Consider the following 50624-nt stretch of genomic DNA (forward strand, 5'->3'; position numbering starts at 1 on the left):
GAATAGATTCCAATTGCGTAATCCGCAGCAAAATGTGGACATTGAAAGGCTTAAATTGTGTATTTTATGAGCCTAAGAAAAATTGCAGCATGCTTTAGTTTGCCGTGAATGACCTCCATTGAAGTCAATAGAGGCCATCTGACCCGTAACTCATACGCAATTAACATTGCATATGGACGCCGCATAATCGCTAAAGTGACGGCGCAGGAAATATAATTTTGGAGGGAAAAAAAACACGCTGTGCATGATCGACAGCAAGCTGAGGTTATCCGCATTTAAGAAAAAACAGGTACGCAGGGTGACCGGCCGGGCTCACAGACGGAATCCTGTTGCAGGCCTCCCGCAGGTGGAATGAGGCTCGGTCGTATGAGTCCGGCCTCACTCTTATTTATTAATGAAGCTGAACACAATAGAGTACTTCAGGTTGTGTATAAGTGATGCCTCCATAGCGCCACCTATGAGAAAGTAGCTGCTTAGTCTATTAATTAAGGTGGTTTCACATTTCTGTCGGAACCTCCGGAAGAAAAAGCGCTCGGAGCAACAAAACAGAAACCCCAGCAAAAGTCTCAAACTACTCTTATTTACATAGCTTTTTCCCAGGGTGCCCTACATGGTCTAGAACAGTGGTCTCAAAGTGGGCATTATTGCCCCCTAGGGGGCGCTTTTACTTCTCAAAGGGGCAGCAGGGGGGCATTGGGACATAAAGGGGCGGTGGGCGCGTTCTGTGTTTACTTTGTTGTTGTTTGTTTTTTCTTTTTTTGTCTAGTAACTACATTTTTCTAAAAATTAGTAGTGATACTTGTTTTTTGTTTTTTTTGGTTTTTTTTTGATATTCCGTCCGAAAATAATTGGTGAAAACCGAAACCGCCGAAAACTGAGGCAATTATTTCCATATGAATCACTTACATGTAATGGGAGTTGTGTGCAGCCTGCGCGCCTCTATCATATAATGTATGACTTTTATAATTCCAAGACTCCGCTACAAATCAATCACACTTCATAACACTGGATAACCTACAGCACAACCTAACCCGCTGTATTCCATAATGCTGCTGATTGTCTGGAACTTTCACTTGTGTGGGTCTCTGGGAGTTGTAGTCTTAGTGGACGCCAAGTGTGTTTTTAGAACACTGATAACTACACCCAGGGACCAACACAACTGAAAGTTCCAGCCAATCAGTGGCATTATGGAATACAGCAGGTTAGGTTGTTCTTTAGGTTATCCAGTGTGATTGATCTCTAGCGGAGTTATAAAGGGCATACATCATTATATGATAGAGTGACATTAGCAGTGCATTCTTGAAGCATAAGTTTTAAAAGAAGAAATGCCATCAATGTTCAAATGAATACTTGAAATATGGATTCATCCCTTCTCCTATAAACGGACAGCTGCCCTTGTGTCTAGTTTGTAAAAAAGGCATTTTTAAATGAAGCTTTGAAGCCTTTGAGACTGAGTGATCACCTTACAAAAATGCATTCAGACAAAGTGGGTAAGCTGATTTCATTTTTCGAAGGTTTAAAGTCAAAGTTTGAGAACTGCAGCACTGTAGGCAAGCTATTTGGAAAATCGGCTCTGAATGCTGACAAAGGTCTTCTTGCTTCCTATAAAGTTTCTTTATTAATAGTGCAATGTGGCAAATCACATACTATTGGGGGAACACTTGTGTTACCCGCAGTTAAAGAGATTGCCAGTACTATGCTGGGGCCTGATGCGTGCGCCATGGTGAAATCGATTCGTTTTGAGTAATGACACCATTTCAAGAAGAATGGACAAGATGGCTGTTGATGTAGAAGAAACGCTTTTGGACGTGTTGAAGAACACAGAATTTGTAATGCAAATTGATGAATCAGGGGTGAGAGACAATGAAGCATTGCTGCTAGCTTATGTTCGTTTCATTAATTAGAATGAAGAGGTAGTAGAGGAACTGTGGTTTACCAGATATTTTACCACTGACGTGAAAGGCTCCTCTATATACAAAAGAATGGAAGAATTCTACCAAGAAAAAAACCATCCTTCTAACAAATGTACTTGCTTGAGCAACCGACAGAGCTGCATCCATGATTGGTCGATATTTTGAATTTGTAGCCCATTTTAAAATCTGCTATACCTGCCATAATGGCAGTCCATTGTGTGATCCACTGGCAGCACCTTGTTGCTAAACATTTATGTGAGAGATTGCATGATTCTCTGTGCTATGTAATTAATGCTAGCAAGATAAAAGTGCAATCTTTGAACAAACGTCTTTTCTGCAAGCTGAAGCTGCATGACGACGAATTTAAACGTCTTTTCCTACACACCGAAGTGAGTTAGTTGTCAAGAGGAAAGTGCTTACGACGCTTCTATGAACTTTTTGACACAGTAGTCGAGTTTCTTCGGCCGACTGACCCAAGCCTTTGTGATGCAATCAAAATACAACGTCTTGACATTGCCTATCTCGCAGACATATTTGACAAACTCAACAAGGTCAACACAAAGCTCCAGGGAGACAACATGAATTTCATTAAGGGTGAAGGTACAATCTCTTCCATCATTGCCAAACTGGACCTTCATACCAATAACCTGAGGCGCGAGCTCTGTCAGTTTCCGAGTCTACAAGAAATTGTGCGTGAAGATGGAGACAAACGTCAAGTTGCAGACTTAGATGTTTTTTGCTGACACCTCAAACAAGCTAAAGAAGACATGCAAACTAGGTTTCATCGTCTATGTACCCTTGAAATACCAACATGGGTACTCAATCCATTTTCAGCAGATGCAGAAGAATTTCATCCCAGATTACAAGCACAGTTGATCGACTTGAAACACGATAGCTACGCCCAAGCACTTTTCCAACAATGGGGCTATGAATGTTTTTGGGTAAAAGTGAAGAATTCCTATCTTATTCTGTGGCGGTAAGTTAAGTTGCTCGTGTTAGCTTTTCCAGTTACGTACTTAGTGGAGAGGGGCTTCAGTGTGGTTCAGCAGCTCCTGACAAAAGCGAGAAACAAACGTCAGATATGTGTAAGGGGCGACTTGAGAGGGCGGTTGACAAGGATAGAACCAGATATCGCGTCCGCTCATCAGGCCCAAGGCAGCCATTAATGACTAAGATTGATTTTGGCAAACATTATTATTATTAGTCGAATTTCATTGTTCTTGAATTTTAATTAGTCTTCTGCCCACTAAGGATTAAGGTGTATCTTGCATTTTATTTATACATTGTATGTTTCTATAGAATAATAATTAAAGATGGTATTATTGCTTGCTTCCCCCCTCCCCCCCAAAATTATCTTCTGCAATAAAACCCATTTATTATTGTATCCACAATTAACCTGTTTTTATATATTCAGCACCTGCATTTTAGCAGCTAAAATTAAGCTGACTAAAATACTTTGGTAATTTGACATGTTTTCACAATTAATGCTAATCTGTTAAACACTGTCAAACTTTTCAAAAAAGTATTCAGTATTTTAATTTGTACTTTTAACTTTGTAAACAAGGTAAACTTTGACTGGGCTTAAACTAGTAAGGCTTGGGGGGCGCTGACCACCATCCCAATACCTAAAGGGGTACTGGGCTGAAAAAGGTGAAGAACCACTGGTTTAGAAGACTCCCTCCACCCTTATAGTACTCAATCAGATGCAAATACAAGAGCTGCCACGATTAATTATGAATGAACAGAACACCGCCCCCTGTGTTGGAATGAGAGGTGTTGCCTTCATGTGAGATCATGAAGCTACTCAATGTAAGAGATGATAAGCATGGGAACGGGACGGCAGCGCTCCGTGGTCACTCACTCAGATGATGGACGCTGGTGGCCATTGACCCGACTCGCCCTTGTGTTTTATACACAGTCGGCTGATTACAGATTAGAGATCAGAGGAGAGAAACTACAAATCAGCAAAAGGAGCAGCGGTGGAGGAAACCGGGACAATGGGAGGAACTTAACTCTAAATAGAAATGTCACTGGCAGCCTGCCCGAGAGATAATGTGTGTCACCCGGTAGTCGTATGTACAACCGCCTGTTGTGTGTACTGATATACTCTATACGGCTCACGCTGTGTGCTTCCCATAATCCGGCAATAACGGGACAGGTTGGTGACTGATTATCAAATGTTCTTGTAAGGAACACGAATCGCCAAGAAGATGCTGCAAAATACATTTCTAACATAAGATCTGCTGGTGTCTCTTTAAGGCCTGGATTACACGGGGCAGTTTGTGATGTGTCTTGTTTTATGCAGCATGCGGAGGAGTCTTTCCTTCAGAATTTCTTCTTTTTAAGGGTTCTTTCACACAGGATGGAATATTCCACCGGACGTATTCTGCCAAACGGAATGATACGCTCCAAAATCCACATATCCAACGTGTAGCTTTTGATGCAGAATTAAATGACAGTTCTCTCAACTGCGCATCAAAATTCAAATTAAGGACAAAATACAAGATGATGTAATGCCTTAAACATGTGAAAATTACAATAAAAACTAGTTTAAAAAGAAAAAAAATTCACATTTAGACCTGCGGACCATACTGCAGCATCCTTGAAATGTTCCGTCCCGTGTGATAGTGCTGATTTAGACAGGTGTAACTCTCATCCAGGTGGGCAGCTGATTGAACATAGACCCAGCACAGTCCATAGAGCGATACAGAAGATGAAGAGGCACTCAAGTTCTTGATGCAATTATCGAAGCGATTTTACGGACACAGACAAATAAGTTCAAGACATTAACCACTTCCCGCTCCAGGATGTACATTTACGTCCCAGAGCGTGGGGATATGTATGAAGAGAGGTCGCGGGGCAACCTCTCTTCATACAGCGCAGGCGTCAGCTGTTTATTACAGCTGACACCTGCGTGCAATAGCCGCGTTCGGCCGATCACGGCTATTAACCCTTTAAATCCCCCGAACGATGTTCGGCGGTCCTGTACGGCCCCTCCCCGCGGTGAGCTCGGGGGAGCCGTGCAGGTGTCATGGCAGCCGGTGGCCTTCTGAAAGGCCCGAGGGCTGCCTTAGAAGACTGCCTATCAAGCCATCCCCGTGGTGTTATAGCATTACGTCATACTGCAGCAGCGATCAAAGCATCGCATGTTGTAGTCCCCCAGGGGGACTTAAAAGTAAAGTAAAGCCCTGGAGGAGCTGGATGAGTTCGGAGAGGGCACCCTAGTGCTAGGTGGGGACTGGAACATCCCTCTGGACCCAGTAATAGACTCATCAAAGGGGACTAGTAGTTTGCCAGCTTCCACGCATCGAAGATTTCGGAACACACTACATGAACACCAATTGGTTGATGTATGGCGAATCTTGCATACGTCCACCAAAGATTACACTTTTTTCTCATCTCCCCACAACTCTTATTCTAGGATAGATTATTTCCTGCTCCAACATTCAAGCTTACCCCTTCTCTCAGCGGCAAGTACCGACAATATATTTTTCTCAGATCGTGCCATGGTCACCTTGTCTCTATCATTCCCCTCAACATCTAACAGGACATGGAATTGGAGACTTAAAGGGGTTGTTCCGCGAAAGCAAGTGGGGTTATACACTTCTGTATGGCCATATTAATGCACTTTGTAATGTACATTGTGCATTAATTATGAGCCATACAGAAGTTATTCACTTACCTGTTCCATTGCTAGCGTCCCCGTCTCCATGGTGCCGTCTAATTTCAGCGTCTAATCGCCCGATTAGACGCGCTTGCGCAGTCCGGTCTTCTCCCTTCTGAATGGGGCCGCTCGTGCCGGAGAGCTGCTCCTTGTAGCTCCGCCCCGTCACGTGTGCCGATTCCAGCCAATCAGGAGGCTTGAATCGGCAATGGAGCGCACAGAGCCCACGGTGCACCATGGGAGAAGACCCGCGGTGCATCGTGGGTGAAGATCCCGGCGGCCATCTTACTAAGGTAAGTAAGAAGTCGCGGGAGCGCGGGGATTCGGGTAAGTACTGGACGTTTTTGTTTTTTTTTACCCCTGCATCGGGTTTGTCTCGCGCCGAACGGGGGGGGGGGGGCTATTGAAAAAAAAAAAACCCGTTTTGGCGCGGGACAACCCCTTTAATGAGTCTCTTATCCAGAACCCCCTCACAAAGGCAGAGATTCAAAAAGCATTATAGGATTATTTCATCAATAATGCGCTACCTGATTCTAACCCACTATCTGTGTGGGAGGCTCATAAGTGTGTTATACGGGGCTGCCTCATTAAAATAGGTTCTCGTAATAAAAAAGAAAGGAATGCGCTACTAAAAGACCTCTTGGGGAAAATACAGACACTGGAGACAAAACACAAGGTCACCCTAGATGGTGCAGTAGGGGCTGAGCTAGCTCAACTGAGGACACGGGTTCGTTCTCTTCTCCTGTCACAGGCTAAGGTGGTACTTACAAAATGTAGAAGACATTATTATGAATATGGTAACAAACCTAGTCGCACACTTGCTAAAGCCTTGAGGAAGGAAAGGACTCGATCATATATTCCACGCATTGCTACCCCGCCGGGTCTTTTTCATCACCTACCCCAAGAGATATCAGAAATATTCAGGGACTATTACCAATCCCTGTATAACTTGTCACCTAACTTGTCAGAGGAAGGGCGAGCCTTAAGGAGAGCCACCATACAGGCCTATATCCAAGAATCGGGTGTGGGCCGTCTCTCCCTAGAGGCAGTCAGGTCAATAGAAGCGCCGATCACACAGGAGGAATTGGCTCTCGCAATAAAAGATTCACAAACTGGGAAAGCTCCAGGGCCAGATGGGTTCTCCCTCAGATATTACAAGACCTTTTCGGATATCATTTCCCCACATTTCCTACAGGCATACAACTCCGTGGCATCCGGTAATCCCCTCCCAAAGGACACACTGAAAGCTCACATCACAGTCATACCAAAAGAAGGAAAAGACCCAACCCTTTGTCAAAATTACCGTCCAATATCTCTACTGAATGTAGGTGTCAAATTATTTACTAAGATATTAGCTAGCAGATTGTCCCCCTTACTCCAACAGATAATACACAGAGATCAGGTAGGCTTTATCCCTCTGAGAGAAGCAAGAGACAATACCATTAGAGCTATTAACCTCATCCACACAGCTAAAAAAATGTCCCTCCCACTATGTCTACTCTCCACAGATGCTAATAAAGCATTTGACAGAGTGGACTGAGAGTTTATGCAGGAAACCCTGCGACACATTGGCCTGGGGTCACATATGATGCTATGGGTTTCAAGCCTCTACACATCTCCATCAGCCTCGGTGAGGACCAACGGTCATATCTCCTCGTCATTTGATATTTCAAATGGAACGAGACAAGGCTGCCCGCTCTCGCCCCTTCTTTTTGTCCTTTGCCTGGAACCCTTTCTAGGACATGTCCGCGCCAACCCTAACATATCGGGGATACAGACGGGAGGGGCCGTGCACAAGGTGGCGGCGTATGCGGACGATTTATTGTTCTATCAGCGCCACGTGTCTCACTGCCCAACTTAATAACCGAACTTAGAAGCTATGCCCAATTGTCCAACTTCAAAATAAATTACCAAAAATCGGCTGCACTAAATATTTCCCTACCTCAATCATTAGTAGCACAACTGAAGGAGTCCTTCTCATTTCGTTGGGTCAAAGAACACATAAAATACCTGGGTATACACCTAACCACAGACACGAAGGATCTTTACTTAGCTAATTATCCAGGGTTATTAGGTAAGATTAAATCTGACCTGAACGCCTGGAAGAACGGGTTATTTTCGTGGTTTGGTAGATGTTCAATTTTTAAAATGAACATTCTACCAAGACTGCTTTATCTTTTTCAGGCCCTTCCAGTCCATATACCATCAACATTTTTTAGACACCTGAATTCCCTAATGAACAAATTTATCTGGGCAGATAAACCCACCCGAATAGCTCGGGCCACATTGGTAAGACCTAAAATGGAGGGGGGTCTGGGTCTTCCAGACATAAAGGCATATCACCAAGCCTCCAAATTACAGAAGGTGGTGGATTGGCACAGACACGGGGATACCAAGCAATGGGTGTCTGTGTAGGGGGGAGCCTCATCCGTGCCCTTAATAGCGCTACCCTGGCTACAAGATGACTTGCCCCTGGAGATCAAAGATCACCCCACAATCGGCCCCACTATAAAGACCACTCTTGGGGTCTTTCAGAGAAAGGATTTCTCACCGGCCCCCTCTCCACTATTCCCAATTTTGGGAAACCCTTCCTTTCCACCGGGATTAGAGAACGGTGGATTCCGCAGGTGGCTGGACAACAAAAAATTCAGGGCTATTGATTTTATACAAGAGGAAAATTGGCTCTCAGTCGAATCCCTAGCCAATGTCACGGTTCCAGCCCCCCTTTCAACGTGGCAAATTCTTCAACTCCAACACTTCCTTACATCCCTTCCCCAACCCCGAGGTTTCACCCGCCCAAAGACCCAATTTGAACAGTTATGTCTGAGGAAAGACCCATCTAGACATACGCTTTCACATATCTATAACCTATTGAATGCCGAGCCTGACTCGATAGCCCCCTCTTACATACAGAACTGGGAAAGAGAACTGTCGATCACACTCACAGAAGAGCAGAGACATAGCATTTATACATTCACACATAAATCATCTATATCGAGCAAAGTCCAAGAATCAGGTTTCAAGATCCTTACGCGCTGGTACAGGGTGCCCTCTCGCTTACATGTGATGTTCCCTTCCGTTTCCCCTGAGTGTTGGAGGTGTGGAGGAGAACAAGGTACAATGCTACACATATTTTGGGAATGCCCAATGTTGGCCAGTTTCTGGTCTGAAGTATGGCGGATCACCTCCAAATTCACAAGCTTCATTCTACCCAAATCACCCGCGCTGTTCCTGCTGCATCTCAACGACGTACCTGTGTCCACATATAAAAAGTCTGTGGTACGCCATCTGGTAAACGCAGCAAGAGCATGTATTCCTAAGCTATGGCGGCAGAATGTGTCTCCCTCAATTAAGATGTGGTTTAGAATGGTTAAAGAGATAATGGAGATGGAGGATTTGACAGCTTCAGTAAAAGGTACACAAGATAAGTTTCAGAAAACCTGGTTTTATTGGATCGAATTCCAGGATTCCTTGGAATTCCGTAACATATATAACTCATAAGAGCCATGGAGAGCGGAATTACGCCCTTAGTACAGTTCAGAAAGGGACGCTGCAGTACGCCAAGGTCCTGCCAAATAATATTGGGACAAATGCAAGACTATGCTTTACGATGTACTCTTTCTCCCTTCTATTCCATTCCTTTTTTAGATTTTGATTCCCCCCCCTCCCCCCCCCCCCTTTCGTCTTCCTTTCCTATGGTTTGTTTTTCCATCTTACGCAGTCCTAATGTTACACCACAGTCAGCTGTTTAAAATTAGGAGGTTCTCCGTCACTATCACGTGAACAGAGGAATATAGAGGGTACATGGGGTGGGTTGGGTTTAGGTAGAAGGGTGGGGAGGCATGGGTCGGGGACTGACCTTTAATGAGGGTCCTCTTACCTCTTTACAGGGGTTGCAAAATCCAGGACCAAGCATAATAACAGTTCACATTTGCAATACCATAGGTAGTACCTGAATAGGCCCACCTCCAGGGGTTTATTGTACATGCTTTAATGTTTAGCACTTTGCCTTAATCCAGTTGGGGAATTCTGCACCACTGGTTAGGTTGCAGGTTGTCATTTTCTTTGCATTACCTAACAGTGATTTAACTTGTTGTTTTGGAAAAATGGAAAATTCATAAATAAAGAATTTAAAAAAAAAAAGTAAAGTAAAAAAAAGACCAATAAAGTTTTTTTAATTGTAAATTTAAAAAAAGTAATAAAAGTTTAAATCACCCCCCTTTTACCATATCTATCATTAAAAAATCTAAATAATAAAATAAAAATACATATTTGGTATCGCCGCGTCCATAAAAGTCCGATCTATCAAAGTAGCGAATTATTTGCTCCGCATGGTGAACGTTGTCTCAGAAAAAAAAAAAAGAACGCCAGAAATGCACTTTTTCAGTCACCCTGTCTCCCAGAAAAAAAGCAATAAAAAGGTCGTATGTATTCCGAATTGGTACTACCGGAAACTACAAGACATCCCGCAAAAAATGAGCCCTCGCTCAACTACGTCGCCGGAAAAATAAAAAAGTTATTGCGCGCACAAGGTAACCGCAGAGAATAATTGAAAAAAAATAAATGTCTTTGAAAAAAAAAAAAGTAGTACAGTAAAAAAAAAAACTATAGAAGTTTGGTATCATAGTAATCGTACCGACCCATAGAATGAAGTTATCATGTCGCTTTTGTTGCAGTTTGTGCGCCGCAGAAACAAGACGCATTGAAAGATGGCAGAATGTCGGGTTTTTTTTCATTTTACTCCACTTAGAATTTCGAGTACATTATATGGTACTTTAAATAGCAACAAAAATACAACTTGTCCCGCAAAAAACAAGCCTTCATACACCGACGTTGATGGATAAATAAAGGAGTTAGGATTTTTTAAAGGGAGGAGGAAAAAACGAGAATGGAAAAAAAAGGGTCCGCGTCATTAAGGGGTTCATGTAGTTTGCAGATAATGTGCAAGACAACCAGCTAGATGTTTTATATATGCTCTTGCTAAGCTATTCTTAAAAAAGGTTTTTTGCACACGAGAAAAATGGATGACACATGGGAGTTTTAAACGACGAACAAATGCAGTGCACACGGGTGGTACACAAACATACATGTCTAAACACAGCCTTAGGATGTATTCCTGGCGTTAATGGAAAAAGAAAGCTATAATGGGGCCGCAGCGCTGGAGTGTCCCCTCCTTTATAGTGCCCACTGTTTCCTGCCAGGGATCCCCACTACCAGCCAGCATGGAAGCACTACAGGGAGCTTTCCTTTCATCTGTGTGGTTTCACCCCGCAGCAGCCACCTGATGATGTCATCTGTTCATGGATGGGGGGTGGATTTTGAGCGGTCTTGTAAATAGCACAGCAGCTTTAAGTTGTTGGGTGCGATGCTCTGTCTGTGACCTAGAGTTGTTCTGTTTTGATTCTCTACCACGTATAGTTGGTGACCAGTAGACGTTGCCGGCTGTGTTCTCCATGTTACTGAGACCACACTTTGCGTTGACCCCTGAGACGCCATCTCAGTCGTTTTTATGAGATGTTGGTTTGGAACAGTATTAAAAAATGAACCAGTTCTGGACACTTGTATTTCAAGCGTATTCCTATCTGAGACATTTATAGTATATCTTAAAGGACCATTTACACGCAACAATCGTTGTGTCTAAATGGGCCTAAATAAACGTCTCAATGACTTTTTTTATTTCAAAAGTTGAGCGTTTACACATAAAGATATTCGTTTGAAATCCTCGTCATTTCCCTCATTAGCTGTGTAAACTGTATATGTTGTTTGCTCAGGTGAGCATGTGTTCATGTGAAGAATCTCTCTGCAGGTGGTTTTTAATTAGTAGTAAGAAAAGCCATTGTCTTCTGTGTCATTGTGTTTATCTGGGCAAACAATCACTGATCCCCTCAAGTCATTTGAAAGACTAAATGACTGAATGCCATTTAAACATAACGACAAGCGAAGAAACTAATGATAAATGACAAGTAAAGAAATCGTGCACGATGGCTTCGCGCTTACACATAAAGATGGTTGCTCACTCTCACTCATTTGAACAAATTTTGAGCGATCACTAGGCAAAAAAAAAAACGATTTTTGTGTCTAAGATATTTGTTTCTGTTAGCTTTTTGTAAAATATCATGAAAATAACTTTCATTTTAAAAAAAAGTTTGCTTTTGTGGTCAGGACATCAATAATTAAAAATATATGATTTTGAATTCAGAATGTTCCAAGGACATACAGAGTGAGAAAAGATATTACTTACAATCATGAGCCAAAGTCATTATACAATGCAGAGTATGTCCATACAGCTCGAAATGAATGAAAATGTCTGGTTCTTTTCATGAATCCCTTCCAGTGGGTCACTCTGCACATCTCAAGGAGGACTACAGTAGTATCACATTCCTGTTGCAAGTTCTGAAGTACGATCAGTATGGCTGGGAAGTAATTGGAGACTTCAAGATGGTTGCTTTCCTAATGGGTCTTCAAGGTGGTTTCACAAAGTTTCCTTGCTATCTTTGTCTTTGGGATAGCAGAACCAAAACTGAGCACTACCATCGATGAGACTGGCCTGAACATATTGACTTCACTGTCGGACCAAACGACGTCAAGTGGGAACCCCTAGTAGATCCTAAGATGATTCTGGTGCCACCTCTTCACATAAAACTCAGGCTTATGAAACAGTTTGTCACAACTCTAGATAAAGAATGAAAACATCTACTAAACATCTACTAAACTTCTTCCTGAAGCCGACTGAGGCCAAGGTAAAAGCTGGCATCTGTGTGGGACTACAAATCAAGTGCATCATAGAATGTCCGACATTTCCTGACCTGCTCAGAGAAGTACAGAAAGCAGCTGGGAACAGTTTTGCTGCTGCGGTTCTTGGGAAATCACAAAGCAGACAACTATGTGGAGTTGGTGGAAACGACAGTGAAGTAATACCCCGCTATGGGCTGCAGGATGTCGCTCAAGGATCATATCCTAGATTCTCAGCTACATACATTCAAACAGAACATGGGAGCATTCTCCGAGGAGCAAGGAGAAAGGTTCCACCAAGATATGCAGCAGTTTGAGCGTCGCTATCAAGGACAATACAACAAGAATACAATGCGCGACTACATCTGGGGGTACGTACGTGAAAGTGACGAAGTACACAATCGTCAATCGAAAAGAGCCAGACATTTTCATTAAAGGGGTTGTCCCGCGCCGAAACGGTTTTTTTTTTTTTTTCAAACCCCCCCCTCCCCCCGTTCGGCGCGAGACAACCCCGATGCAGGGGTTAAAAAAGAACACCGGAGAGTGCTTACCTGAATCCCCGCGCTCCGGTGACTTCTTACTTACCTGCTGAAGATGGCCGCCGGGATCTTCACCCTCGGTGGACCGCAGGGCTTCTGTGCGGTCCATTGCCGATTCCAGCCTCCTGATTGGCTGGAATTGGCACGTGACGGGGCAGAGCTACAAGGAGCCGGCATCCAGCACGAGCGGCTTCATTGAGGAAAGAAGAAGACCCGGACTGCGCAAGCGCGGCTAATTTGGCCATTAGACAGCGAAAATTAGTCGGCTCCATGGAAACGAGGACGCTAGCAACGGAGCAGGTAAGTGAAAAACTTCTTATAACTTCTGTATGGCTCATAATTAATGCACAATGTACATTACAAAGTGCATTAATATGGCCATACAGAAGTGTATAGACCCACTTGCTGCCGCGGGACAACCCCTTTAATTTTAAACTGTATGGACATACTCTGCATTGTATAATGACTGGCTCATGACTAAGTAATTTCTTTTCTCACTGTGTATGTCCTTGGAACAGTTGAAATTCAAAATCATATATTTTTAATTATCGCTGTCCTGACAACAAAAGCAAACTTTTTTCAAAATGAAAGTTATTTCCCATTATATTTTACAAAAAGCTAACAGGAACAAATAAACTTTTCTTAGATGCAAAAATCGCGTTGCCTATTCGTTGTGTGTAAATGTGCCCTTAGTATATGCCACAATAAATCGGCATATACTTAAGACCCATTTCGACTACCAGCACTGCCACCTACTAGGATGAGAATGGGGGGTCACCTTCCCCCCAATCAGCACTCCGGAGAGGAGAAGACAATAAAGGAGGCTCTCTCCAGTGTAGATGATGGATGTTGAGGTAATGGCCCATCATTTCATAATTCCTATAGGACCAGGGAGCTTTGGTCCTAAAGGACCACACACTTTTTAGGGATTTTACTCATTTGGTCGTTTGGCTACCCTATTTTGTTTATCTTCAGCTACAAAAATTATTTTTGCCGTGTTTTTTCTGTGCCTTTTAAATCTAATTTTTGTATCTTTTTTTCACGGTCTTTATTCCAGTTTTTTTTATCAGGGGGTAAAAAGCTAAACAAAAAAAGATTTTTAAAAAAAATATATAATTGTTTTTATTTTAAATAATTATTTTTACACTAAAATAAAGTAGGGAATGGGTTTCTCAATTTGTTCTGCATATATAATTTGTATAGTTTAGGATTTTTCTTTCAATATATTTGATTGATTTTACAATATATATATATAACTTTATCTTGTCAAAAGCGATAGAGTCGTGATTTCGCTTCTCCATCGTCTTATTGTAACCATTAAAAGAGAACTTATGAAAACCAACAAGATATAATTGTTACATTCAATTACTTGACAGACAGAGGCAAAGGGGAGGGTGGAAAGTAGAGGTTGGGATGGAGGAGGGGGGTGTCGGGGGGGGGGGGGGTGCTCCAGGTTGGACCCCTTGTCTAGTTTTACCACTTGTGGCGTCGTTGGGTCAGTCATAATTGCCATTCCGCAGCCACCTAGTGAATGAGTGTGAGTTACGTGCGTCTATCCAGACCGCCCAGGTGTGGTAAAAGCTCTCATGTCTGGTTATGTCGATCTGTGTCCTCAGTTTCTCTAGTCGTTCAATCTCGTCCATCGCCCCCACCCACGCACCTCTGGAAATTTCAGTGTCCTGCTTCCAGAATCTGGGAATTACTTGTCTTGTGGCCATAATGAAAAATTTCAGTAGGCCTTTTTTAAATGAGTGGGTGCCGGGTGGCGGGATAGACAAGAGTGCCACCTCAGGTGTCAGAGATAGCGGTTGCCCGCTCACCTTCTCGTATAGCTTCTCTGTGTCTTTCCATATGGGTGTAATCATGGGACACTCCCACCATATGTGTAGCATCGAGCCCACTTCCCCATGGCACCGCCAGCAGGTGTCTGGTGTCGCTGGAAAGAGAGAATGGAGTCTTTCCGGTGTCATGTACCACCTTGACAAGATTTTAAAATTCAGTTCTTGTAACCTACTGGACACCGACATCTTGTGGGTGTGTTGGAATGCCTTGTTCCAGAGCTCTCCGGGGATGGGTCGACCCAGCGCCTCCTCCCACGCGGTAATCCACCTGGGGGTGTGGTCCCCTAATCACTCTTCTAGTAGTTGACCATATAATAATGACACAGTATGTCTAGGTGCCTCTTCCATGTCACATAGTTTCTCGAATGGTGTGAGCGTTAAGTTCCACCCTCGTTCGGGTCTTATCTTACTCAGGTAGCTGCGAACCTGCAGATATTGCATCCATGAGCCCGGGGGAGTCCCCCCATTCCCCTGTAAACTCGCCAGGTCACGGATGCCCTGCGCGTCCAGCACCTCCCCCACCCTTGCTTCAGTCCCAGAGGGCAAAAATCCCAGACTACGAGTGTCCAGCGTTGCCGGGATCTGTGAGTTTCCTGCTAATGGGGTGAGGGGACCCGGGATGGACGTCCAGCATCCCCCCTTCCATGCCCCCAGGAGCGTGACCATCAGGGCCGAGATCTCCACCCTCTCCCCTTTAACCCCCCTGACCCCCTTCGGGATACAGAATGCCCCTTTTGGTGAGAAGGTGTTGCTCTCTTCTTCTATTTGCACCCACAATTTATCTGACCTGTGGTGGTATAGATCTAATATCAGGGTTCCGATTGTGGCTTTATGGTAAAGATATATGTCGGGGAGGCCTACCCCCCCTTTGGATTTTGGCTTGGTTAGGCTTTTGTAACTAAGCCTTTTAGCTCCTCCCCTCCATATGAAGCGGAGTATGTGACTTCTCAGTCTGTCAAAAAAGATTTTCGGGGGATTGCATGGTGCGGTTTGAAAGATATATAGGAGCCGTGGAAGGACATCCATTTTGACTGCATTCATTCTACCGAACCATGATAGTGACCCTCCTGCCCATCCCTCCAGATCTTTTTTCAAAGTTGACAACAGGGGTTTATAGTTTAATTCATATAGTTGGGTTGGGTCGGGTGGGATCTGGATCCCTAAGTATTTAATTGAGTCGCTTCCCCATTGGAATGGGAGGGCTGTGGCTATGTTCCTAGCTTCTTGTTGTGGGATCGTAATATTCAGCACTACTGACTTTTGGACATTTACTCTATAGTTGCTAAGCTTACCAAAGGTTGCAAACTCTTGCATGATGTTGGGGAAGCCTATGCGGGGTTCGATGACATATAGCAGGAGGTCGTCTGCATAAAGTGATAGTTTATGTTCCTCTTTTCCGCTCCGTATTCCGCGTATTGATGGATTATTCCTGATGGCATTTGCGAGTGCCTCCATAACCAGGATATATAACGTGGGGGATAGGGGACACCCCTGTCGTGTGCCATTCCTCACCTCAAATGGGGCCGACAGCTTACCATTGACCCTGACCTGTGCCGAGGGGCGGTGGTAAAGGGCCTGTATCCATGCTATTGCTCTGGGGCCCATTCCCACCTTCCGGAGGGTTGCTTCTAAGAATTTCCAGCTGACTCTGTCGAACGCTTTTTCAGCGTCGACAGATAACAGACATAGTGGGGTCCTTTCCTTTCTAGCCCGATCGATCAGGACCAGGGTCTTTATGGAGTTATCTCTTGCTTCCCTCCCCAAGACGAAGCCCACCTGGTCTCCGTGAATGATCCGGGGGACCGCGGGATTCAATCTATTCGCTATCATTTTGGAGAAAATTTTGAGATCGCAATTGATGAGTGAGATTGGTCGGTAACTGCCACACGACAGGGGGTCTTTTCCTGGTTTGGGTATTAGAACTATATGTGCCTGAAGGGCCTGGGGTGGGAAGGGGCAGCCTCCGGAGACCTCATTGAATGCTTGGAGCATAATGTCTATAATCAAGTCTCCGCATATTTTATAAAATCTCGGGGAGAACCCGTCCGGGCCCGGGCTCTTCCCTGCTTTAATTTCTGAGAGTACCTGTCTGAATTCGTCTGGTTCGAAATCTCTTTCTAGTCCCTCGGATTCCTCCGGTGGGAGGGACCCGGGGGCGTAGAGGTCCAGATATTCCGATATTTTTTGTGCGTGTTGAGTTTCTGTCTCGGTCCCAGTCTCGCGTATGTTGTATAATGTGGAGTAAAATAATCTAAATTCCTCTATTTCCTGTGGGGAGTGAACCCGCCCGCCCCCTGAGGAATTGATGGAGTGTATGTGCGGGTGGGCTGCTCTCGGGTGTAACGCTCTGGCGAGCCATCTGCCACTCTTATCGCCGTACTCGTAGTAGCTGGCTTTCAGTTTGTCTCTTCTGCAGAGAGCTTTTTGATCCAGGATATCTAGTATTTTATGCCGGAGTTCTGATATCTCCGCTTGGAGGATAGTGGAGGAGGCTGCTTTGTTGGAGGTTTCTTTTGAATTAAGTTCTTGTATTAATTGGGTGAGGCGCGCGGTGTGGTCCCTTTTGATCCTTGCACTATGTGAGATGAAAACCCCTCTCAACACACACTTAAGGGTTTCCCATTTTATTGGGGCGCTCGTGGGGTCTGACTTGTGATCTTTTTTGAAGTTTTCTATGGTCTTCTTGATGTCGTGCAAGCATGCGGTGTCTTTAAGTAAGTTTTCATTGAGACGCCATGTATGTGTCCCCCCCATGGTGTCCCCCGAGCCCAAGGATGCGTATATCGGGGAGTGGTCGGACCATAAGAATATGTCCATAGAGCACTTAGGAGCCCCATCGAGCAAACCATGTGAAATGAATATATAGTCGATTCTACTATACGAATTGTGCGCTGTGGAGTGAAAGCTGTAATCTCGCTTACCCGGGTGGAGGATGCGCCATAGGTCGATCAGATCCATACTCACGAGTATCTTTTGTACTTTGCGGATGGCTGCCTTGGCTAGTGCTGAGCGTCCCGTGGAGGAATCCAGCCGGGGCTCCATACACATGTTGAAGTCGCCTCCTAACACGATCGGATAGTTTAGGATTTTAGAGTGCATACGACGCTGGCTTTGAGTCATTTTCATTTTCATGTATATACAAGGTGATGTAACTGTGTGTTGCACTGCGCTTTAAGCACAGGGATTGGTTATTGAAAATTGGGCTTTCAAAAAGATTTTATGAATAGCAGTCCAATCATTTTTATCTCAGCTATGTAAGAAATGACAACCGAGCTTTAGCAACCAATCACAGCACCGCTTTTATTTTACCTCAGCAGTATAAGAAATAGCAACCAATTACAGCGCAGCTTTCATTTTACCTCAGCAGTATAAAAGATGAAAGCTGAGCTGTGATTGGTTGTTACTGGCAACAAAAAATTACAGGGCAAGTCAGTGAGTTTTCGATTTTTAATTATGCCAGTATTCGTGGCTTGGTGCTGAAGAACGCGTATGCAAATTTTCACTCACAACGGACCAGAATTGTGGATTTGTATACAACACAAACAAACAAACAGATTTAGCATTTTATATATAAGATTTTTGTTTTATTCTGTAATTTTTTAAAACTTATTTTTGTAAATATTTTTTACCATCTATGTCCACTGTGATGTCATATAAGACCTCTAGGGGTCATTCACTTTGTCTTTTTTTAATTTTACACTTTTCCATTGTAGCTGGGGCATCCATAGGATCTGCATCCATAGGAACCCCAGTTACAGAGTAAAACATCCCCCTGCAGTGACAGTAATAACTAACAGAGCTGATACATCTCTGCTGTGGCAGGGGGTGCATATTAGCCTCTTACTCTCAAGCTCAGTACTATGGAGCAATTCCACCTCATTGGTTCTGATTCACAATTCCAGTAACCTGATTGGTTGTTTGGGTTGTCTGATTTAACCTGATTAGTTGTTTGGGTTCCCTGATTCAACCTGATTGGTTGTTAGGGCCAAGCTTGAGGGTAATATAGATATATGCGCAGGGGGTAATCGGTGATCACGTGATCGCCAGGTTACATAGTGGAAGTAATACTTCCACTTTCACTCTTTAGTATATAGCACTCATTGAGCGCTATGTAGCCTGGAAAGGAGAAGGCAGAAGTGGTTAAAAATCGCTTCTCCATTCTCCTCCGAATCCTTGGCTGTGTCTGACAGCTGAGGACCCAACCTTCTCCTCGATTGCAGGCACATTTCTCCTCGCTTAATGTCATGCTGTCCTGCTATCGCCTGGGATTAAAGCCCAGGACCATGTGCCATATATTCACGTGCTTGGTCATTAAGGGGTTAAACTACAATGGAGAGAGCTGCATGTATACATGATGCCTCCCTCTCATTCATATACTCATTTCTGAAGTGCCAAATTGGTCAAGAGACTTTATTTTCCTAATATATAGGGGACCCAGACAGCTACACAGTGCACCCTTAGTACTTATCCTAATATGGAAGTGACCCAGACAGCTACACAGTGCACCCTTAGTACTTCTCAAAGTGGTAACGACCACTTGTCCGTGAGCATGTGTAAGAGTGCTTCACAGGCTCCGCTCCCTGATCACATGACTGTGATATAATCGCAGGTCCTAAAGCATATATAAAATACAAGGCCTGATAGCAGCTGTGTTGCCTGTGATGAGGTCACCATCATGTGATCAGTCACATGGTCTCTGAGCTCCGCCCCTGATCACAGGGTGGTGATGTCATTGCAGGTCCTAAACTAGCAGAGCATGATGACATGACGGTGACATCATCACAGCTCCTTCATCCTTGTGCACTGAATGAGGGATTATGGACGGACTACATCCATCACAAACCCCCATGGCCTCAGTTGCTATGGATACAGAAGTACTAAGTCTGGCAGTTTGCAGCTGGTTGTGACACAGCTGCACACCTGCGTGGAGAGTCCAATAAATAACACCTCACAAATGTACACATACATAGCTGGTGGTGCAAATTGACCAACAACATTGAAGAATAGTCCTCCACCTGTATCTTCACATCTTGTGAACGTGATATCATGTAATCTCAAGTGCTAATACCGCCAACACCAGCCCAGCCTTCATCTCATTGTGAACCGTTGTCCAGTGTTGGAACTAACAATTGTTGTTGTGCAAACATGTCACCACAGAGGGTTCAATGCCGCTGTGAAGCTAACGCAGCTTACATTACACAGCGACAAGCCACGATTTCACCTCAGCCACCAGCTGAAGTTCGTAAATTACATGCAGCTAATATGCAAAAGCAACGAGCCAACATGTTTCCTCAGTGAGCTGCTGAAGTTAGTAGAACACTGTTTGCAATGTTCTGGAAGATTGTACATAATGACAATAGCTTACTATTTGCATGGAAATATCTGTACCAACTCGAATTCCTTACATGGTATATTAGGAAGTGGTGCGCCACCAGAAATACTGGTTGTATCCCTTCGGAATGTTCACAGGTTTAAATGTTGCAATGTCAGTATTGCTATTTTGTACTTTAATGATGTTTTCTTATTCATAAGTGTTTGCACTGTTCTGGAAAATTGAAAATAATGCCAGTAGCTTACTATTTGCACAGAAATATTTTGACCAACTCCAATCTCTTTCACTATATATTACATTAGTAAGTGGCGCATTGTGCAACCAGAAATACTGGTGTTATAAATAATACTAAGAATTAGTCCTAATATTTAGGACACCCAGACATGACTATATCGTGCACCCTTAGTACTTGTCCTTATAGAGGACCCAAACATGGCTACACAGGGCACCCTTAGTACTTATCCTAACATATAGCAACCCAGACATGGCTACACAGCGCACCCTTAAAACTTGTCCTTTCCTGTTGCCCTGCTATTCGCCTCTTCACCCTGACATGAAAACTACATGTCAGCAGGCACGCATAGATATTTCTGTGTCTAGATGATTGGGCCCGCACAGAATGACATTGCAGGCCGCATGTTGTGCACCCTGGTCTTAGAAGACATGCACAGGTACAGAACATGTTGAATGTGACGTATCTATAACTATGGGCCTGGCCCTGCCTCTCATCCCGCATTGTTTGCCTTTGCTGGATCGCCTGGTAACTGTTTTCCTCTAAGCTCCAATTTCCAGTCTGACTCTCCAGGAAAGATAAGAGAGATAAGAGTCGGCTGAAACCAGATGAGACTGTCCCGAGTCCAGAACGAAGATGAGCAAAGGGGACAAGCCTAATCCTTAGATCTACAGATAAACGTGGACAAGAAGCACCATGTTCTGTTATAATGCGCCACGATTGTTTGACCTGGAGCTTTGGCCGAAGGCATCTGGAAGCCGCTCATCGCACTGGGTGGCACTGGTCAGGGGTCGAAGACATCCGACAAATAAAGAGACTCTCAAGTTTGGAAGTGGAGATTGAAATGGTCAGAGCTCTAAATTGTTCTGTATAAAGACCCAGTAAATAAACACTAATCTCCACTGGCACTCGTCTAACGGAGCAAAGCGCTTAGTCTAAAAAGAGCTTAAGCATTCTCTCTAAACATGTATGAAGTGGTGTCTACGTGGCTCTTTCGCACGGGACAGAATTGCACTGCAGGATGCAGCCAAATCCACAGCTGCGGTATTGCACACTAAAATCTACTGGTCTAACTGGATTTTAATGCGGATTGCAGGCATGTTTTAAGCCATTTTCAATTCTGCATCAAAATCTGCAGGTGGCCTGTAGTTGTTAGTGCAGAATTTACCGCAGCTCGTAGTGTGGCCTATTCAGTCCCATGTGAAGGTCCCTTTATAGGTGTTCTCAGCTTCCTGGACCTCAGCTATCATTTCTGCATCTACTTTAAAGTTGCCTTTGTTGCGACACCTCGCCTGCTATATAAGCCCCTCCATAGTTGCTCTATAGCATTGGGTATGAGTGTCAGATGACTTACATTGCATAGTCAAACCCTGTGTGAGCAGCTTAAATCGCTGAAGACACATCCGATGCTTGTAGCTAAACCATGTGCATTCGCCAAACTCTAAATATGGATGGAGGACTTGCAGAGACACTAAGTATTAGAGCAGAGTGATCTGCAGTTCCGCTGGGAGAGAGTAGAAGATCTTGGGTTGATGGCAATACCTCCAGGGATGTTAGAGCTAAATCTATGATCAAAAGTGATTAATGTAGAACAGTTGGAGTATTCCCAATTGTCATGAAACTTCCATCTTCAAATATTGAAGTGTAGAGTATTGTGAACCACTGAAGACGTCCCCTAGGCCGGAGCTTCATTATACTTTCTGAAGAGGAGACTGTTGGGCTGACCCAATCCTGCCCTCACAGGATTATCAGACACCATTAGAAGAAGATTGATAGTGGCCATGCGACACTGCTCGAAGAAGGCCATGGATGAGAGGGATGTCCATACACATCTGAGCCCCAGTAATCATCAGTCTCTTTAAAGCTCCAGTACTCTTTTATGGGCAGTCAAGCCCCAGGCTTATCTGGATGGTGTACAGAACCACCCATGCACCTCAATGTCTGTCGAGAGTATGGCTGCCTGCATGCTGAGGTTGGTACACGTTTTCCCTCCTGTGTCAGTAAGTATATGGCCGTTTTCAGTGATTGTCAATGTCTGGCAAGAGGAGGATTTGGTCAGCCCAGTGGTCTCCGCCTTGGTAGGTCTAATAAAGCACTTGAGTGAGGATACCCTTTTAAATTTCCCCCTTCTTTTTCAGTCGCTGTCTGCAGCAACCTAGTAAAGTCCTCGGAGGCTTGGTTGTTGCTTTCCCCATCTGCCACCAGTTGTGCCATCCTGCCGTGTATGCCAAGTCCAGCAGGTGGATGTTGTTGTGATGGCACAGTTGTAACAGGTAGAGGCAGTTTGTTGCAGAAAAATAAACTATACTAAATAAAAAATATTAATGACATTACTCCATAGGAGGGCTGCAAGACATTGTATGATACCGTCAGAGTTAAAGCATACAAAGCCCTAATGCCCACTCTGGCACAGTGTCATATAGTCTGTAAACGGCAACACCCGATCTATCTCTTCAGCCAGAAGGCTCGCTCATGAGAGAGGGGGCCAGTAGGCCTAATCAAGGCCTGTACTGGCGTCTGCAGAGATGGAGCAGGCATTGTGCAGATGAAAAGTATACAAGTCTGTGCCACTGTGGGCATTATGCCCACATGTTTTAAGTCAGACTGTATCATAGAATGTTCTGCAACGCGTAAGTATTTAACCCTCCAGTGAATGAAGTAATAAAATTAATATTTGTCATTTAGTAACGTTGATTTTGCGGCAGCAAACTGCTTCAGTCTGCCATGACCGCGCCATCAGAACACATCCACCTGTTACACTAAGAGCTCATTCACCCAAACATATTTGAATTGCATATTATGCATGTGATGTAGGCACATATAATACGCGGTACATTGCCACAATTAAAATACACTGATATTCGCATGTCTCGCTCACACTAGTGGTGCAGTCCTATTGTTCTCTATGGGTGCGTATAAAACACTGTACATACACAGTGTTTTATGCATATGAGCTCCAAGGTGTGTAGAGGCTGCATCCTTCATTACCCCTTGTTCAGGCAAGAGAGGCATCAGGGACTATGTTAAAGGGGTTGTCCAGGAAATCAACCAAATCTTCACAGGACGTAATAGTTTTTTACCCCCTTAACAGACCCGCAACGACTGCAGATTATTTATCTTCTATAATTTTGGACATCACATGATCCGTGAGACCTGAGCAGTATTACAATGCTGTACTATCTCGCTACAAGTAAAATTCACAAAACCTGGAAACGATATTGATGATTTTTTGTTTGGATAGCTAACAGGAACAACAATAAATGGCAAACCTCTCACTTATCCATGACATCAAAAGCCCTACCCAAATAAACCTGCCCCCTACTCTGTGACATCAACAACTTCAACTCTGCTATGTTGTTGGTGGGTTTCCTCCCATGCACTGCTTGCTTCAGGTCCACAACATTTCTATAGGCTTAAGGTCAGAACTTTAACTTAACTATTTCAGAACAATTGTTTTATTACTCTTTAACCATTCTTTTGTTGAAGGACTTGTAGACTTTAGGTCATTCTCTCACTTTATGACCCATGTTCTCTTGAGATTCAGCTGCCATGCACACCATTGTTGTTGAAGGTCCTCCTGATGATAATTCATGAACATTAACAAATGTGAGAAAGGTCTTTAGTTGCTTAAGGTTACCTTGGGTTTGTTTGTGACCTCGCCGAGTATTATATACCTTGCTCTTGGCGTGATCTTTATTGGTCGGCCACACCTGGGGAGGGTAATAATGGTCTTGTGGATTGGTGGAGTCCAAACTCTTTAGAAATGGTTTTATAAACCCTTCTAGCCTGATAAGCAACAACAACTCTTTTTCTGAGGTTGTAGGATCAGAATTTTATTTAACCCCTTAGTAAAGAAACCACTAATGAATGAATTTTCCAGTTTTTTTCAGCATCACATTGTTTACTTTTTAAGTTTTCCGTTGACATAGCCATATGGGGACTTGTTTTTTTGTGGCCAAGTTGTATTTTTTTTTAATGAGATCATTTTAAGGAAAAATATCATGCATTATATAACTTTTATTAATTTTGTTAAGTTGGAGCGGGCAAAAATTTGAAATTTTGCCATTTTTTGGGGGGATTTCATTTTTATGGCATGCAAAATAAATCATGTGATAACATTATTTTCAGTCGGCACGATTGTGAAAACACCAACTTTATACAGCTTTTATGTTTTGCTATTTTTGTACACTAAAAAAACTTTTATTTAAAGATTTGCTTTTGTGTTGGCACATTCCAAGAGTCATAGCATTTTTAGTTTTCCATCGACGGAGCTCTATAAGGGCTTGTTTTTTGTGGGATGATCTCTAGTCTTCATTTATCCACTTTTTGGGAACATATAATATTTTGATTGCTTTTTATTCCATTTTTTCCTAGAGGCAAGATTACCAAAAAGTGCAATTCTGGCACAATTTTTTTTAAAGAAGTGTTCATCGTGCAATATAAATAATATGTAAAATTAATTCTAGACAATCACAGCAAAACAAAATTTATATAGGTTTGGGGTTTTTTGCAAGTTTTTCAAGCTAAAAATAGAAATGTTATTTTTTTATTGCTGCATTCAAAGACCCCTGACACTTTTCTTGTTTTGTCAATGCTGCCGTGTGAGGGTTTTTTTTTTGTAGGATGTTTTACTTTTTAATGGCAGTATTTGTTGATCCATATAATGTTTTTATCTCTTTCTATTCTATTTTTTGTTAGCCGATATAGGCAAAAATAGCTATTTTCACCATATTTTTTTCTTGGCATGCACCTTATTGGTTAAATAATGTACTAACTTTTTTCCTCTGGATCATCACAAATGTGGTGATGGCAGATTTGTGACTTTTTTTACATAGTAAAGTTGGGGGGGTTGACATTTTTATTTATTCATCTTTTAACTTTTTTAACTTTTTACTTTTGTCTCGCTAGGGTACTTGAATATCACCATGTTTAATCCTTCTTACATATATTACAATACTATACATATAATACACTACTACACTTCAGTTTAGCAGTGTATTATTAAGCCATAGACCACTGTAATTGGCATACCTGGAGGCCATATTCGAGCTTCTGTGTGCCATAGCAACCCATTGGTTGATGAGTGATAGAGGACACCCCCTCCCTCTGTCAGGCTTTTAAATGCCACAGTAGCGTTGACCACAGCATGTAAAGTGTTAAAAGGCAGGGATCGGCAGTTTCTCCAGTCCCGACTGTTTGAGCAAGTGCCAGGCTTTCATCTGACAGTTGAACACTTGCTCCTCCTGGCACGGGGAGACCAGAGCCAGGCTTCTGATGCAGCGCCATAAAAAGGCGATTGCATTACAATAAAGCCCCTTAACAGCTGCCGTCAAAAGGCTAATGGCTGGTCAGTCATTAAGGGGTTAAAGAGCAAGGATTTATCAAAGGGGTCGCTGCTTATTCTAAGGCCGGTTACAGACGATCATATGATATCTGCATTTCTGCGTCTGTAATATCGATGGGTGTATTGGCCTGACCGCGGGGTTTACTGACCCAAACTACAAACAACATATGTCCCTATAATGCTCATAGTTCAGGTCAGTAAGTCTTAGGACGCCAATTACCATGGCCGTAGGCGTTTATTGTGCACCCGCCAGCATCGTAAAAAACGCCTGAATGGCAAAGGGCCTGGCGCATTTACTCCAAGGCCGCAATGCCGTGGGGCCTGGGGAGACATTGGTCCCCCCCCCCCCCCTCGCCGGCTCACCTCCTCTCTCCTCCCCTCCCGCTGTTTGCAATGGAAGGGGGCGGAGCGAAGCTAATCTCCCGCCCCTCTTGTCCACAGCCAGCACTGGGAGGGGGCAGAGAGCGGCGCAGAGCTTAGCTCCATCCCCGTCCCTCCCATTGCAAACAGCAGCGTGAAAGCGCCCAGTCAGGTGCTTTTACGCCATGGAAATACGTCCCTGTTCGTATTGTAAGTCAATGCATCAGATAGGCAGCGCATATATATATATATATATATATATATATATATATATATATATATATATATAAAAAACCTCTCCAGATTACCGTCTTTGACAAGACCCTATAATGGATTTTCAGTTCCACCATATATTATATATACTGGCCATGTTGTTTCAGAAGAGCGCCCCCTAGAACACCACTTTTTAATGCAATTTTAGGTGGTTGTCTCAATGAGGGTTCACTGTATTAGATGTTCTACTTGTCTGCCCCTGTTGGGTCCCGACTCTGTCTGCGCTCTGCAGGGCTCTGCTCTGGGAATGGTTAATGTTTAGCCCAGCCCATGGGTCTATCTCCATCTCAGGAGCCAAAGCTAAATGCAGAACAGTCCAGCCCAGCACCCTGCAGAGCAACTCCTCAACCAGCAGAGCTGACACTTTACCGACTCCAGCAACATCTGGATCCCCCAGGGCTCCTCCACCTCCTGACAGCTGCACTCTATTAGACAGGTAAGAATAGCAGTTTATATCACATTACATGAGTGACAGTCTGATTACCCCACACTGATGAAACCTTTAATAATTCATCAAGTACCTAGCTGGAAGCAGTCTACCAACCCAAGACGGAATGTCCCTGTCTCACCCCGGTTTCTCAACTCTCCCATGTAGAGCTGCACTCTCATTATAACCCTGAACTCTCTTCTATACTGCTGCACTCTCATAACTAACCCTGAGCGCTCTTCAGTAATGCTGCACTCTCATCACTAACCCTTTGCTCTCTTCTGTACTGCTGCACTCTCATCGCTAACCCTGAGCTCTCTTCAGTAATGCCGCACTCTCATCACTAAGCCTGAGCTCTCTTCAGTAATGCTGCACTCTCATCACTAACCCTGAGCTCTCATCACTAACTGTGCACTCTCTTCTGTACTGCTGCACTCTCATCACTAATCTGAACTGTTTTCTGTAATACTGCATTCTAATTTTTAACCCTAAACTTTCCTCTGTAATGCTGCACTCTCTAACTTTGCTCACCGTAAGGGTGACTGCCCACTACAGTTATTTTTCATAGCGAAATTCGCAGCGTTTTTTTTTCTCCAGGTGTCTATGGAATTTGTTAATGCTAAAATCGCGATCGCGCAAAATCACGATTTCGCGGTAAATTGCAATTTTGCGCGATCACGATTTTAACATTAACAAGTCCCATAGACCCCTGGAGAAAAAAAACGCTTCGAATTTCACAGTGAAAAAGAACTGTAGTGGGCAGTCACTCTAATACTGAAATCTCATTCTTAACCCTAAACTATGTCTAAACTCAAAAACTGTCTGTGTCTACAAAATGTCTCGTTCATGTGCTGTCTCATCTGTGGTCCTGCACTCTGTCGTGCCTTCACTGTTCCATCTGTCTCTGCAGTCTCACACTGTTCACATCTGCTCTCTCTCATTTCATGCTGTATTGTCTCTTCATGTTCCATCCTCACAGTCGCTCACACTCATCTCTGCGCTCTAAATAGCTTTGTTCTCTGCCTTCATTCATCACTCTCTTAGTTTTCACAAAAACTAGCACTATAGACACTCTCTGAAACTTGACTGTCTCTGGTTTGCCACTCTCATCTGAACTCTGTCTCCTGCACTTTTCCCAGTGCAGTCTCATCTCTATACCAGCACTCTCACGTCACCTCTGCCTCTCTCTGTTATCATGCAGTCTGCTAGTCCCACTCCCCTGCACTCACCCTGCCCCATCACAGCAGCACTCTTACATCACTTTTGTCTCTTATCATTATCACTTCTGCCCTCCCCCTGCACTCTCATATCACTCCTGCCCCCTCCCTGTACTCTCATATCACTCCTGCACTCTACTCTCCTATCCCTTGAAGCACTCTTATATCACTTCTGCCCCCTCCCTGCACTCTCTGTCACTCCTGCACTCTCCTGTCCCTTGAAGCACTCTCTTATCACTTCTGCCCCCCCTGCACTCTCCTGTCCCTTGAATCACTCTCATATCATTTCTGCCCTCTCCCTGCACTCTCTGTCACTCCAGCACTCTCCTGTCCCTTGAAGCACTCTCATATCACTTCTGCCCCCTCCTTGCACTCTCTGTCACTCCTGCACTCTCCTGTCCCTTGAATCACTCTCATATCATTTCTGCCCCCTCCCTGCACTCTCTGTCACTCCTGCACTCTCCTGTCCCTTGAATCATTCTCATATCACTTCTGCCCCCTCCCTGCACTCTCTGTCACCCCAGCACTCTCCTGTGCCTTGAAGCACTCTCATATCACTTCTGCCCCCTCCTTGCACTCTGTCACTCCTGCACTCTCCTGTCCCTTGAAGCACTCTCGTATCACTTCTGCCCCCTCCATGCACTCTCCTGTCCCTTGAAGCACTCTCATATCACTTCTGCCCCCTCCATGCACTCTGTCATTCCTGCACTTCCATATCAGCTCTGTCTCACTTTATGCCCCCAGGCAGCACTCTGTGACAGTGTCTCACTTCCTAATCGCTTCCAGTATGTAAATGTTTATATGCAAAGTAGACAGGACATAAATCACACTGCTCCCCCCATCCGCCTGCTTCTCTCCCATGACGAATCCTAATGATCTGTCATAAAAAAGAGACAGTCAAAGGAGCAGTCTCATTTGAAGAAGTGTCTAGACAAATTAACCAAGACCACAAGGAAGCTGACACCAGCAGTCCTTCTGCATCATCTCATCTCTTGTCTAGGGCCCCAAATGCTTATCTCTAACCCAGCATTACTATTTCTTCCCCCCCTACTGTAACCCCTCGCCCTACCCATCTGTACCCAGCACTAGTGCCCCACAACCCCTCACCCTACTCATCCATACTTAGCATTACTGCCTCATAATCCCTCACTCTACTCGTCTGTACACAGAACTACTGCCCCGTAACCTCTAACCTTACCCATCCGTACCAAGCACAACTGCCCTGTAACCACTTATCCTACCCATCCATACCTGGCACTACTGCCTCATAACCCCTCACCCTACTCATAAGTACCCAGCGCTACTGCCACGTAACCGCTCACCCTACCAATCCATACCCAGCATTACTGCCCCGTAATCTCTCACTTTACTCATCCGTATCTAGCTTTACTGCCACGTAACCCCTCACTCTACCCATCCGTACTCAGCATTACTATCCCATAATCTCTCACCCTACCCATCTGTACCCAGCACTACTGCCCCGTAACCCCTTACCCTACATGTACGTACCCAGCACTACTGCCCTGTAACCTCTTCCCCTACCCATCTGTACCCAGCATTACTCCCCCGTTACTCTTTACCCTACCCATCAGCCTAACCATCCATACCTAGCACTACTGCCTCAAAACCCCTCACCCTACTCATACAAACCCAGCACTACTGCCACGTAAGCGCTCACCCTACCCATCCATACCCAGCATTACAGCCCTGTAATTTCTCACCTTACCGATCCGTACCCAGCATTACAGCCTCGTAATCTCTCACTTTACCCATCCGTACCCAGCTTTACTGCCCCATAACCACTCACCCTACCCATCCGTACCCAGCACTACTGCCCTGTAACCTCTTACCCTACCCATCCATACCCAGCAATACTCCCCGTAACCCCTTACCCTACCCATTAGCCTACCCATCCATACCCAGCACTACTGCCCTGTAACCCCTCACCCTACTCGTCCGTACCCAGCACTACTGCCTTGTAATCCTTCACCCTACTCATCCATGCCCAGCATTTCTGCCCCAAAACACCTCACCTTACCCACCCGTACCCAGTATTACTGCCCCGTAACCCCTTACCCTACCCATCCTTACCCAGTATTACTGCCCTGTAACCCCTTACCCTACCCATCCGTACCCAGCATTACTGCCCCGTAACGCCTCACCCTACCCATACATACCCAGAATTACTGCCCGTAACCCCTCACCCTACCCATCCGTACTCAGTATTACTGCCCTGTAGCCCCTCACTCTACCCATCCATACCCAGTATTACTGCCCCCTAACCCCTCACCCTACCCATCCATGCCTAGCACTACTTCCCCACAACACCTCACACAACTCATCCCTACTGCTCCATAACCTCTCACCCTACTCACCCGTACCTAGCACTACTGCACCGTCTCCTCTCACCTTACCCATCCGTACCCAGCACTGCTGCCCTGTAACCTCTCACTTTACCCATCAGTACCCAGCACAGCTGCCCTGTAACCCCACACCCTAATAGTCTGTGCCCAGCACTACTGCCCCGCAGCCTCTCACTCTACCCATGCGTACCCAGCACTACTGCCCCGTAACCCCTAATCCTTCCCATTTATGCCCAGTATTACTGCCCCATAACAGCTCACCCTACCCATGCATACCCAGCACTTTTGCCCCATTAACCCTCATCCTACCCATCTGTACCTAGCATTACTGCCCCGTAACACCTTAACCTACGTAAAGTATCTCTAACTCGCACTAGTGTGATAGACATGATGATTAGTTAGTATAAAATGTCTATCGATTTGTACTAAATTAGGGGAGGCGGGGAATTCTATATAACCCAGCGAATAAGAATATATATATGTTACTGATGTAATCTGTTAAACGCCCATAAAGGGCAGGTGTTATGCTTTTTAATAAAAGGGCCTGTCTGGATGTTTCTCCCAGAAGAGCCATTTTGAGCATGAGATTGATACCTCGTGTTTGACTTGGTCAGTGTGCGCATACTGCTTCTACACAATTAGGAAGCTACAAAATACCCCGAAACCTGCTGGAGAAAACCATAATCCAGATCACTAGAGCCCAGTAACCCCTCATCTGTACCCAACATAACTGCCCCAGAACCTCTCACTTTACTCCTTTGTATCGAGCATAACTGTCCAATTACCCCTCACCCTACTTATCACTACCAAGCATTACTGCCCCATAACCCTTCATCCTACCCATCTCTACCCAGCATTACTGCTTCTTATCCGATCATCTATACTCAGCACTACTGCCCCATAACCCCTTACCTACTTCTGTATACCTAGCCCTTCTGTTCTATAACCCTCTCGCCTTACTCATGTCTACGCAGAATTACTGCCCCATAACCCCTCACCCTACCCATCCGTACCCAGCATTACGGATTATAAACCCGTTATCCGTACCCAGCATTACTGTCCCGTAACCCCTCACCCTACTCCTCTGTACCCAGCACAACTGGCCTGTAATCCCTCACTCTACTCCTTTGTACCCACGATTACTGCCTTACAACCTCTCACCTCTTCATCTGTACCCAGCACTGTGCCTCCTAACCGCCCTTTATCGGTACCCAGCACTAGGGCTTGTGCCGCCTTACCCCACTAATTTGTTCTCAGCATAACTGCCCCGTAACCCCTCACACTACTTATCTCTAAACAGCACTACTGCCTGGTAAACCCTCATCGTACCCAACATAACTGCCCTCCAAACTCTCACCCTACTCATCTATATCCATCATAACTGCCCCGCAACCCCCTCAGCCAACCTATTTGTTCCCAGCATAACTGCCCCGTAACCCGTCACCCTACTTATCTCTAAACAGCCCTACTGCCCGGTAACCTTTCATGATACCTAACATAACTGCCCTGCAAACTTTCACCATTCTTATCTACATCCAGAATAACTGCCCCATAACCCCTCACCCTACTTATCTCTACCCAGCATTACCATTTTATAACCCTTCACCCCACCCATCTATACTCAGCATCACTGCTTCTTCACCCATCATCTCTACCCAGCATTACTGCCCCATAACTCCTTACCTACTTCTGTATACCCAGCACCTCTGCCCCATAAACTTCGCACCCTACTCATCTGTATCCAGCACTACTGCCCCATAACCCTCATCTACTGATCTACACTAAAATCTTCAGCAAGTCAGCGATTGATGTGTGAACACACCCTAAGGCCAGCTTCACAGGGGCGTAATCGTATTTGCATGTGTCTGTGAGCTGCGTATTTGTGGAGTGAACTGTTTTTGTGCGCACGCATCAGTGTTTTTTACTGTACTTTTCCCAAGCAAGGCATGTTCATTTGCATATGGCAAACAAACACGCACTAATGGAAATGGCTAATTAGTTGGAGACTTGTTCTTTTTCTAGATAAATGATGCAATGTTTCATGCATCTCCTTGCATATTGTGCACGCATTTGCCCACTTCCTATTGACTTCTATGCTGCGCAAATACGCAGAAAAATAGAGCTTGTTCTAATTTTTTTGCACGAACGAAATGCGCTGACAAGATACTGAAAGGTGAAGAAACCTATTGAAATCAATGGATTTTATTTTCTGTGTATTCCACATGCAAATACGCCCACATGAAGCTGGCAGAAAACTCAGCTTTTCCTAATGCCCGACATTTGATCCTTCTTCACATCCCCTCTCTCGGGGCAGTTCAGATTACTACTAGATTTCAAGAATGTGAAACATTAGAATAATAGCAGAAATAATAAATGATTGATTTCATCACATTTCCAGCAGCTCAGAAGTTTACACACATGTGGTTAGTATTTGGTGTCATTACCTTTAAATTGTCTAGCTTGTGTCAAATGTTTCCGGTCACTTTCTAAAAGCTTCTCACAATTAATTGCTGGAATTTGGCCCATTGCTCCCGACAGATGTGGTGTAATGAGTCAGCCCATACATTTTCTATGAGATTGAAGTTGGGGTCTTGCTATGGCCACTTCATTACATTCACTTTGGTGGTCTCAAGCTATTTTTCCCACAGCTTTAAAAAGAATGCTTGGGGTTATTGTCCACTTGGATGGACTACTTATGCTCAAGTTTTAAAGTGACCCTCCGAGTCTGGAGAAACAAAAATGGCCACACCAGCTTCTCTGACTGCCTAATGCATATTGGGAATTAGTTTGCATCATTAGGCTAAGACACTTCACCTGTCGGGACATGGGCTCTCGGTCATCCATAATCACTCTTTTGAGCGATCACTCAGGTGACTATTGGCCCATGTTAAAGTACCAAAGGGAGGAAGCTGGAGAAGAATTCCTGGAGAATTGCGATGTCCAAAAAGTTAAACATCCGGACAAATTGATGGTCCGGGGTGTTGCCTGCACACCATAAAAGGAATGACGGATCAGTTCCAGTATCGGAATGTGAATGAGAACTGCCTGTTCAATCAACTCAATGAGCTGTTTCCGGGCAGGAACTGTAATTTTTGCAGGATGGAGCTTCTTGCCACAAGTAAAATAAACTATAATGCATGTGTTTAACAAATCCGGACTCAAGAAGCTTCCATTACCAGGCAATATCCCACACATGAATCCAATATGAAACATTTGGTGCAGGCTTAAAAAAATGCAGAAGCGCCTGCAACCTACAATGTTAAATTATTCCACAATCGTAAAATAAAGAACATGATCATAAAATCAATTGGAGGAATAATGGACAGATTGAAAGTGCTATTAAACGCCAAAGGAGGGCACACAAAGTACATTATGTTTACAAAAGTATTGGGACCCCTACCGATGCTGTGTTGTCAGATGTAGGGGATATACAAATTGGATGTGTGAGCATTAGGTATAAAGGAGAGGATCACGCATCATATCCCAGTACATTATCCATCAGATGCCCCCAGTTGTAGAGCTGACAACGGGGTCTGGTGGTGGGATGTCACTAACCAATCAGTACGGGACATCGTGGCACTTTTGGAACTTTCAAAGTCCACTGTAGTCCATGTTATTGGTAGATCGAAGCCATCAGGTGTGTGCGGTGCCGCCACGTTCAGGGAGACATCGTGAAATGACAGAACGTGGACAGCGAAGACTTGTACGAGCTGTGAAGACATCGGACACATCGTCTGCCCTCGCTCAGAGGGTCTCACCTGCCATTGCAACATCCATTAATACCAGAACCATCTGTAGGGAACTGCATGCGAAGGGTTACCATGAGAGCAGTGAATGCACAAAGGTGGCTATGATGGTGCATGAAGCATTGTTCTTGGACTGTAAATGAGCGGAAGCAAGTGTTCTGATCGGATGGCCGCCCTTGGGTGTGACAGTTGCCTGTAGAGCAGTTTCTACGTGACTGCATCATCCCAACAGTGAAGTTTGGAGGAGGGTCTGTTATGATGGGGGGGGGGGGGGGTTCTGCTGGGCTATTGGTTATAGTGAAGCCCACCCTCACCAGTAATGGGTACAGAGACATTCCAGACAATGTGGCATCACCTACTCTGTGGCATTACTTGGGTACAGCTCTGTGTCTCTACCAACATGACCAGCACGATGTCATACGGCACACAGTGTTGAAAAGCAGAATGTCTGCAAACTTCATTGGCCGCCCAAAGTCCTGATCTCAATCCCATCGAGCATCTTTGGGACAAACTAGGACGCTGTATCCCTGTCCGCCCAACACGTACATCATCACTCTCTGACACTCTCCTCGAGGAATGGAGACAAATCCCTCCACACATCTATGGGAATTTGGTGGAAAGCAGCCGAGGAGGGTTACTGCAGTCATTGAGGCCAAAGGCGGCCCAAAAACCATACCAAGAAATATGAATAAAATGAAACTACTAAAGCCATAAAATAATTTTGTGGAATTTTCCAAATTATTTAATCCCTTACAGACATGGCCTATTTTGGCATAAAGACATGACTATTTGGGGGGGATTTACATCTCAACTTTTCAAAAGCCATAATCTTTTTTTATTTTTTCATCAACAAGGCCGTATGAGGGATTGTTTTTTGCGTGCCTGTATATAGTGATATGGGCCATGCTGCATACAGCTGACACAAGTATTCTTGGATGAAGCAGCCCTAGAGTAAGGCCGGTTGCACACGGCCGTGTGAATTCCGCGGCGGAGCCCGTCACGGCGCCTCCCAGAGACCCCAAACTTACCTGCGGATCCGGCGTCCTCGCTCCCGCATGACGCTTCGGCGTGATGCGCCGCAGCATCACGTGACACGCCCACCGCATCACATGACACGGCGGCGCTAGGCGGAGAGGCGATTTCACGCTATCTTCCACTGTGCTACAGTGGAAGATAGCGTGAACAGACGGCTTCCATTGACTGCAATGGAAGCCGTCTGCGCGTACACCCGCGGCAAATAGAGCATGCCGCGGGTGAGGACGGGTGAATTCACGGTGTGGAATTCCGCGGTGGAATTCCGCACTGTGAGCCCTGAGCTATTAGGTTCAATAGAACGTAATAGCTACGGGCAACGCAGCGGATTTTAGCCGCGAATTATGCGGCGGAAATCCGTCCGTGGGAAGGAGCCCTAAGGGCCTTTTTAGACAGGCCAATTTTTCATTTGAATGAGCAAATGACGTCATCGTTTGCTCATGCAGCCTGTTAAGTCAAGCAGATACAGCGTTGTCTCGTTCAAACGATAAATCGTTCAGTCTTTCACATTCGCTGTATAAATGAATGAGAAGAACTGAACGATCAGTGTTTAAACCAAACGATAAGTGACCGAGCAAACGATGATATCTATGCCTGCATAAAATTAATGACGGGAGACGGAATGATTATTTTTCACTTTTCCTTATTTGAATGATATTGTTCCGTCTAAAAGCACCTTTATGTAGGACCTACTCTGAAAATAATCACTAGACTCTATATTCAGAAATACTGAGATTCAGACATTATACTATAAATAGTTCATTAATCAATAAACAAAACTTTCTTTTCATCCCATTTGCTCATTAAACGCTGTACCATCACTGAACGGGAAGATGTACGTCCATAGTACTTAGCGTTCTTCTTAATACTTCTCTTTTTATTAATTAATAATTGAGGAGATTATCCATTACTCATCGTACCCTCCATATGGAGCTCCTGGCAGGAATGAGGAAAGACACATAATGGAAATGTGATGCCGCCCTGTAGTGTGTTGCCCATAATTATTGCATCTTCCAGCTGCGCTCCTCATCTCACCGCATTGACTGTAAGGCCGCACTTACACAAGCGTATGCGTAAAATGCAGCGTTTTACTGCTGTGAGAGACGGTGGTGAGCAGGCTATTGCGTTGGTCAGCAATCTTGCGCTGCGCATGACAGCATGTCTCACGCACCTGTAGTCTGACTTGTTCCTTTTTTATTTTACATTTCTTGCTCTCTCTTTATTACGCGCCCATAAAGAACAATGGAGCATCAGACAGCTGTGTTCACAGAGCGGGATACAGCTGAAACAATAGTATCAGCTGTATCCTGCTGTGAACTCCTGATAAGGCTGATCATTCTCTTTCAGCATGCTAAAAGACAAGAATCAGCAATTCGTTGACGAAAACTGCACGATGTCAGTGCAGTTAGACCCAACGATTCTTGCTCAAAAGACAGCTTTGCGCGAGAATCATCGGGTCTAAATGGGCCTTATCAAGAAGGCGCTCTAATAACTATGTATAATATATCAGGGGACAATACAGAGATCTCTCCCATCATCTATTAATACCCAGGACTGTGACTGTAACAAGGGGTCATCCTGTACGTCTAGAGGAAAGAAGGTTTCTACATCGACAAAGAAGGGGGTTCTTTACTGTAAGAACAGTGAGACTATGGAACTCTCTGCCTAAGAACGTGGTAATAGAGAACTCACTAAGGGCGAGCACCCACTGGCGTTTGCGTTTTCCGCTGGAAAAAAACGCAGCGTTTTCGCCGCGTTTCCCGCGATTTTTCCGCGCGTTTTTCGCGGCTTTTCCATTAATTTCCATGGAGAAAAATAAGGACACATATGCAACTGACAGTTCCTATGTTAAAAACGCAAACGCAACGCAAAAAAAACGCCAGTGGACAGGAACACATGTTATCTCTATGCCTGTGCAGGAAAAACGCAAAACGCAGGTAAAAAAACGCCAGTGGGTGCTCGCCCTAATAGAGTACAAGAGAGCCCTGGAGTGTAATAATGTTACACGTTATAATACTTGTGTTATAGAGATATTGATAAAATGTCCCCCAACTATCCATAGCAACTTGCCACTCAGTATACCAGGAAAGTTGAGTGGGCTTTATCATTATTTCTCTCCCCCTCAACACCCCCAGGGTGGTGTCGTCACGCACAGCAGCCTGGAACTACTGACTTGGAATTCCTCTGTCAGGTAAATGCAAAGGGAGAAGAACACCCTGTACGTTACCTCAGCCGGAAGCTTTACACCACAGTCAAAAAAGAATGCTTAGCCACAGTCTGGGCCCTACAGAAGTTACAGCTGTATCTATATGGGCGTGAATTCATGGTACTCATGGATTACAACCCGCTCAGCTGGTTGAACCATTTGGCCAGAGAAAATGGCAAGCTCCTACATTGGAGTCTGACACTGTAGTCCTACGACTTCACTATTCAGTACAAGAAAGGAAGTGAACATGTTAATGTGGATGGACTGTCTCGTCAAGACGAGGTCACAAGGACAGACTTTGAAAATGATCTGTAGAGATCAACCACTGTAGTACCATCCAAAAAGGGGAGGTGTGATATAGAGATATTGATAAAATGTCCCCCAACTATCCATAGCAACTTGTGGCTCAGGATACCAGGAAAGTTGAGTGGGCTTCATCAATATTTCTCTTCCCCTCCCTCACATCTGCCCAGGTCTTTTGATGTACAAGAGGCCAGGAAATCCTTTGTTCCAATGGTAATAAAGCCAGCTAGTGACAGGGGAATGCTAATTGACCCCCTGCCATTGAGGATCAATGCCTCTGTCCTTTCTCATAGACCAGCTGATTTCAGGGCGGAATAATAGGAGAGTCTTTTAATAAGGGATATTTGGTCGTGTGTAGGTCCTAGCCTGATATGACATACGTTTTCAGAATCGGGCGGCCCAGCTGAATAAAATGCACCCACACACATTTCAGTACGGGCCCCGGAAAACCCTCAAACTGTGTATACCTGTACCTGGTTATAATTTGGATAACAATGAACAGATAAAATTATGACCAGAAATATGAGGGCATATACTCCCAATCAGAGAACCTCGTGTGGAGACATGACTGAAATGGGGAACTGTGATTTTACAGAGCTCATACGAATCCAACCCACTTCTCTCCAAATGACCTCAGAGGGGCAGGGAGGTGTGTTTGGGGGAACCCTTTATAACTCCGGAGTCACCAAACTCTTAGATGCCAGACCACAAACGTATGCAGCTGCATATGGACTGTCCCTTTGTTTTTCAGAACTCCACCAAGAGAACCTTGGGCCATGTATCCCAAATCTGGTATTTTTCCTTCATTTTCTTCTGTTTATTTTAAAATACGGTCCGGTGTGCATACCTGTATTCCCTTATACTTCTGTGTAACAACCATTTTGCATATCCTCTTTGTGTGTGTGTATGTATGTATGTATATATATATATATATATATATATATATATATATATGCACTGCTAGTCTTGTTCTAGAATAAGGGCTCTTACCTACTGGCGATAAGACTTCCCTGTGATGCGAGAGTGAGTAAAAAAGCATGATAATGAAACCAATGACTTTCACTGGTTTCATTCTCATTTGCAATGTCTTCACTCTAGCCTCGCAGCGCACAGAAATATGTGCAATATCGCCCATTGTTTTCATCACTTGGCTAGAGAGTAGAGATGAGCGAGCGTACTCGGAAAAGCACTACTCGCTCGAGTAATTTGCTTTATCCGAGTATCGCTGTGCTCGTCCCTGAAGATTCGGGTGCCGACACGGAGCGAGGAGCTGCAGGGGAGAGTGGGGAGGAACGGAGGGGAGATCTTTCTCTCCCTCTCTCCCGGCCGCTCTCCCCTGCTCCCCGCTGCGACTCACCTGTCAGCCGCAGCGGCACCCGAATCTTCAGGGACGAGCACAGCGATACTCGGATAAAGCAAATTACTCGAGCGAGTAGTGCTTTTCCCAGTACGCTCGCTCATCTCTACTAGAGAGGTATCGCTATGATAACCCCTCTAGCCTGCCCCCTCTCAGGCTCCACCCCCACTCTCAAGAAAGCCCACTACCCCTGCACCCTATCTCTCCAAATATGGCGAGATATGTCAATGATCCTCTATAGCTCCAACCCCCTCTCTATGTGGGATTCCTAGCCTGCTTTGCAATCTTCTCCTATTGATTTCAAAGGGGCCAGCGCTGCTGCTATCAGCCCCATTGAAAATATTACACATTTATCTTTGCGCTGCGAGGCTAGAGTGAAGACATCGCAAATGAGAATGAAACCATTGAAAATCATTGGTTTCATTATCATGTGTTTTCACTCACTCTTGCATTGCAAGGAAGTCTTATCGCCAGTGGGTAAGAGCCCTAAATCTACAATTTATTAGTCAGCCTTGTCCGTTTTAAAATGAACCATAACTCCAAAGATTGTGTTCACAATTCATAAGTCTGGCTTCCGGTTTACCTGTAACAAGGTAGTGGTGGCAGCGTGTATGTGCGTGCCATTGTAGATCGCTAGAGTGTGTTAGAGCAGATCAGGTGGTGATATGAGCTTTCATTTTCTACCCCAGCTTGCATTCCCGCTAGAGTGATCGATCGAGACTCCGCCATAACATATGGATAGCGGTGAAGTGCTCAGAAAAGTCGATCCGTGAGTATTCGGGGACTAAGGCGGGATCGATCAGTATCGCTCCCTCGCTCTCCGTGACAATACTGATTACTTCAGTAGGGTCGGTGATCAGGGGATTTATTTGGACTGACAGATAGTAGTCGGAAAGGAATTCTTCACCTAAAATGCTGAAAATTGGCTTCTACCTCATTGGGGATTTTTGTGTTCCTCTGGATCAACTTTGGGGATGGGGTAATGGGCTTAACTAGATGGACATAAATCTTATTTCAGCCGTATACACTATGTTACATGCAGCAGTGAAATACATCAGTGTCTCTTTGGCCAGCAGTTATTGTAAGACTATCAGACAGCAGAAGTCTAGAAAAAAGATGGATTGGGCATGCTGGATTTCAATATGCCTAACCTTTTTTTTTTGTGTGCAATGAGCCTGACAGCAGCAACAGCGGCCTATTCCCTTTCCTCATTAAAAAAAGCATGCATACTTCCGCAAAACAGCTATCTCATGTGTAAGGCTGGCTATGCTGCTGGGAGCTGTAAGGTTCTACATGCAATTTAGTATGGTGAGAGGAAACTTGCCACCACATTACCTGTCTAAGGCCGCCCGCAGAATTTCCGCCCCTGGACGCCTGCATAGGATTGCATTACAATACGCAATCCTATGCAGACGGCCGTGGTTTGTCTGCGCGAAATCCTGCGCAGCAAACAAACCGCGGCATGTTCTAATTCTGTGCGGGGCTCGCAGAGCCCCGCACAGAAACGTCAATCACCGGCCGCCGGCTCCGCTCTGCGCATGCGCCGGCGGCCCAGCAACCGGCACATGAAAGAGCCGGAGCTGCGGGAGCGAGTGAGTTCCGCGCTGCTCTCTGCAGGCGCTCGGGTCAGGTCCGGCTGCGAGAATTCTCACAGCCGGATCCGACCCGGCCGTCTGCAGGCGGTCTAAAACTTTCTGGATTTGTTTGTCATTACCATATTCTTTGCACCCTTGCTGGTGGACTTTACATGAAATAATTCCCAATGTTTCATTTATCTCCTCAGACGCTGCTGTTCCTTAGCATGATGGTGTAGCATTGCAGAACCATGAGCCACCATGCACAACCATCTCAAGGACCCGGGCAACGCTGAGCCCCCCATAAGGGAGATGAGGAAAGACGGAGCCGACAAAATCCTAATGTATGGTAGAGAAGTCAGCAGGAAACAGAATTTCTCTCCTAGCACATTTCCCTTCATCTAACATGTCTAACATCACCCCAGATGCTTGCAACGTTGACTCTGACCTAGACAGTGTGCTTCCTCCATCCCTCTACGCAGTCGTTTTTGTAATTGGACTACCGGCCAACCTTTTGGCCCTCTGGGCTGCTTGGCTGCAGGTGCAGAAAGGTAAAGAACTGGGCGTCTATCTTCTAAACCTTAGTCTTTCGGACCTCCTGCTGATTTGTGCACTGCCGCCCTGGACAGACTACTACTTACGGAGGGATGTGTGGGGATATGGGCCGGGAGCCTGTCGCCTTTTTGGTTTCATCTTCTATACTAATCTGTATGTGGGTGCTGCCTTCCTGTCCTGCGTTTCAGCTGACCGATACCTGGCTGTAGCACATCCATTAAGGTTCCCTGGTGCCCGACCCATCCGCTCTGCTGCTGCTGTCTCTGCACTGGTTTGGGTCCTGGAACTGGCAGCGAATTCCCCTCCTTTGTTCCGAGACGCTATCACCAAAGACCGCTACAACCACACATTCTGCTATGAAAGCTATCCTCTGTCTGGGAAGGGGGATGCACTAGCCAATGTGGGGAGGGTACTAGCTGGATTTTTATTGCCCTGGGGGATAATGCTTTTGTGTTATGCGGGGTTACTTCGTGCTCTGCGTGGCAGTGCATCCTGTGAGCGAAGGGAAAAGAGACGGGTGCGTCGGCTGGCCCTTGGGCTCCCTTGCGTGGCGCTGCTCTGCTATGGGCCCTATCATGCCCTGCTTCTCCTACGCAGTCTGGTGTTTCTGACTGGAGGAGGGTCTGTAGCAGCAGGTGAAAGCTGTGCATTGGAGGAGCGGTTGTTTCCAGCTTACCATGCCTCTCTGGCAATGGCCACCCTGAACTGCCTGGCTGATCCTGCCCTCTATTGCTTGGCTTGCCCAGGAGCAAGAGGAGAGGTGGCAAAAGCAATAGGTAGAGTGGTGGCATGGGTAATGGGAAAGGACAGAAGAAGTTGGCGAGAGAGGGGTGGTGATGGCAGAGGAATGGGTGGTCGAGGTGAGGAAATGGGAATGGTGGAGATGGGTGGAAGAGGGGCAAGCTCCATCGTCTGAGCTGGCAGGCGAAGGTGTATAAAACAGAATAAAAGAATGTAATGTCTTGTAATAACGTGTGTGGAGATGAGAGCCTAGATACGGACAGGGCGACGATCTGCATGGAGGACGATACCGTGTGGAGATGTAACATCTTGCAGCTCTGTCTGCCATCTGTGTGCTGAGTCAGTATGTGTTACGTAGACACATCCAGAATGCAGGGGCAATCGAGTTACATAGGAACAGCAGAGAGGAGGAGTGTGAGGGTACACAGCTGTTACTGATGGAGGATCGAGCTGTACCAGGCACAATAGTCACACACACGCAAATAACCAACCTGCACTAAACGTTTGAAGTACAGACACCTGTCGTCCTTGCCCCCCACAATTATAAGTCATGGTCACCAAGTCCTGAGATTGCTCACAAAGAAATGTGGCCAAAGAAGGTCATTATCGTACCCGGACAGATACATGGTGGAAGCAGCTACTTAGAATACAGCAGCATTGTTGTCTTGAAACCTATTTGAAATTGTGATGCTGAAGACAGATGTACAGTACTGTGCAAAACTTTTAGGCAGGTGTGGAAAAAATGCTGCACGGTAAGAATGCTTTCAAAAGTAGAAGTGCTAATAATTTATTTTTATCAAGTAACAAAATACAAAGTGGCTGAACAAAAGAGAAATGCAATTATATCATCATCTGGTGTGGCCGCTCTTTACCTTCACACCAGGAGCAGTTCTTATAGGGACACTTGTACTAGTCAGGGGTTTTGTGGGATTATAGTCAGGTGTACGATTCAGCAATTCTACCTGCATACACCCCTGGGTTCTAAGGGAATTAAGTAATGTGTTAGACAGCCCTTGTTTCTTATATTTAAGGACTCTCTAGTAACGGGGTCCATTCCAGTGGATTGGCGCATAGTCATTGTGGTGCTGATATTCAAAAAGGGGTCAAAAAGTGAACCTGGGAAGTACAGCCCAATAAGTCTTACTTCTATTTAAGGGTTTGCTATCCTGGAGGACCTCAAGGAAAATAGCCATATAACTCCATATCGGCACGGGTTTATGAAACATTGTTCCTGTCAAACCAACCTGATCAGCTTCTACGAGGAATTAAGTTGTAGACTGGACCAGGGAGTCACTGTATCTTGTGTATTTGGACTTTTCCAAAGCGTTTGATACTGTGCCACATAAAAGTTTGGTATATAAAATGAGAATGCTTGGTCTGAGTGAGAATGTGTAAGCGGATAAGTAACTGGTCAGTGATAGAAAGAAGAGGGGGTTATAAATAGTACATATTCTGATTGGGTCACCACATGGAGTACCACAGGGGGCAGTATTGGAGGGGTCCCCATTACTAGTGGGTACCACATGGGACAGTATTGGAGGGGGTCACTGTTACTAGTGGGGCACCACAGGGGACAGTATTGGAGGGGGTCACTGTTACTAGTGGGGTACCACAGGGGACAGTATTAGAGGTGTCACTGTTACTAGTGGGGTACCACAGGGGACAGTATTAGAGGTGTCACTGTTACTAATGGGGTACCACAGCGATCGGTTTTGGGCTCTATTCTTTTTAATACATTTAATAATGACGTGGTAGAAGGATTGCAGTAAAATATCAATATTTGCAGATTACACAAAACTATGAAAAGAAATTAACACAAGAGAGGACCAAGGAGATTGCAAGAGAATCTGGATAAACTGGGGGCAGAAAAACGGAAAATGAGATTTAACACTGATAAATTAAGGTTCTCCACATGGGCAGAGGAATTACATGTCACCATTACACACTAAATGGGAAACACTGACATGGAAAAGGACTTGGGGATTTTAGTTAACTGTAAGCTTAACTGGAGCAACCAGTGTCAAGTAGCTGCTGCAAAAGACAAATAGGATCCTGCAGTGCCTCAAAAGAAGTGTGTGGGCTCATGACGAGAACATTGTTCTTCAGAAGTCACTGCTCTTTAGACGTCACTGGTTAGACCATACATGGAATATTGTGGACAGTTTGGGGCACCGGCATTCAAGAAGGACATATCAGAGCTTGAGCGGGTTAAAGGCAGCAACTAAAGTAATAAATGGAATGAGCGGACTACAATACCCAGAGAGATTATCAAAATTGGGATCATTTAGTTTAGATAAAAAGACTACTGAGGGGTGACCTAATAACTTTGTATAAATATATCAGTGGACAAAACAGAGATCTCTCCCATCATCTATTTACACCAAGGACTGTAACAAGTGGGTGCTCTAATAACTATGTATAGATATATCAGTGGACAATACAGAGAGCTCTCCTATCATCTATTTATACCCAGGACTGTGACTGAAACAAGGGGTCATCCTTAACGTCTAGAGGAAAGAAGGTTTCTACACCGATATAGAATGGGGTCTTTACTGTAAGAGCAGTGAGACTATGGAACTCTCTGCCTGAGGTTTCTCCCAGGCAAAGATTACAACGCAGACTGAGGTTTCAGGATATGCTGTTCAAGCTCTTTGAAGAGGCACAAAGAAACAGACAACATTGAGGACTGCAGATTCAGCAGTCGGCAAGAAAACTTCAGCAGATGAGAGAAATCTGTAGTGGTGTAGAGTTAGTGGGGCCCCTCCATAATGTTATATGTCTGTCTCGTGCCATTGTCATGTCAGTGTCTTAATAGTGGAATGCATTTGAGTTATGTGTATTGCACCTCTACAGAACTGAATGGATTAATGTCTGGAAAATGTATGATGTATGTCATGTGACTATGTCTTATATATGTATTTGCAAGGATGCTAGGCAGGGAGTCTAAACTAGGCTAGCCGATGCTAGAGAGTCTTGCAAGAGTCTAGTCTGTGCTAGTCTAAGTCGGCAAGAAGTGAGTGAACCCCACAGACACAGATTGGTCTGTATGTGGACAGAATGTAAGAAGCTGAGTGATTCTCTTCTGCTTGGCCTGGGAACAGTCTACCCAGGATATGCCGGTGCTACTACTAAGCACTGAGTGAGGAAGACGACCGCTGCTTGGCAAGATAAAGTCACCAGAAGTGTGAGTGTTGACCGGTAGAGTGTTGGAGAAAGAGAGAGTCGGGATCACACAGATAACTAGGCCTGTGGATTGTCCGGAATGCCCCGAGAATCCTCCCAGTCACACCGCCTTATCTGGTTGTAATTGTGCCAAACTGTTATTGTAAAGTGGACTTTACAAAAGATATAGTAAACTGACCCTACCGGCCGTTCCCGGTTTTGTCCAGAACGTTTCCCTGTGTAAGGACTATTTTATTCTACCGTCAGGATTCACAGCAGAGGACGGAACAGTGCCATCACAAGTGACAAGAAGATTACAGGTAACCTCCGGTTACTTTTTCCTGTGACCTTCCCCAGCAGTAACTTGGTCGGGTCCCGAGCTTCCCTCAGGGGGGGAAATGGTAGAGCCACCCATGACAAGGTCTTTATCTACCCCGCCATCTCCTTACCTGTGGGCCCGCTCCTCAGATACCGTACATCATGTTTACTTCCCTTTGAAAACAGAAGACATCCAGCAGTGCCATCAGCTTAAAATTGGCAGAAACCAGGGGGACCCAGGTACACCCATCTACTATTCTTAGACATCTGGCTAGAATTGGTCTTCATGGAACAATTACGGCTAAAGAGCCGTACCTTCCAAATAGAAACAAGGCCAAGCAACTCAACTATGCACGAAACCATAGGAAATGGGGTGGAGAAAAATGATAGCAGATTTCTGGACTGAGGAGTTAAAATGTGAAATATTTGTCTGTAACAGACGGCAGTTTTTTCAATTAAGGGCTGGATAGTGGTACAATATTGAGTGTCTGCAGGCAGCAGTGAAGCATGGCAAAGAACAGTAAAGTAATGAGTGTCTGCAGGGAACAGTGAAGCATGGTGGAGAGCAGTATAATAATGTGTCGGCAGGCAACAGTGAAGCATGGTGGAAAACGGTACAATAATGAGTGTCTGCAGGTAGCAGTGAAGCATGGTGGAAAGCGATACAATAATGAGTGTCTGCAGGCAGCTGTGAAACATGGTGGAGTCTCCTTACAAGTTTAGGGCTGTATTTCAGCAAATGGAGTTTGGGATTTGGTCAGGATTGTGTCCTCAATGCTGAGAAAAACAGGCAGATCCTCACCCATCATGCAATACCATCAGGGTGGCATCTGATTGGCTCCAAATTTATTCTGCAGTAGGATAACAAACCCAAACATCCAGCCAATGTCATTAAGAACCTATCCTTAAAGAAGAACAAAAAGTCCTGCAAGGGATTTGGCCCCACAGAGTCTTGATCTCACTTCATCCAGTCTGTCTGGGATTACATGAAGAAACAGAATGATTGGAGCGAGCCGACATCCACAGAAGATCTGTGCTTAGTTCTCCAAGATGTTTGGAACAACCTCCCTGTCAAGTTCCTTCCAAAACTGTGTGCAAGCGTACGTAAAAGAATTGATGCTGTTGTGAAGGTAAAGGGCGTCACACCAGATATTGATATGATTATATTTCTCTTTTGTTCAGTCGCTTTGCATTTTGTCAATTGACAAAAATAAACTATTGACACTTAAATTTTTAATGCATTCTTACTTTGCAGCATTTCTTTCACACCTTGCACAGTACTGCAAGATCCATCTACATCATACAATTACCGTGATGGGAAGGGGGTCACAGAGACTTTCAGATTTTTATGTTACTTACCCTGTAGAAAAAAAGTTTGAAAAAGATGAGTGCCTAAGTGTGCTCACCCTCATGTCATTAAGAGCACCGTCATATTTCATTTATTCTCCTCCTTCTACAATGACTCACATGGAAGTAAAACTTAAAAAAACAGACAAAAACTTGTTATTATATACAGAGGCGGTCAGTTTCTTGTGATGGCCTCTTATATATGTAAACAAAGATTATGCAGTCCACATCCAAGAGTACAAAGTCTTACAGTAAAGTGATGCAGTGGGTAGAGGGATTACTGTCCCCCCATCCTCCCACTGACTGACATCACTTGCCCCCTTTGCTCTTCCTGTCCTGATCCCTAACTCTAGAGATGCCAGGTCACTCTCTGGTGACAGCTGGGAAACATCTGCATGGCTTTTGTCCCTGGGAATTTGTTGTCCCTGCCACAACCTAAATGACAAACATTTCCCGCTTTCCTTGATCACTTAGCCCCACCCCACTGTCCACCCCCTCTGATGAAATTTTTAATCTTCTCTTAAGTATCTCCTCTGTTTCATTGTATGCATCAGGGTGGAAGCGACTATCTATCCTGTATGATTAAGGTTGTGTGTACCTCTCCATCCCTGCATGGATGTGATCAGGTGTACCCCTCTGTCCCTGTACTGATCTGGTTGGGTGTAGCCCTCTATCCCTGTATGGATAAGGTTGGGTGTACCCCTCTATGGCTAAAGGCTCATTTATACGCAAAGAAAATCTTTCAAACGATTGAAAGATTTAGAGTTTTAGCGATCATTTTGCATAAAGTACTAATGGGCAGTAATGCCCATTAGCACTTTATCAGCTTCATTTGCGTGCAAATCAGCCACCAGCGGCTGTTTGCAAATTCCAGCATGCGGTCTGGACTTTGCACTCAGCTGCATTGTCTTCACACAGGCTGCCAGCTGAATACAATGTAATTAGCTACTCCCGTGGAGAACACAGCATGCGGTCCGTGTTATCTCTCTCTGGCTGAATGATGGATTTTATGCTGACCTAAAAATAATCGTTCAGCCGAAGAGTGAAAGATGGAAGCATTTAATCGCTCAAAAGCCATCGTTTGAATGAATTTTGAGTGATAATCATTGTGCGCAAATAGGGCTTTAGGTTGGGTGTACCCCTCTATGTAGATAAGGTGAGGTGTACCCCTCTATCCCTGTACAGATATAAATAGAGAAGTCCTGCAGCACCACTTTCAATACCCAAACATGGGGAAGAATTCTCTGCACAGCCGATCAATAAAGGTGAACCAACCTTTGTATATTGCAAACTGGATAAGTGAAGAAGATCCGCAGCAGACAAGGAGATGATGTAAAAAGATGTTCTTTTATTCCAAATCCATAAAAGCAAACGGTACAGGCAGCGACGTTTCGACCATTGCTGGTCTTGATAAGACCAGCAATGGTCGAAACGTCGCTGCCTGTACCGTTTGCTTTTATGGATTCGGAATAAAAGAACATCTTTTTACATCATCTCCTTGTCTGCTGCGGATCTTCTTCACTTATCCCTGTACAGATAAGGTTGGGTGCACCCCTCTATCCCTGAACAGATAAAGTTCAGTGTACCTCTATTGTCTTGAGTGGATAAAGTTGGGTGTATGCCTCTTTTTCTATATAGATAAGATTGAGTGTACCTCTCTATCGCTGTATGGATAAGGTTGGGTGAACCTCCCTATTGCTGTATAAATAAGATTGGGTGTACCTCTCTATCCCTGTATGGATAAGGTCGGGTGAACCACTCTATCCCTGTATGGATAAGGTCAGGTGAACCACTCTATTCCTACATGGATACGGTTGGGCGTACCCCTCTATCCCTGTACGGATAAGGTTGGCTGTACCCCTCTATCTCTATACGGATAAGGTTGGGTGTACCTCTCTTCTCCTGTATGGATAAGGTTGGGTGTTTCACTACTTCATTCATACATAGGTTCTAACTGAGCTTATGAGACTATTGAATGGAAAATGCCGAAACAGCAACATAATCCTTCTACAGTACTGTGAAAAAGTTTTAGGCAGGTGTGGAAAAAATGCTGCACAGTAAGGCCTCCCTAACACAGATGTTCGGCAAAGCGTCGCGATTTCAATCACAGTGCTCTGTCGCGATTGTACTTTAGTTTTCGGCCACAGCTCCCTGCGGCTGACAGCTGGGTTTAGCATACCTCATCATTGATTAGGTGCGCTAATTGTCGAGCGGCTTTCTGAGAGGCTCCACTGAAAACAATGGGAGTGTTATAACGCATTAGCTGAAAAAAATAGAAGAGTTAATGTTTATTTTAGTCAATTTGCAAAATGCAAAGTGACTGAACAAATGAGAAATGTAATCATATCAATATCTGGTGTGACATCCTTTATCTTCACACCAGCAGCAGTTCTCCTAGGTACACTGGCACACAGTTTTTGAAAGAATTTAGCAGGAAGGTTGTTTCACACATCTTGGAGAACTAAGCACAGATCTTCTCTAGATGTCGGCTCGCTCCAATCCTTCTGTCTCTTTATGTAATCCCAGTCAGACTGGTCTTTATACTGAAGATAGTTCTTGCCTGCAGGTGTAGCTCCTGGAGTCTACATTTCAGACACACCTGCAGCCTAGATCTCTCCCTTTAGTTTCCCTATTGGCCGTGCTGGCATGGCAACTTAAATACCGTAGCCATCCACTGTGTCTCCAGCAAGACTGAGGAAGAGGCACATTTTGCCTCGAAACGCTTTCGTTTCTTAGCTAGCTTTTATCAAAGTTACTGGTCAATCTGTTGGGTTGTACAGTCACTGGCCTGGCAGAACCCGCAATTTGACGCACATCTCCTTTCCTACCACAAACAAAACAACTCACCTGGGAGAAAAAACACCCCGCCACTTCATCACTGGACTCTCATTGGAGTAGCTCCACTTCCCTCCTTTTTTGTCACCACTGTTTCTAATTAGAGCCACATTTTTGACCTTGTGACTTGTGATTAGAGCAGCTATTGCCATTTTTCTGCACCGCAGTTCATACGTTTTTGTGCATAGCTAACTCATTTGGTCTTCTTGATGGCACTGCTGGACATCTTCTGATTTTGAAGTGCAGTAAGCATGATGTGTCTTTTGTTCTTCACTTTGTATTTTGCTAAGTTACAAAAATAAACCATTAACACCTCTTTTTTTTTTAAAGCATTCTTACTTTACAGAATTTTTTCCACACTTGCCTAAACCATTTGTTCAGTTCTGTATATAACCTTGTACATATCTCAGTGTTTGGTAAGGATGAATGACAGAGAGCTCACACCACAAAGTCCTCTACTGCATTACCGTCAGAGCAGTCACAGTATGGAGTTCTCTACTGTACGAGCAGTCACAGTATGGAGTTCTCTACTGTAAGAGCGGTCACACTATGAAGCCTCCACTGTAAGAGCGGTCACACTATGGAGCCTCCACTGTAAGAGCGGTCACACTATGGAGCTCTCCACTGTAAGAGCGGTCACACTATGAAGCCTCCACTGTAAGAGCAGTCACACTATGGAGCCTCCACTGTAAGAGCGGTCACACTATGGAGCCTCTACTGTAAGAGCGGTCACACTATGGAGCCTCTACTGTAAGAGCGGTCACACTATGGAGCCTCCACTGTAAGAGCGGTCACACTATGGAGCCTCTACTGTAAGAGCGGTCACACTATAGAGCCTCCATTGTAAGAGCAATCACACTATGGAGCCTCCATTGTAAGAGCGGTCACACTATGGAGCCTCTACTGTAAGAGCTGTCACACTATGGAGCGCCTACTATAAGAGCGGTCACACTATGGAGCCTCTACTGCAAGAGCAGTCACACTATGGAGCCTCCACTGTAAGAGCCGTCACACTATGGAGCCTCCACTGTAAGAGCAATCACACTATGGAGCCTCCACTGTAAGAGTGGTCACACTATGGAGCCTCTACTGTAAGAGCGGTCACACTATGGAGCTCACTACTGTAGGAGCGGTCACACTATGGAGCCTCTACTGTAAGAGCTGTCACACTATGGAGCCTCTACTGTAAGAGCGGTCACACTATGGAGCTC

The 50624-nt window shown here is 44.8% G+C and overlaps 1 protein-coding gene across 3 annotated transcripts; it reads left to right on the forward strand.

The window, feature by feature from the left end:
- The first annotated feature begins 12532 nt into the window (after nucleotides 1–12532).
- On the forward strand, nucleotides 12533–47889 carry GPR4 (G protein-coupled receptor 4). 3 transcript variants are annotated; one of them, XM_066581501.1, is made up of 3 exons: nucleotides 26557–26666; nucleotides 39571–39650; nucleotides 40665–47889. In XM_066581501.1, the coding sequence occupies exon 3, from the start codon at nucleotides 40802–40804 to the stop codon at nucleotides 41924–41926; it is 1125 nt and encodes a 374-aa protein (XP_066437598.1). In that variant the 5' UTR covers nucleotides 26557–26666; nucleotides 39571–39650; nucleotides 40665–40801; the 3' UTR covers nucleotides 41927–47889. The 3 variants fall into 3 exon arrangements, with proteins under 3 accessions (XP_066437599.1, XP_066437598.1, XP_066437596.1); XM_066581502.1 differs by lacking the exons at nucleotides 26557–26666; nucleotides 39571–39650 and adding an exon at nucleotides 12533–12680; XM_066581499.1 differs by lacking the exon at nucleotides 39571–39650.
- Nucleotides 47890–50624: the final 2735 nt, after the last annotated feature.

Source organism: Eleutherodactylus coqui, chromosome 10 (genome assembly GCF_035609145.1).
Source record: "Eleutherodactylus coqui strain aEleCoq1 chromosome 10, aEleCoq1.hap1, whole genome shotgun sequence".
In the NCBI taxonomy this organism is placed as follows: Eukaryota; Metazoa; Chordata; class Amphibia; order Anura; family Eleutherodactylidae; genus Eleutherodactylus; species Eleutherodactylus coqui.

What these genes read in the sequence shown, in the direction of transcription:
- GPR4 (XM_066581502.1), top strand. Translation starts at nt 40,802, where the DNA reads ATGGTAGAGAAGTCAGCAGGAAACAGAATTTCTCTCCTAGCACATTTC.